The 72,089-nt window shown below is 44.3% G+C and overlaps 1 long non-coding RNA gene across 1 annotated transcript; it reads left to right on the forward strand.

Moving 5' to 3' along the window:
* Nucleotides 1-13,062: 13,062 nt before the first annotated feature.
* Nucleotides 13,063-49,039, forward strand: LOC123465986. The gene is made up of 5 exons (XR_006641257.1): nt 13,063-13,214; nt 14,955-15,033; nt 36,248-36,443; nt 42,402-42,491; nt 47,930-49,039. It is a non-coding gene; the product is annotated as an uncharacterized LOC123465986 (long non-coding RNA).
* The last annotated feature ends 23,050 nt before the right edge of the window (nt 49,040-72,089 follow it).

The raw sequence follows: 72,089 nt of genomic DNA on the forward strand, positions 1-72,089 counted from the left end.
AGATGGCTCAGAATATTATCGACAGCCATTAAGAAGGAATGAAACGTCCTCGACTATGCTTGATGACTACATCATGACTCTCTGGTCTCCTTTGACGACTTTCCTTTGTTTCTGCATGTTCTCATTTCTCTGATTAAACTTATTCTTCAACTAAAGTTTCCCACAGAGCAAAGGGAGGCAGAGGACATGGGGGGAAGGACCATACGGCCCTGCTCTATTTCATGCCCACTGAGGGGCGAGTGGGCTGAGAAAGGTCAAGCCATCCAGTAGGGATGAGGAGTGGGTAACCCTCAGCTGGATTCTCTCCTCCATCTGCTGGGCTGGCTGACTGTCTGCTGAGGAGTTGGTCAAATCTTTGCCATGCGGCATAGTTTTCATTTACATGACTAACCTGAGTTGGAATAAAAGTGAAGGAAAGATAAAACACAGGGAAAGAAGAAAGACAGAAAACGAGACAAAAAGGAGAGAAGGTGTAGTTAACAAAGGTGTTGGTGGCACCGACTGTTTTCAGCCTGTCTTTCCCAAAGCCTGATCTTAGATGAGGTTTCGGGGTGACAAGGACCTGTTGTTACTACGAAACTCCCACCGTGAGTCACAAACTAGGCGGAGGCGACAATCATGTCGGTGCTCGTGTTCTCTGCAGGTAATTAAATGAGAGATCAAATTGGGAACAGACATCAGACCTAAGGAAGACAGTCATACTATTAATTTTTTTTTTAATAAGAACAGTAACACACAGATCGCCATTAATCCTCGCCTTCATCAGAAACTGCTGTGACCCAGTTTCCCACATGAATCACTCTCTTTGAGGCCGACCCAACCCACTGCAGACACTCAGAACCTGCTCCCCGTCCATCCCCACCTTTCATCTCTCACCACATTTTATCTTCTCAACGTAACGATTCCCTGTTTTGATACCTTGCAAAGACGAGGTCCTCAAGCCTCCACAATTTTGCTGACACTGTTCCCTGTGCCTACGAAGCCACAACATGATCACAAGGCACCTTGTAGTTATTCCTATCCTGCCTACTTTGGGACTTCTTGTTCTGTAGTAGAAGCAAAGCCCTCGATATGTTTTTTATCTTTTTAAATTGGAAGATAATTGCCTTACAGTGCTGTGTTGGTTTCTGTTGTAGAACAGCGTGATCAGCTATAAGTGTATTATGTCCCTTCCTTCTTGAGCTTCCCTCCCACCCCACCCTTCTAGGTTATCACAGAGCATGCAGCTGAGCGCCCTGTGTTATACAGCAATGTGCCACTAGCAATCTATTTTACACATGGTAATGTATTAAAGTAGAAGATATTAAGAAGAGGTGGCAGGAATACACAGAAGAACTATACAAAAAAGATCTTCACGACCCAGATAAGCACGATGGTGTGATCACTGACCTAGAGCTAGACATCCTGGAATGTGAAGTCAGGTGGGCCTTAGAAAACATCACTACAAACAAAGCTAGTGGAGGTGATGCAATTCCAGTTGAGCTATTTCAAATCCTGAAAAATGATGCTGTGAAAGTGCTGCACTCAATATGCCAGCAAATTTGGAAAACTCAGCAGTGGCCACAGCACTGGAAAAGGTCAGTCTTCATTTCAATCCCAAAGAAAGCTCAAACTATCACACAATTGCACTCATCTCACATGCTAGTAAAGTAATGCTCAAAATTATGCAAGCCAGGCTTCAGCAATACATAAACCGAGAACTTCCAGATGTTCAAGCTGGTTTTTAGAAAAGGCAGAGGAAACAGAGATCAAATTGCCAACATCCGCTGGATCATCAAAAAAGCAAGAGAGCTCCAGAAAAACATCTATTTCTGCTTTATTGACTATGCCAAAGCCTTTGACTGTGTGGATCACAACAAACTGCGGAAAATTCTGAAAGAGATAGGAATACCAGACCACCTGACCTGCCTCTTGAGAAACTTATATGCAGGTCAGGAGGCAACAGTTAGAACTGGACATGGAACAATGGACTGGTTTCAAATAGAAAAAGGAGTGTGTCAAGGCTGTATATTGTCACCCTGCTTATTTAACTTATATGCAGAGTACATCATGAGAAACGCTGGACTGGAAGAAGCACAAGGTGGAATCAAGATTTCCAGGAGAAATATCAATAACCTCAGATATTCAGATGACACCACGCTTATGGAAGAAAGTGAAGAGGAACTAAAAAGCCTCTTGATGAAAGTGAAAGTGGAGAGTGAAAAAGTTGGCTTAAAGCTCAACATTCAGAAAACTAAGATCATGGCATCTGGTCCCATAACTTCATGGGAAATAGATGGGGAAACAGTAGAAACAGTGTCAGACTTTATTTTTGGGGGCTCCAAAATCACTGCAGATGGTGACTGCAGCCATGAAATTAAAAGATGCTTACTCCTTGGAAGAAAACTTATGACCAACCTAGATAGCATATTGAAAATCAGAGACATTACTTTGCCAATAAAGGTCCGTCTAGTCAAGGCTATGGTTTTTCCTTTTTTTTTTTCTTATTATTTTTTTTTACTTTACAATATTGTATTGGTTTTGCCATACATCAACATGCATCCGCAATGGGTATACACGTGTTCCCAATCCTGAACCCCCCTCCTGCCTCCCTCCCCATAAGGGCTATGGTTTTTCCAGTGGTCATGTATGGATGTGAGAATTGGACTGTGAAGAAAGCTGAGCGCCAAAGAATTGATGCTTTTGAACTGTGGTGTTGGAGAAGACTCTTGAGAGTCCCTTGGACTGCAAGGAGATCCAACCAGTCCATTCTGAAGGAGATCAGCCCTGGAATTTCTTTGGAAGGAGTGATGCTAAAGCTGAAACTCCAGTACTTTGGCCACCTCATGCGAAGAATTGACTCATTGGAAAAGACTCTGATGCTGGGAAGGACTGGGGGCAGGAGGAGAAGGGGACTACAGAGGATGAGACGGCTGGATGGCATCACCGACTTGATGGACGTGAGTTTGAGTGAACTCCGGGAGTTGGTGATGGACGGGGAGGCCTGGTGTGCTGTGATTCATGGGTTGCAAAGAGTCGGACACGACTGAGTGACTGAACTGAACTGAACTGAATGTATTTATGTTGAAACCTTTGTCTTCGGCTTTGGATTTTTGTTGAAAGTGAAAGTTGCTCAGTCACGTCCAACTCTCTGTGACCCCATGGACTATACAGTCCATGGAATTCTCCAGTCCAGAATACTGAAGTGGGTAGCCTTTCCCTTCTCCAGGGGGTCTTCCCAGCCCAGGAATCGAACCCTTGTCTCCCGCATTGTAGGCAGATTCTTTACCAGCTGAGCCACTTTGTTTCAAGCCACCAAATATAATTCCCTTGATCCAAAACACTAAACAAATGTTTATATAAATGATACACTTATTGATATTTTAATGGAATGGGGATAAGCTTATTCAACGAGAAAGCATAATAGGATATGAATGGTGGTTAGGCAATATTTTCCCGGGCTGTGGGTGGGGGGTGTCTCTTGAAGTTGGAAGCAGTTGAGTGCTTTCTAGAACTAAAATAAGCCAGTTGCCTCTTTGGAGCAAAGAGGTAGGTTGCCTGTAAGTGGAGTGCAAAAGTAGACCGATGTGCAGAATTTTGAAGAGTTGCCCCTAGATTCCCTCTCCAGTCTTCTTAACCTTGCTCTCTGCCTTGGCGAGGCATCCTGTATGAACTACACCAAAGTGGAGAGTTCGCGTGTGATCAGACAGAAGAAGCGAAGGACACTGGGGTAGGTATTATCCAGTTCCCTCCTGGTGGCCTTTCCCTGGGCTGGCTATGTGGATGTGCGTCCCTCTGCCAAAGGCCACTGCTCTTTCCAACGTGCCCTCTGAATTGTTTGCTCCTTCGGGTTCCAGTAGCCAAAGGGTTGTTAGTCGTGGGCCTGTGGATCGAGTTCAGAAGGTCTGTAAACTCTACTGGAGAAAATAAAAACACACCTCTATTTATTTATTTAGAAGAATTTTGGTTTAATACAAATGTCTTTATTTTGGGGCTTCTTTAGTGGCTCAGACGGTAAAGAATCTGCCTGCAATGCAGAAGATGTGATCCCTGAGTTGGGAGGATTCCCTGGAGAAGGGATTGGCTACCCACTCTAGTATTCTGGCCTGGAGAATTCCATGGACTGCAAAGAGTTGGACACGACTGAGTGACTTTCATTCACTTACCACAGACATATTTTATTTGACTATTTTATGCATCATTTTTTAATAGAATTGGTTTCTTTGGCAATTCCAAGTATTTTATCAAATTCATTTAAAGATGTTATTCTTGAGTTGGGGTCTTCTGGGTCCCCCAGACTGATAAAAGTTTAGGAATCCATGCAGTAATCATGTCCCCTCCTTGTTGCACGGAGCCTAGTGGTGGGGACCGCTTTCCCCTCACTGGCTTGGGGGGCCTGCATTGATCGTTTCTCTACTCCCTGCCACACCATTTGCAAGTGTTGTACTCAATCACATCTGACTCTTTGCAGCCGCATGGACGGTAGCATGCCAGGCTCCTCTGCCCATGGAATTTTCCAGTCAAGTGGGTTGCCATTTCCTTCTCCATCGCACCATTTAAGTAATTCCTTTACTGTGTGTGTGCACGCTAAGTCACTACAATCATGTCTGACCCTTTGTGACCCTGTGAACTGTAGCCCATCAGGTTCCTTTGTCCATGGGATTCTCCAGGAAAGAATACTAGGGTGGGTTGCTGTGCCCTCCTCCAGGGGATCTTCGTGACCCAGGTATCAAACCCGAGTCTCTTAAGTCTCCTTCATTGGCAAGTGGATTCTTTACCACTAGCACCATCTGGGAAGTCCAGTCCCTTTACTTAAACCCTCCTTGAACTCTCCTAAGTACAGCATGTCATCTATGTCCCGCTGGGATACTGACTGATATGCCTTGTAAAGGACTTTGGTTTCCTAGTCAAGAGTAGGTGGGGACCTCAAGCAGGTCACTTGACTTCACTGAGCCTCTGTTTTTCTCATTTATAAAATGGAGGTTAATACCCAACCCTTGGACATCAAGGCATCTAGGTTATTGTCAGGACAAGTCAATGTAACACGTTTGAATGTTAGCTGGCACACTGAAAATATTACACAAGCCCTATCATTCATTTGCCAGCTTTCTTTCCCTTCCTTCTACCTGTTCTGCTTGGCCAGCAGACTGGCAGGACCAAAATATATTGCTTCATCCTGAAGGTAGGGGTCATTACAAAGGACGCTGGCACTTGTGTTGCTTCTGTGGTTAAGGCTTTACGGCTGAGGCAGGGGAAATATTATTTTTAGTGTTTACCTCTGCAATTTTTCAATCAACTCTAGGTGAAGTAAGTTCTCATGTAAGAACCCAGACAATATTTCTCCAACAGGAATAATATATAGACATCATTTCCAAGAATATTTTAATGCATAGTGATTTCCTTGTGTTGTTCAATTATTTTAATTGCAATATTATTTAAATGTGTACAAATAAATTGGATATATACCCTTATGCTTATAGTTCTTGTACAGCTATTAATCAAAAACAAATTTGCAAATTAAACCCAGAAGATGCTATTAAGATGATAAACTGAGCGTATGCTATAATGTCCTTTTCCTCCTCTAGATACATAGGAGAAACTTGTCTATAACAGTGCTATAAGACAAAAGGGATTATTCTCCTTAGACCAGAAACTCTAAGGGATTTCTGAAAGGCTGGAGGCAGATGGGGTATGAATAATTGATGATGCTGTGGCCCTAACCCCACCCTGGGGAGCTTGTTCCCATCAGGGAGTGGTTTCAGATACTCTGTCTAAATGCTGAGGACTGGATACCAGAACATGAGAGAGCTCTAAGGAGCTCTCAGCAGTCAAAGTGGCTTCTACAGTGCCCTAGTAGGAGAGTCCAGATGGCTTGGTCCCTCCCCTCCCCACTACCATCACACCACACTCATGAGGTGGCAACAGGAGTGTCTGTCCCTAGGCTGGAACAATAAGTGGAGGCATTGGACCTGAGAGGCACAAAAGCCCCCTGGGTGGCTGGTGATACTCAAGGGAAATAAGGCGTCTCTAGGACAGTCAACTCATTGGAAAAGACTTTGATGCTGGGAAAGATTGAAGGCAAAAGGAGAAGAGGGCAGTAGAGAATGAGATGGTTAGATAGCATCACTGACTCACTGGACAAGAATTTGAGCAAACTCTGGGAGAGAGTGGAGGACAGAGGAGCCTGGCATGCTGCAGCCACCAGGGTCTCAAGAGCTGGACACAACTTACCGACTAAACAACAAAAATGACTAGCTAGTGACCTCCTAGCTGATAGTACCTCCACCTTTAGTTTATTATCACTGGTAACAGGTAGTGTAATCCAGCTTTCAAATAGGCAACTGGTCAAAGATACAAAGACAAGCAGAAAACCAAGACTTAGGCAACATTTAAGAAAGTCAGTCTAACAGTCAAGTCAGCAAACCCAACCAACACTAGTTGTGAGAACTAAGGAAATCAAATTAATGTAGCAAATACAGAGAGATGAGAAAGGACATTGAATTCAAAAAAAGAGACTTGACTGGAGACTTTGGCCATAGAAAGTTGTTGAAATAAAAGGAGAAATTAGTAGATGTACAGAATAGCAAACTGTACAGAACTGAGAAGAGAACTCATAGTTGAAAAATTGTTGCAGACAAGTTTTCTCAAAAGGCAAAGTTAAATCACAAAAATGAATACATTAAAGAACGATTGGAAATAGGAAGTTCTAAGAGGGGTTCTGGAAGAAAAGAACGCAGAGGACAGATAGAAGGAGTCAACAAATAATGAAAGATACATATTCTGTTTCAGGAATACATGAGTTAAATTAAAAAGGATTACTGGGTGTCAGGCAGGAGGCATATAAAATGACCACGTCCAGAAATACTGTAGAATAATTATGGACCACCAAAAAAGAGGAAGTCCAGAAACCTTTTGGACAAGGGGGGAGAAAAGCTTCTCTACAGAAGAATAAGAATCATATTAGCATAAGTCTTCTCATCCATATCATTGAATGGGAGAGGAAAATAATAACTAATCAGCATTCTATACACAGTCAAAATATTGCTCAATTCAAAAATGAGAGGATAAAATAAGCACATTTTAGTGACTGGAATGTTTTGCCATCCCTTAAATTTGACTGAAACAATTGCTAGAAATTGCACTTGGTGAAACCAACCAAAATAAATCTAAGAAGAAGATATGGGGTAAGAAAAGAAAAGAGAAAACAAAAAACAATAAAATGTATTTCAAAGAATAAAAGTGTTTTGATTATTAAATTATATGATAAATCTCAGATTTGGTAGCTGAAAGCAGACCAAAGAAATGTGAGAATTTAAAATTTGGTTAGATTTCATCCTATTTGGGAAGAAGTTATAGGCCCCAATTAACTCTGCTGCTGCTGCTGCTGCTGCTAAGTCGCTTCAGTCGTGTCCGACTCTGTGTGACCCCAGAGACGGCAGCCCACCAGGCTCCCCCGTCCCTGGGATTCTCCAGGCAAGAAGACTGGAGTGGGTTGCCATTGCCTTCTCCAATGCATGAAAGTGAAAAGTGAAAGTGAAGTCACTCAGTCGTGTCCAACTCTTAGCGACCCCATGGACTGCAGCCTACTAGGCTCCTCTGTCATGGGATTTTCCAGGCAAGAGTACTGGAGTGGGGTGCCATCAATTAACTCTAGATATTGATAAAATAAAAAAGCAAAGTGCCTTAAGCATAGTTGAAAACTATGAATTCCCATATGGCACAAAGGACTTAACTGAACACTGTGCTAGGAGATTTGACCACACATTTATCTGGTTTCTAACTGCAGTAGGCGGTGTCCTTACAGGTGACCTCTGAGCTGAGTCTTTACTCAAGAAAACACAATATTGCCAAAGGGCAGAATGTGCCACATTGCCAAGCCAGTTTCAGTACTTCTCCACTTACTCCCCTCCTGCAATTTTCCATTTCTCTGTGGTCTCCCTTTAAGCTCCCTTAATACCCTTCTTATATTCCCTTTCTGTCTCCCTTTGAAATCCTCAGCCACCTTTGTCTTAGTTGCAGTGGAGCTCAGTCTATGAAGAAGACTCCCTTACAGCAGTCATAAGAATAAATCTGTCTTGTTGCCTTCAACAAGAGTCCAGTCCTCTCTTTTTTTAGCACTCCTGTGTTCATTGGTCCCTACAGTCAAAGCTATGGTGTTTCCAGTAGTCATGTATGGATATGAGAGTTGGACTGTTAAGAAGCCTGAGCACCGAAGAATTGATGCTTTTGAACTGTGGTGTTGGAGAGGACTCTTGAGACACTTGGACTTCAAACAGATCAAACCAGCCAATCCTAAAGGAAATCAATCCTGAATATTCATTGGAAGGACTGATGCTAAAGCTGAAACTCCAATACTTTGGTCACCTGATACAAAGAGCTGACTCATTGGAAAAGACTGTGATGAGGGGAAAGATTGAGGGCAGGAGGAGAAAGAGGCAGAGGATGAAATAGTTGGATGGTATCATTGAGTCAAAGGACATGAGTTTGAGCAAGCTCCAGGAGATACTGAAGGTCAGGGAAGACACGTGTGCTGCAGTCCATAGGACTGCAAAGAGTTGGTCTTGATTTAGTGACTGAACAACAAATATTCATAGAAAAATTGTTTACAATAACTATAATGTGGACACAGCTTAAATGTTCATCAACAGATGAACGGATAAAGAACACAATCTATACATACAATGGAATACCACTCAGCCCTTAAAAAGAAGGGAATTTTGCACTGTGACAACACAGATGAATCTTGAGGATACACCAAGCAAAAGAAACCAGGCACAGAAAAACAACCACTCCAGGCTTTTATCCATTTGAGGGATCTAAAATAGCCAAATTCATAGAATGCAAGAATGGAATGCTGATGGCCAGGGGCGTGAGAAAGGGCGAAAGGAGGAGTCACAAATGAATTGCCAAAATATTTCAGTTAAAAGTCCAGCCCTTTTGTTTTTTTCACCAAGTTAAAAGTTTTAAAGAGGAATTAAAATGGTAAAAGTAAAACCTGTAGCTTCTGAGTCAGAGGAGACTTCAAGGAAAGTTTCTTCAAGGAAGAGACAAACAAGCTGAAGGACAAAAATGGGGCAGACTTAGCAAAACCTGGGGAAAAAGTACTTTCCTACAGAGGCCACAACAGATGCAAAGGCCTGGAGTTGGGAAAATGCTTCGCGATTTGGAGCAACAAGTAGGAAATAAATGTGCCTAGAGCGAAAGGTGGGAGAGTGCGAGGGGAGATTGGGGAGGAAGGCAGGGTGGCTCTTAGGTCACTGGGATGCTTAATTTGGGGGCAGCTGTATTCCTGCCTAGATGTCTGCAAGAATGCTGAGCGCTTTAAAATCCAGCTGTGTCCTGGTCTCTCTCACTCTTCCTAGGCAGGAAGCTCGAAGAAGTCAAGGACTGGGGGGATCTTCCCTGGCAGTCCAGCTGCTAAGACTTTATGCTCCCAATGTAGGGAGGCTGGCTTTGATCTCTGGTCAGGTAACTAGATTCCCACATACCACAACTAAGAATTTGCATGCCACAACAGAAGATCCGGTGTGCCGCAACCAAGACTGGTGCAGCCAAATAACAATAGATAAATAAATATTTTTAAAAGTTTGTGCCAATCTATTAAAAAAAAAAAGTTGGCAGGGACTGTTCTCATGTTTTTCCCCAGCAGTTCAAAGAGGAGTCAGCTGAGGTTAAGTGCCCAATGAGTGGATGGTTTTCAACTCCTGAGCTTTTCTTATCTCTCCCCTCATGAAGTCTGTAAACCCTGTCAGATTTGAGATTGAAAAGGAAAAAAGAGGATGTCTTATGCTTCTTCACAGAATCCTGAGAGGTTAGAAAGAAAGAATATAGTTGGTGGCGAGTCCCCGACAAAAGGTCAGGGCTTTGTGGGGGCAGGGTTCTCCCCAACATGTAACTCATCTCTGAATCTTCTTATTATCCCCACGCCCCCATCACCTTGACCTGAGGCAGCTTGGACCTGGAGAAGTTGAAAAACAGGCCCCTGAGTTTAAAATCCAAAGCGTTTTCCTGGGATATGTGCCCACACGTTGCCGAACATCCGACTGTGGCTTTCTGGAAAAACCGGAAGGTTGACACACAAAGCCCCAGAGCTTTTCATCAGACAGTTAGATGTCACTGGCAGGGGTGGGTGATGGGACTCAGCTGGCCTTCGCACCCAAGAGAGGGCTCTCAGGAGATTCCCTGCTCACATTGATCAAGAGAAGCAGAATGAACTAATGACCAACTCAATGGGTTTATATTTTCCTGGAAGAAAGAGAGCACGAGGAAAAGTGACTTGCTGTTTCACTGAGAGTGCTCAGACAGTACTGTTGACTCGACTCACCTTACAGGGGGCTGGGGAAATAGTCCTGTCTGCCCACTCCCCACCGCCATGGAGCTCACGAACTGAAGCCTTCAGTGTCTTACCCTAGAAATACTCAAAAGCTATTTTGACTGACATGCCTTTACAGTCTAAAAAGGAGAATTCTAATTCTGTAGAAAGAAGTCTTCTGTGCCTTGGGGAAATCTTCAGTGATAGACAGGGGTCCTTTAGTCTAATTCTCTCTGCATCTGAGAGCAAGGTTGTGTAAACTTTGATGTCAGTGATTGCATGATGCAAGATTGTTAACAGAGAGGCCTCTGGCTTGGGCGTTTTGAAGATTTAAAAGTTCTTCAGATGATTCTGATATGCTCCCATAGTTAAAACCATCACTTTAAAAGAAGAACAGAATATATTCAATTTCTCTTGAGTTTCACGTGTAAGTGTGTGTGTGAGTTTATGTGTTTGAGGAGTGAAGGTGTGGAGGTGGCTCCAACTTGTGTTTCTGACTGTTTTTCGAAGGCAATTTTGAGAGGCACTGATTCCTGGAACAAGCTGAGTTTATAAACATCCTTACTCATCCTCTTAAGATGTGGATTAGACATATCCTTCATGAAATCTTTTCTGATTCACCCGAGCAGACTTGATTCTTCTCCTTTGACCCTACTCTACCAGGAACAAACATATTCAGGTCCTCATAACTCTGAATGATAATTTAAACTTATCTGTCCTCACCCCACCCCCAGCCCCATCCATAAAAACCTTCTTCATGGCTGGGATAAAGTTCTTCCTTCTCTGTAACCCTAGTTGCCTATAAATGTTTGCTGACTAAATGAGGTTTAATGGACAGGGCAGTAATCCCAACCTAGAGACTGCATTTATAAAGGCAACAACTAACAATCACAAGTGATTTTCAATGTTAAATAGTTTTAATGAATACTGAACATTCACTGTTAAATGTTTAGCTTTGGCTACATGAAGTGTCTCTTTGCTTGATGGTTACTTTATCAACTCCGCTAATACTGCTTTCAGATAGGATATTGTTGGCTATAAGTAAATCAATGAAGAAATTATTACTTAAGCAATAGGATTTTCTTTCTTAGTAGACAAAATCATTGAAAACTTTGTGTCTTTGAGGGGAAGTTGAAAACAATAAGAAGAAATGGATGGCTGGAGCTTTGGAACATATTGTTGCCCCAAAGCTGTAACTGAGTGAGACTTAGAGCTAGGGAGAAGTGTGTCTTTGCTGACTGTCTCTGAAGCCAGGCAGGAGACTTGCGTGTTACAGAACAGTGGAAGCTTCCCAAAGGGAAACACATAGAAACAATGAGGAGAGCAAACAAAACTACGCAGGATCATGACGTTACTAGGAGACAGAGATACCATGACCTTTCATTTACCTGCAAGTAGAGGACAGGATGAATTCCAACAGAAAGGGTGTGAGTTTAAGAGGAGGCTTAAGAGAAGGGTGGAAGATAGCAGAGAACCTTGATAAAACACAAGTGAAATAACCCTGGAAATAGAAAGTCAACTTTAAATGAGAAAGTACAAAACACAGGCTGCAACTTGGAAGTTCACAGCACTGAAGACGGGGAAGGGTTTTGATTGTGTGCGGGAACGGAAAGGCAGAATTTGAGAAGCATTACTCAGGGGAAGGGTTACAGATATATAGAGAGGGGGTGATACCACTTGGAGACAAATCAATGAAAAAATGGAAGAAATAAGTAGGAATGATTAAGGACTCTCAGGGAAATAAACCCTCCTTTTCCCATGCCACCATAACCCAAATTACCCATAAAAGAAATGGTACAAAAGGGGGAAGAACCAAGGAGTTCTTAAACTAGGGACCCTGTTGTGAAAGAAATAAGAATACAGAAAAGCAGATCAACATCCATATAAAATTATTGTAAAAATAATTGAAAATGAGAATCAAAGCATTTCTCCTGATGAAAAGTCTTACCAGAAAATTCGAAGAAGCAGAAGAAAACTCAAAACAACTGGAAAGAAACACACCAAAGTAAATTCATTTAGGAATATAAAATAATACCTAAAATCAGAAATATAAAAACTAAAACCAGAAATAGACTTCCTTTAACCCCCCTTCCTTCAAAACAAACTACTTAGACTTGGGAGAGAAACTGAGAAAAAATATATCAGTAATGAAGATTCTGCAATTCAGGAGACCCAGTTTCGATCTCTGGGTCAGGAAGATCCCCTGAAGAAGGAAATGGCAATCTACTTCAGTATTCTTGCCTGGAGAATCCCATGGATAGAGGAACCTGGTGGGCTACACTCCATGGGGTTGCAAAGAGTGGGACACGACTGAGCAACTAACACACACAATAAAGACTAAATTACAAAGTACTGATAGAGTAAAAGATTTAACAGGGGAGATAAAGAAAAAATAAAAAGAATAAAAATGAATTAAAATGAGGAAACAAAGCATTTCACCCACTTTCAAAGGGAAAGTGGGTGAAATGCAAAACAATTTGCAAAGGTGGTCCAGCAAACCTATGACTGGAGAAGAGAATCAAAACAATGGACCAGAGCTGGTATTTAAAATCCTAAGTCCAGAAAAGTCCCGTAATCTACACGCCTCTGCTGAGTGCATGCTCAATCGTGTCCGACTCTTTGTGACCTCATGGACTGTAGCCCGCCAGGCTCCTCTGTCCATGGGATTCTCTGGGCAGGAATACTGGCGTGGGTTTCCATTTCCTCCTTTAGGGCATCTTCCTGACCCAGAGATTGGAACTGAGTCACCTGTGTCTCCCGCGTTGGCAGGCGGGTTATTTACCACTGGGCCACCTGGGAAGCCTTAATCTACAAGCTGATAGAGCTAAAGGATACTAGGAAAAATTTATCTGAAACAATCAACTGTGAACAATCAACCAGCTAAATGAACGAAGTTCAAAGAAGAAATCTTCAGGTCTTTCAGGTAAAGAGAAGGATTGGATTCTGGAAGGTGACTATACCATAGTTCATTCAACAAACTCTATAATTGGACAATTAGGTCGTTTCTATTTTTTTTTTTTTTAATTTTATTGGGGTATAGTTGATTTACAGTGTTGTGTTAGTTTCAGGTGTACAGCAAAGTGAATCAGTTACGCATATACATGTATCCACTCTTTTCTAGATTCTTTCCCCATGTAGGCCATTATGGAGTATTGAATAGAGGTCCCTGTGCTCTATGGTAGGTCCTTATTGGTTATCTATTTTGCATGTAGCAGTGTGTATATGTCAATTCTAATCTCCCAGTGTATCCCTCCACCCCTTACCTCCTGGTGCTCATCAATCTGTTTTCTACATCTGTAACTCTATTTCTGTCTTGTAAGTAAGTTCATTTGTGCACCCTTTTTTAGATTCCACATGTAAGTGATATCATATGGTATTTGTCTTTCTCTGACTGACTTCATTCAATATGACAAACTCTAGGTCCATCCACGTTGTTGCAAATGGTATTATTCCATTCTGTGTATGCGTTACATTTTCTTTATCCATTCCTCTGTCAATGGACATTTGGATTGCTTCCATGTCCTTCCATGTCCTTGAAAACAGTGCTGCAGTGAACTTTGGGGTGCCTATATCTTTTGGAATTATGGTTTTCTCCAGATATATGTGAATTAGTGGGACTGCTGGATCATATGGCAGCTCTATTTTTAGTTTTCTAAGGAACCTCCATACCGTTCTCCATAGTGCTGCCCCAGTGTGCATTTCTACCAACAGTGGGGAGGTGTGGGCGTAGCCTTCTTTTCCACACCCTCTCCAGCATTTCTCATTTGTAGATTTTTTTGATAACGGCCATTCTGACAGGTGTGAGGTGATACCTCATTGTGGTTTTGATTTGCATTTCTCTCCTAATTAGTGATGTTGAGTATCTTCTCATATGCTGTTTTAGGCATCTGAATGTCTTCTGTGGAGAAATTTCTATTTAGATCTTCCACCCATTTTTTGCTCCTTAGAAGAAAAGCTATAACCAACCTAGACAGCATATTAAAAAGCAGAGACATTACTTTGCCCACAAAGGTCCAAAGGTCCGTCTAGTCAAGGCTATGGTTTTTCCAGTAGTCATGTATGGATGTGAGAGTTGGACTATAAAGAAAGCTGAGTGCTGAAGAATTGCTGCTTTTGAACTGTGGTGTTGGAGAAGACTCTTGAGAGTCCCTTGGACAGCAAGGAGAGCCAACCAGTCCATTCTAAAGGAAATCAGTCCTGAACATTCATTGGATGGACTGATGTTGAAGCTGAAACTCCAATACTTTGGCCACCTGATACGAAGAACTGACTCATTACAAAAGACCCTGATGCTGGGAAAGGTTGAAGGCAAGAGGAGAAGGGGACAACAGAGGATGAGATGGTTGGATGGCATCACTGACTCGATGGACATGAGTTTGAGTGAGCTCTGGGAGTTGGTGATGGACAGGGAAGCCTGGCGTGCTGCAGTCCATGGGGTCACAGAGTCGAATATGACTGAGCAACTGAACTGACTGACTGACCCATTTTTTGATTGGGTGCTATTGTTATCATTACTGTTGTAGCCAATATCATGATGAGCTGAGTTCCCAATCACCCCAGAATGCGATTGAATAGGGGAGCAGGGAGAACAGAGGGCAGCGCCCGCTAGAGGAATCGCTGATCCCACAAGATGTCATGTGTGGGTCTTTCCTCTTGGTTTTAGCTTGTCCTTTGATACGAAACTTGAGATGGTCTCCTGGCTTCAGAATGAAGAGACCCACGCCCTTGGTTCTGTCGCCCAGGTAGGTACTTCATTCCCCTCTCCTGCCTCCTGTTTCAGGTCTCATAGCACTGCTCTCATCTGACCTCTACAGAGGCTGCTGTTTCCGTGGGATGTTGGGGACCTTCATTTGAGATTAAGGGAAAGAATGATGTGCCTTTTGGGTCAACCCTCCATCCAGCCCACCCCAGCTGGGAAGACCCTGGTAGTCAATCCCAAGAAATGCTCTACGGCCAGGCACCTCTGGGGAACACAGAGGCAGGAAACCCAAGTGAGGCGCTTGTCCAGCCCTCCGACTCAGCCAGCGGCTTCTCACACCACTCTCCGTTTTATCTCAGGAAAAAGAAAGCATGACCACATCTTCCTGTCAGCACTGTTCTGTCCTCCAGTTCTCACCACCCCCACACAAACATTTCACAGGATTCTTGCTCAGAAATGTGCTCTGGGTGGGTCTGGGTTCTGTGAGCGTGTTGTCTTTTTTTTTTTAATCTTGGGGAAGAATTAGTCATTGTTGAGAAGCAGGTGAGGGTGGTGCTTGTGTACCCTGACCCATCGTACTTGCAGAACAGACACCATCCTGGTATGCTGGGGCTGTGGGGCGGGGCTGTCACCCAGCACCAGTCGACAACATTAATCTTTCTAGAATGTTCAGGTCCATGGTGTGTGTTTATTTCACTGAGCTAATCCCAAGAGCATTGCTTCTTTTTGTTCATGGTTCAGTCCCTAAGTCATGTCTGACTCTTGAGACCCCATGTACTGTAGCCCGCCAGGCTTCTCTGTCCTTGGGGATTCTCCAGGCAAGAATACTGGAGTGGGTTGCCATTTCCTTCTCCAGGAGATCTGCCCAACCCAGGAATTGAACCCAGGTCTCCTGCATTGCCGGCAGATTCTTTACCGACTGAGCTATGAGAGAGAAGCCCCATTTTAGTGCAAGGAAGGCAGCTATGACTTCTGGATTGTACACATAGATGAGTGGTGCGTTTTAGCATCAGACTCTGAAGCGTCCTTGAAAGCTGCTCCTTGTCCCCTTTTTGCTTTAGGGAATAGAAGTATTGATAAGGCAGTCATCTTCTGATGACATTGCCATGAGAAGAGGCAGACCTCGAGGAGTACCTTAAAATAGAAACAAAACAAAAAGACATCAGAGAAATGCATGTTTGCTCCTGCTATTACTCCACACTACCAGAAGATGGAGTCATATCTATTTTTCTATATGCTTTGCCAATCAACAGATACTGTAGGCAAAATCTCTGTTGGTAGGTTCATTCTGCAGTGTGTGATTGTAGTCTTGGCTTTATTTTTGCTCTCTGCCACCCATCCTTCCCCTTTCTCCCCTCCTTCCTTCCTTCCATCTTCTTTCTCATTAAAAAAAAAAAAATGAAAACAGCTTTATTCTTTAGAACCTGTTAACGAAGTCCCTCTCCCTCCACTTAAAACACACACATACACACACTCATAAAGGTTACCCCTCAGATTTGGAAAAGATTAATATAGGAGCCATGGCCTTTCTGCTTGGGTGTTAATTCCTTCAGTTTTCTGCTCAGAAAATAGAAGTTCGATAACATCTGCTCTATTTATTTAGTGCATGCAGGCTTCCCAGGTGGCTCAGTGGTAAAGAATCCACCTGCCGATGCAGGAGACCTAAGAGACACAGGTTTGATCCCTGGGTTGGGAAGATCTCCTGGAGGAGGTCATGGCAATCTATTCCAGCATTCTTGCCTCCTGGAGGATCCCATGGACAGACGAGTCTGGCAGGCTGCAGTCCATGGGGTCACAAAGAGTCGGACATGACTGAATGACTGAGAACACATACTTATTTGGCAGGGCCTTATTCTAGGCCATTGAGAGCTTCAGAAGAAAGATAGACCTTTAGTCCATTAAGGGCTAATATCTGTCCTCGAGAGTCTGGGTTGTGAGACCTCACCATCCTACAACCTTCGCCATCAGGAGGTGATGTATCAAAAGCTAAGGCAACTGTGAGTGTTTTGGGAAAAAGGAGGAGGTGCCTCCAAGGATGAGCCGAAGGAGGTGGAAAATAGGTAGAATTTCAGAGAAATGCCATTTCTTTTCTTTAAGCTTTGTAATTTACTGTATTCATCCTCTGAAATGCTCTCTTGTGTTTTGTTCTCTGCTACAGGCCTAATTTCCCCCATTCTTTCAATTCCTCTGCCCTAGTTTAAAAAAGAAAAATAAGTAAATAAACGATTCATTGGAATTGAGTACAGCGATAATTTCCATAACAATATCAACAGTTTCAAAATCAGGCTCATGACTTCCCAGCAAAATTAAATCATGGCTCCTGGAACACTGGCTTCATGGAAAAGCTTTTGCTAAATAGTAATCTAGCTTCCAATCAAGCGGCACGCAGAGCACCCTTGTCAGCAGAGGGGAAAATGGTTCGATGGGCTTGATAGGCAGGTGGGCCAGCTGGTCTCAGACACCTTGGCAGCTCTACTGGGCATGTGGAACTTACAGATTTTAATGTGTGATTTGGTTCCTGGTGAGGGTTCTTAGGCAAATGGTCTGACTATGGTTAAGTCTTGCTTGTCTTGGAACCACTCATTTGGGAACCTGTTCTCTTTGAATCAAATTGCCAGCTTCCTTTGTCCACATTTTCCATTTAAGATTTCTTAGTGTCTCTGAGTGTTGGTAAAGTCTTGGCTTTGCATAGTCATGCATAAGGTATTCACTGGCTAGAAATACCTGCCTTGTGTATCTTGGTTTGTGGGCAAGCTTCCGGAAGGCTCTTTTGGGCTCAATTCAATACCTCGCGTTCTGAGCCATGCTGCGGTTTGCGGTTTGAAGAGGTCAGCGCTGCTGCCAGAAATGCTAAACCTTCAGAAGGTCAGGTCTAGTTAAGGCCCTGCAAGCCCAGTTTTCCTCCAGACTTCAACCAACACAGTCAGAGAGAGAAGAATATATGCCAGCCATGGACATCACAGGCATTCCCATCCAAGCTTTCCATTCTTAGATGAGATGTAGGTTGATCAGCTGGCTGACCCACCTTCACCAAACAGCTCTGCAGAGATCATACACCCTGCTTTATCACGTAGGCTGTCTTCTCATCAAAATGCTGGCGAAGTATGGGCATGCTCCAGCACCTTACCTATCTCTCTGGACAACCCACAAAAGTCAGGTACAGTAAGTCCCTTACATATGACCCTTCAAGTTGTGAACTTTCAAAGATGCAAACATGCATTCCATCAATGTCAGGCGTGAGTGGAATCACAGCTTGCCCTCCACCTCCTATTGCTGATCATCCTTCAGCTCTCCCATCTCCCATCTCCTCTCCCCTCTCTAGTCAGTAACTCTTCTTGCCTGTTCACTGGCTGCCAGTCCCTGTATGACAGCTGTTGTTCTGTACCACTGAGCTCTCAAGGTACTGTACCGAAGGACTGAACTCTCAAGGTACTGTACTGTAAGACTAACTCTCAAGGTACTGTACCGAAGGACTGAACTCTCAAGGTACTGTACTGTAAGACTAACTCTCAAGGTACTGTACCGAAGGACTGAACTCTCAAGGTACTGTACCGAAGGACTGAACTCTCAAGGTACTGTACCGAAGGACTGAACTCTCAAGGTACTGTACCGTAAGACTAACTCTCAAGGTACTGTACTGAAGGACTGAACTCTCAAGGCACTGTACCGAAGGACTGAACTCTCAAGGCACTGTACCGTAAGACTAAAAATTTTTTCTCTATTTAAGTGTGTGTTTGTCCTGTATGTGTTATTTGTGTGGAAAGTATTATAAACCTATTATAGTACAGTACTATATATCGGATTGTGTTAGCTGGGCACCTATGCTAACTGATGCTGAAGCTGAAGCTCCAATATTTTGGACACCTGATGCAAACAGCTGACTCACTGGCTACCTGAGGTGAACAGCTGACTCATTGGAAAAGACCCTGATGCTGGGAAAGATTGAAGGCAGGAGGAGGAGAGGGCAACGGAGGATAAGATGGTTGGACGGCATCACAGATTCAATGGATATGAACTAGGGCAAACTCTGGGAGGTGGTAAGAGACAGTGAAGCCTGGAATGCTGCAGTCCATGGGGTCACAAAGAGTCAGACTTAATGGACTTACAAACAAATTGGACTTATGAATGATGTCTCTCAGAACTGAACTTGTTCATATGTAGGGGACTTGCTGTAATGGCTACTGCACTCAGTTCACATCTTGACTTTGTTCACCATCATGGAGCCTTAATGCAAACCCTTCACATCTCCTATAAAATGGAGTTAATCAGAGTGTCTGCAGTGAGCACAGTGCCCGGCATATAGTAAGGCTCAATACATGCATTCCTTTCCTTTCTCCTCAGCAACAGGCAAAAGAGAAAAAACAAAAAGACTTAAGAAATAATCTATTAGAGTAATTTTAAAATATTTTAAAGCCACGAAGAATGCTTTGTAGGCATGAAACATAAACCTATGAAATAGATTTAAGAAGAACATCTCTGCAGAAGGAGTGAGGACCTGAAAGAGATGGAACCTACCTCTTGGCTTACCTCCTTTTTTACCCTTTCTCCAAGAATACTCTTGAAAAGGTCTCTAGAACTTTAAGAATTCCAAAGTTTATACTCTCACAATGCCTCTGGACATGGAAAAACTGACTGGTTCAAAATTGGGAAAGGAGTACAACAAAGCTGTTCATTGTCATCCTGCTTATTTAATTTAATTTATATGCAGAGTACATCATGTGAAATGCTGGGCTGGGTGAATCACAAGCTGGAATTTAGACTTCCAGGAAAAATATCAACAATCTCAGGTATTTACACAGAAAGTGAAGAGGAACTAAAGAATCTCTTTATGAGGGTGAAAGAGGAGAGTGAAAAAGCTGGCTTGAAACTCAACATTAAAAAAACAAAGATCATGGCATCTGGTCCCATGGCTTCACGACAAATAGAAGGGAAAAAGTGGAAGCAGTGACAGATTTTATTATCCTGGGCTCCAAAATCACTGCAGATGGTGACTGCAGCCATGAAATTAAAAGACACTTGCTCCTTAGAAGGAAAGCTATGACAAACCTAGAAAGTATATTAAAAAATAGAGACATCACTTTGCTGACAAAGGTCCTTATAGTCAAAGCTATGGTTTTTCCAGTGGTCATGTATGGATGTGAGAGCTGGACCAAAAGCAAGGCTGAGTGCTGAAGAATTGATGCTTTTGAATTGTGGTGGTGGAAAAGACTCTTGAGAGTTCCTTGGACTGCAAGGAGATCAAATCTGTCAATCCTAAAGGAAATCAACCCTGAATATTGATTGGAAGGACTAATGCTGAGGCTGAAGCTCCAGTACTTTGGCCACCTGATGTGAAGAGCTGACTCATTGGAAAAGACCCTGAAGCTTGCAAAGACAGAAGACAAAAGGAGAAGAAGGTGGCAGAGGACAAGATGGTTAGATAGCTTCACTGACTCAATGGACATGAATTTGAGCAAACTCTGGGAAATAGTTGGAGAAGGAAATGGCAACCCATTCCAGTGTTCTTGCCTGGAGAATACTAGGGATGGGGGAGCCTGGTGAGCTGCTGTCTATGGGGTCTCACGGAGTCGGACACGACTGAAGCAATTTAGCAGCGGCAGCAGCAGCCGGGAGATAGTGGAGGACAGAGGAGGCTGGCATGCTACAATCCTTGGGTTCACAAAGAGTTGGACACGACTTAGTAACTGAACAACAACAACAACCCCTCTTTTAAGCCAATTACACCATTTAAAAATAGCAGGCCAAGAGAACAAAAAAGACACATGTGTGGTTACATGGCTAAAGAAAAACCTAGTCAGACCTGGCCAATTTTTATTATATACCCTGCATTAAGAAGTGGAGATAAAAATGGGATATACAGATCTTCATCTACTCTACTTTCTAAAGTAAAATCAGGGCTTACAACCTTACAACAAGCACAAATTTTGATTCACTGTTGTCCTGGAAAATTAGAGATGTTTGGTTACAGCAGAGATCTATTCTGAGTTTGTAAATGAGTAGCTGAGACCAGATAACTTCATAAAAGTTGACTAAGGCATCCTTGGCTCAGAACCGAATGTGTGGTCCAGAAGCTATTATAGGAATCAGAAGTGATAATAATCTGGACGGGTGGAGTGCATAGGGACTGCTCCATGGAGGGTGTTGTCCCTAATACTGGGGTGACAACCCACCCCAGTATTCTTGTTGAACTCTAGAAGATAGCCAGCGCACTGGCCAGTGGCCGTGTGTTAGCATTAGTTACTTGGTCGGGTCCGACTCTTTGTGACCTGGTGGACTGTAGCCCATCAGGGTCCTCTGTCCATGAGATTTTCCAGGCAAAAATACTGGAGTCGGTAGCCATTCCCTTCTCCAGGAGATCTTTCCAACCCAAGGTTTGTACCCAGGTCTCCGGCATTGAAGGTGGACCAGAAAAGTCGTGGTGGAGAGAGAGACAAAAACCATTAACTCCAGAGGACACTCTATGGAAGTGGGGTAAAAAACCATATATGTTTTTTTCTTTTTCTTGCAAAAAGCATTACTTTAATCATAGGGAAATATCACATTAGGATACTGACAGACATTTTTAAAAACAACTGCTCTGTAGTCTTTTCAAAAGTCATCCATAAAGAAATGGCTAAGGAAGAAATCCAGGTTAAAGAAAATTAAAGATTAAAGATATGGCATGGAGTTAGTTTCTTGGACATTTTGGGTATTAACTTTTTTTTTTTAACCAAATATATGGTTTGCAATTATTTTCTCCCAGTTTGTAGGTTGCATTTTCATTTTGTTGATCATTTCCCATGCTGTGCAGAAGGCTTTTAGTTTTACATAATCCCACTTGTCTATGTTTGCCTTTGTTGCCTGTGATTCCAGTGTCATATCCAAGAAGTCATTGCCAAGATGAATGTTCAAGAGCTTTTCTAGGCATTTTACTGTTTCATGTCTTACATTTAAATGTTTGATCCATTTCTAAGCTGATTTTTGTGGATGGGGTGCACATCCATTTATCTGCATGTGGATATCCAGTTTTAAGAAAAAATTAATAGGTGTCCATGACCATAGGAAGAGAAGAGAGTGTAGCACAAAGGTAACCCTTGTTGAATCTGAGTACTGTTCTTGCAAGTCTTTAAGTTTCCAATTATCTCATAATCAGTTCAGTTCAGTCACTCAGTCATGTCCGACTCTTTGCGACGCTATGAATCGCAGCACACCAGGCCTCCCTGTCCATCACCAACTCCTGGAGTTCACTCAGACTCACATCCATTGAGTCAGTGATGCCATCCAGCCATCTCATCCTCTGTTGTCCCCTTCTCCTCCTGTCCCAATCCCTCCCAGAATCAGAGTCTTTTCCAATGAGTCAACTCTTCGCATGAGGTGGCCAAAGTATTGAAGTTTCAGCTTTAGCATCATTCCTTCTAAAGAACACCCAGTGGGACTGCTCTCCTTTAGAATGGACTGGTTGGATCTCCTTGCAGTCCAAGGGACTCTCAAGAGTCTTCTCCAACACCACAGTTCAAAAGTAGCAATTCTTCAGCACTCAGCTTTCTTCACAGTCCAACTCTCACATCCATACATGACTACTGGAAATCCATAGCCTTAACTAATAGAAAATTATTTAAATCTCATCAAAGTATTGAATCACCTCAGTTTAACCCCAACAATATATGTTGAAAAAAATGGAAGAAACAACCAGCTTGGTGGGAGATGAAGAATCTACTTGAGAAGTTGAAGGTAGATCACATTAGAGTTTCTGGGGAAGGGGGTGAAGGATATGGACTTTATTAAATGAAGCACCCCTGCAGAGTGTAAGTATGGAGAAGCCAGTGTGTGCAAAATGATCTTCTGGGAAGATTAATCGCATCATCATAAGTACAGATGAAGGGAGGCATCAGGAATACAAATTGGGGAGAAATTACAGTAGTTCAGAGATGACGTCATGAAGGACTGGGCTTGGGGGTGGCAGTGAGACCAAAAAGGAAGGGGAGGGTATGAAGAACCACACAAAGGAGGAAACAGCAACCTTCAGAGACTCAGAAAGTGCTATGGATGAGGAGAGGGAGGAGCTCAGAATGAGGGCAAGATGTGAGGCTGGTGGACAGCCACAGGATGGACATGAGAGTCTGTAAAGAGAGGCGGGCTTAACAACCTGCCTGCCAACGCAGGAGCTGTGGGTTCTACCCCTGGTATGGGAAGATATCCCAGAAAGCAAATGACAACCCACCCCAGCATTCTTGTCTGAAATAATCCCATGGACAGAGGAGCCTGGCGGGCTACAATGCATGGAGATTCAAAGAGCCAAAGAGCCGAACATGACTTAGCAACTAAAGTGAAGTGAAGTGGAAGTCGCTCAGTCGTGTCCAACTCTTTGCAACCCCATGGACTATAGTCCATGGAATTCTCCAGGCCAGAATACTGGAGTGGGTAGCCTTTCCCTTCTCCAGGGGATCTTCCCAACCCAGGGATCGAACCCAGGTCTCCCTCATTGCACGGGGATTCCTTACCAGCTGAGCCACCAGGGACAACCTAGCAACTAAACCGCAAACAAATAAAGAGAGGCACTCAGGAGGCCCTGTGAGTTTGGGGCTGATTGAGTGTGTGGAGATGGCAGAATGTTAGCTAGGCCTAGAGACTTTACTTACTGCAGTAATTAAGAGGCCAATGCCAGGGGCCAATCCATCCCACCACTCCTACTGGTGTCCCCTTGGGCAACCAGTTAACCTCATTTGATGGCTGTGAGGATGAACTAACGTGAGGGATATGATGTGCATAGGACAAGACTGGCCCTTGGTAGGTGCGTGCTTTCTGTCTCCATGTCTATCTATAACTTCTGTTCTAGTTCTTCAGTTGCATTGGAAGAAAGATGTGAAGCACTCAAATGTAATGAGGAATAAAGACAAATAATGGAGAAGGAAATGGCAACCCACTCCAGTGTTCTTGCCTGGAAACTCCCATGGACAGAGGAGCCTGGCAGGCTACAGTCCTTGGGGTCACACAGAGTTGGACATGACTGAGCAACTGAGGATGAAAGATAAGTAAAGGGCTGACTCATTGGAAAAAACTCTGAGGCTGGGAAAGATTGAAGGCAAATGGAGAAGGGGGCAGCAGAGGATAAGATGGTTAGATAACATCACCAACTCAACGGGCATAATAGTGAAGGACAGGGAAGCCTGGAGTGCTGCAGTCCATGGGTCATAAAGAGCTGGACATGACTTAGCAACTGAACAACAGCATCACCAGTCAAGACCTGGGCCGGGCAGATACCAGACTCGAATTCCCAGACATGTTCTGAAGTTACCGGCACCTGTGCTCTGGTTCAGGCCCCAGGAGATCACTCAGGACCACTCACCGCCCATCAATTATTAATCTCACGGTGTTCACCATTTTGGCATTGGTCACTATTTGCTATAAGAAATGACAGTCATTATAGCCAATACAACAAAGAGTGACTGTTATAGTTTGAGAGTGATTTAGAAACAAAAGGCTACTAAGGCTCTTTATAAAACATTTCGCATCTGAATTTTCCTTAATTTGTCTCAAATCTGGACCCCCAAGTCATAAGATTTTAAAACCCCAAGCGTTTGGGAAATTTGGGCTAGACGGAATAGCCCTCGGCCAGGAGTCAAAAATCTGACTTCTGATCCCACCCATAACTTACTCGCTCTGTGACACTGGCCAGGTGACAACTTCTCTGAGCCCCCGTTTTCTCCACAGTAAGCTCAGCAAGGGGATGTGAATTCTGGGTCTTTCCCAGGTTTGTGGTGAGAGGCCAGCGAAAGGAAGAGGTTGGGGGTTTCAGGATGGGGAACACATGTACACCCATGGCTGATTCATGTGAATGTATGGCAAAAACCACCCCAGTATTGTAATTAGCCTCCAATCAAAATAAATAAATTAAAAAAAAAAAAGAAAGAAGTTGAGAGAACACTGGTGCCTAAATGTGTGGATTAGAGACACAATACTTTGACAACTCATAGCAATGAGATTCAACAAGCAAATATGTACAAAGGGCTCAGGAAGGAGGCCGCAGGGTGTGGACGAAGGCTCCTAGCACCCCAAGGGGCTTCCTGCCTCTCTGGGCCAGGCCTGGCTGGTTCTGCCAGCTGAAATGTCAACACGGACGGTTCTTGTCTAAAGTCCCAGGGGACAAAGAATGCTTTGGGCCCCGGGTGGGGATCAGAGTCCTTTTCCGTTTGCCTCACAGAGGCCTTCCTCTCTTGGCCTGCGGGGTAGGCGGGCTGTAAGTAAGCAGCAGGCCGTTTTCTGCTGAGTCACTAGGCTCAGCCCCTCCTGGCTGGTGTCGGCAGCAGATTCTTAGTAGGAGGGGCTGGCTCCCCTGAGCTGTTTCTGTTCCGGGGGCACGGCGAATAGCATTTTATTTGGAGGATCAAATAGCCTTCCTCAGAAACAATAGAGGTTTTTTTTTTTTTTTTTAAATGGGGTAAGGTGGGCTGCTTGCCAGGGTGGCCTGCCAAATCACGCCTGTGGAGAAGGCCCCGCGGTCCCTGGGCTTCGTGCCATGAATTTGCATCCGTCGAACAGAGCAGGAAGCAACAGCCCAGAAGGGCCTGGGTTCCGCCGATCTTATTTTTACCACTTAAGACAGATGTGCCCTTGGTGGAGGTCCGCAGGCCCTGTTTCACTTCCACAGCTGCCGCGCTGCGTAATAAATAGTTGCTGACCTCTCACAAGCCCTTTCCTGAGCGAAAGAGCCTACTCATTGGAAAAGACTGGAAAATACTGAAGGCAGGAGGAGATGGTTGGCTGGCATCACTGCCTCCCTGGACATGAGTTTGAGCAAACCCTGGGAATTAGTGCACAACAGGGAAGCCTGGTGTGTGCTGTAGTCCATGGGGTCGCAAACAGCTGGACACAACTTAATGACTGGACGACGACAACACGAGCGTTTGCCAAGTGCCAAGCTCCCTTCCGCGCTTTCAAAGCATCTCCTCCGTCAGTCCTGACCGGCTTGTGAACTAGGTTCTCTTTCTTGATCTTGTTTACCTCTTGAGGACACTGACTCTCAGAGAGGTCAAGTCACTTGAAAAAGGTCACACAGCAGTTAGGTGGGGGAGCGGGGCCCTGGACGTCAGGGCCCGTTCTCTGGACAAGTACACTAGGCAGCAGGCTACAGGGACTGATGGGTGGGGACGTGTGAGCCTCAGATAGTGGGTGTGCAAGTGGTGTGTCCCCGGTTGGGGTTACTACTATTATTTCTTTAACACAACCGGATGATGCCTTTGAAGACAATGAACAACATCAGAAAATCGATGCTGCGACGTCATTCTCTAGGCTGGTTTTTGTCCTGTCTCGCCCCACGTCATTATGACTTGGAGGGTCTGTGAGCAGAAACCCTGAGGGTGAAAAGGCCACACTCCAGCTACATACTCTGGTTATATCTGCTTCTGAACTGTCTCGGGCTGACCTTGTTTTGAAGCAGCGTGACCTTCAGCTGCATGTCCTTATTTTGTGGTTTTGGACTGAAGTGTGTAGGTTGTAGAAATTGCATGGATTCCAGACAGACTGACCACACTTCAAATGCCACTGGCAGGTGTGTGACGCCTACTCTTTTAACTCCATGTGGGTCAGACGCACATTAGTCCTCAGAGAGCAAGAACTTTCTCAGACCAACTGGGAACTGGGCTATGTTGCTTGTTAGAGAGTGGCTTGATAACACCAGGGCTTTTGTTTGTTTGTTTTTAAGAGTTTTAAAAGACATTTGCTTCACTCTCAGTGTCCCTTCCAGTGCCCGGGAACTAGTCCTGGTTGCTGAAGCCAAAAGTACATTCTTCCCTTTGTTGTTTAGCCGCTCAGTCGTGTCTGACTCTTTGAGACCCCACGGACTGTAGCCGCCAGGCTCTTCTGTCTGTGGGGATTTCCAGGCAAGACCACTTGGTCACCATCAAAATCAAATTACCAAGCAAGCAGGTGCTGATGAGACCCATCACCACACAAACTTAATTAAAAAAAAAAAAATAGGTAAGGGAGCCGGTTTCCTGCAGAGTGACATTTCGGGGCTCCCCCTCCCCCTCCCACTGGGCATTGAAGACGCCGGGATGATGTCATTTTGTGACAGGGATGGTAGGATCTGCAGCTTGGAGCCTGGGACCTGCCTGCCATGTGGGCTCCTGTCAGGGTCACTGTCAAAAACATTCATCTTCAGCTTACGGCTGCGCCTCCTGGGGGGACTGGGTTTTCTTGTTCTGTTTTGTTCGGCGTGGCATTCAAGATTCCTTCACAGAAATCTGTGTTGGGGCAATAAAATGCTACGTGAGTGATGCCCTTGTGAAGTCACCATCTGGCCAATATTCATCTTGCTTTGCAAAATACCAAGGATTTCCTTGGGCACAGATGCTGGGCCAGTGATCACAGTCGTAAACCCACACGCAATCAAGTGTAATTAATGCACCTGGTACCCACTGCCGAGTTCACATTCCTGCCCAGTGCCTGGCTTTTTTGTCTCACGCGTGGGGCTTGGTTTTATTTCCTTCCCTTTTGGTGGGGCGGGCGGGGTGGGGGGGAAGGTGGGGGAAGAAGTTTGCAGTTTGAATCCTTCTCAGCATCTTTGGCAGTAATTAAGTCACTGTCACGGGGCTGGTTAAAAAAAAAAAAAAAAAAAAAGGGAGTGTTTGTGTGTGCTCAAGAAGCCGCATCACATGCAAACAATACAGCACTGAGCGACTTTCTGCGGCTTCAAGAGCCCATTGTCCTGTGCGCCTGGAATCCGTTCTGCTGTTGGCGGATCGCTGGCTTTGGGAGGCCAGAGCCCCAGGCACTGGTCTCCTCATGGTTTTGTGCCAGACAGAAGCAGCGAGGGATCCCAAGCTTGGAAAAAATTAATGATGAAATCCCCAGCAGCCCGCCATCTTCCGACAAGCAGGATTTCAGGATCGCCTTCCTCTCTCTCTGTGTGGGGACTCTTAACGTGGTGATGGGGCAGGCGGGGAAGCCTCCTGCTTTGGTGCAATTGACATCGTGGGAAGCGGTGGACGCTGTCTTTGGACAGAGACCAGGGAGGGTTCATAGGTGAGACAGGAAGGGTGGAGGTGGGCAGAAGGTTGCAGAAAGGCCAACAGTGATGGTGCCTGAGGGTTGTGACGGGGTGAGGGGTCCGAGGGTACCTGCAGACTCCTTCCATCCCAAGAGCCACATAGGCTGTTGGGTGTGGGAGGCTGGGAGGACCTTGATCAGGGTTCAGGTACAGGCAGGGGCAGTGACTGAGCTCCTTTGCAGCCTGCCCGCTCAGCCCTTGGGGAAGGGCTGGTGATCTCTTGGAGACCTTGCTGTGGGCGGGGCAGCCTGGGAAACGGCAGCCCCCTGCTCATCCTCTGGGCCTGGCCCATCACTTCTGCAAGGAAATAGGAAAATTGCAGGCGGCAATTAGAGGTTTCAAAGGCCCTCATGTGTCATTAGGGGCTTGTCACCACCTTTCCCCGAGCTCGGCAATGAATGGCTCCCCATTGTCTCCCATCAAATTAAAGCTCCTTATCATAGGCTGGAGCATCCTCTGCTAATTGACTCCTGCTTTCCTCACTCATCTTTTATGCCACTGCACCTCGTCCCACCGCCGTCTGCAAAAGCCTTCTAATTGCCAGCTCTCTTCGAATCAATTCTATTCAACAGATGTGCGTTGGATTTCCGCTCCAGAGCTGGGCCCTGAGAGCAGGGGCAGCCGTGAGGCAGGTGAATCAGATGTCACCGTCTTTGGAATAGAAAAGAACTTCCTCCTGTCTGAGATACTCTTGCCTGGAAAATCCCATGGACAGAGGAGCCTGGTAGGCTGCAGTCCATGGGGTCGCTAAGAGTCGGACACGACTGAGCGACTTCACTTTCACTTTTCACTTTCATGCATTGGAGAAGGAAATGGCAACCCACTCCAGTGTTCTTGCCTGGAGAATCCCAGGGACAGGAGAGCCTGCTGGGCTGCCATCTATGGGGTCGCACAGAATCAGGCACAACTGAAGCGACTTAGCAGCAGCAGCCTGTCTGAGAGAGGAAGTGAGAGTTTGAGCCTCAGTCCAAACTCAGATGCTGAATCATCTCTGGAAAGTTAAAGTCTCCAGCCCTCTGTTATGGAGGCTCAGCAGTAAAATGGGGCTAATATCGCAGAGTTGCTCTAAAAATTGAGATTTTTATCTGTCTATGGCTTCCCAGGTGGCTCAGACAGTTAAGAATCTGCTTGCAATGCAGGAGACCTGGGTTCAGTCCCTGGATTGGGAAGATCCCCTGGAGAAGGGAATGGCAACCCTTTCCAGTATTCTTGCTTGGAGAACCCCATGGACAGAGGAGCCTCGTGGGCTACAGCCCATGGGATGGCAAAGAGTTGGACACCACTAGGGACTACCACTTTATCTGGCTACCTATGATTTCCATATAGACCACACACATATGCATACATATATATACAAACACACACATGCGTGCACACTAAACCCTCAAGGACCCATTGTTCTTTTCACTGCGATTCAAATGGAGCCTGAAGCAGCAGCAGTCATCTCTGTCTACAGAAGCTGGCAAAGGCCTCATTGAAGAGGAGAGATGGAGTCAATTTTTCTTGTTCCTGTAGGCACAAGAGGAAAGGAGCATTCCAGGGAAGGGAGCTCCGTGTACAGAGTCAGGGAGGCAGGAAAGAGCCCTGCGTGTTCCAGCAATGGCAAGTCCAATTGGGGTCCTGGTTTCTGGAGGAGCCCGGAGGTGGAGGATGGGGGGAGGCGGGGGAGGATGACCCCAGAGAGGCAGTCGGTGGGCAAGTCCACAGCCACTGAGGCCCTGCCTCTTTCATTTGGCAGCTGCTCCTAATGACACCTCCTCCACTTTCTCTGTGCTTTGTGATTTCTGCTCTTAATATTACTCAGACTCACCCTTTCCATTCAGCCTTACCTGCTTCCAGCTTCAGGACAAGCCCCTAGCACCACTCAGGACTGATCAGATGTCATCTGTCACTTGTCTGGGCTCAGCTTGTAAAGTCCTCCAGGATAGAGGCCTCCTAGAGGACTCCCCTTATAACCACATTTCAGTAGCACTTTGCAAACAGAGGGAGTTTTGTAAATGCAATTGCCTCACCAGGTAGATTCTTAATTAGCAGCAGAGGAGTAGGGCTGGGAGGAGCAGAAACCCAGTAGAGATCCAACACCTTTTTTCCAGTGACCTCAAATGAGTCATCAGTCTCTTCGATCCTGATTTTCTGTGTCATCAATACAAGGGCCAGTTGTTTCTGAGGACATCCTGAGAAGCAGGGAGCAGCCTCAGGGACTTTGGGAGAAGGGTGCAGCCTAAAGGGAGCCTTTGTTTCCCTAACTGAGGCTGGGAAAAAGCCTGTCAGGTTCTTATGGGCTTGTTTGCCTGATGCACTTGGAGTCTCGGAAGCTGCACCCCTGCCCTCTAGAGAACAGGGCCCAGGATGGGTTTTTTTTGCCAGCCCTGGTTGTGTGGGTGTCACACCTCACCCCTGTTTATCAGGTGGTGGTGTGGGCAGTGGCAACCCCTGGGCTGTGGTGGTGACCTTCACAAACCCTGGCAGGAGGGAGCTTGGGATCAGAAAGATGGACACACACGACATCTCCCTGCCAGTAAGTGCAGGAGCTGGGGTTGAGGTGAAAGGTTTTCTGACACCAACTCCAGGATCTTTTTTTATCATCCCACCCAGTATAAGTTTGGAGCACTGCGCCACCAAAAGGGAAACATACATAGAACCAAGAGCCCCATGGCAACCAATCACAAACCCTGTACGTTTTGGACTTGACCAACTGTAGGGAGGAGACGGAATAGACAACAGGGAGAGAGGCGTGGGGGCCCCTGGGCGTGGGCGGAGGGAACGACTAGGGGTCAAGTGCAGAGCTGGAGGTCTAGTGACAAAGTCTAGACTAGCAGAGAGAGGGGAAACAGGGCCTTGGGATGAGGTTGGGCTGGCTACACAGTTGAGCGTGATCAGTCATGACTCAGTCCCTGATGAGGGAGCTGCCTCTGAGGGTGGGTTCAACATTCAGATGGAGCACTGTTCATACACAGGAGGCAGAGCCACGTTCCTGACTTCACAAAGACGATTTTGCTGTCTGTCTCTTACTTGAGTTAATCTCACTGTAAAGAAGGGCATCTGGACACATCAGTCTGATCCCTGCTGGTCACAGGTACACGGGGAGCCTGGATGGAAATACAAAACGTATCTCCACCTTCACATCATTTAACCTGTCCTTCTCTGGCAGAATCTACCTGGAAGGGTGACTTAGGAGTCCCATCCTCTCTTGAAACCCCCTTCTCCTCCTTCTCAGTCCTTCTATCTTTGGATTCCAGAGGGACTGCCTCAGAACCTTGAGGCTTCCTGCCTGCTGACTTCCTCCTGTCTGAAAATAGTTATGCTGGATCTTCCAAGCTTCAGAACTTTAGAGGAGCACCCACAATGCAAAGAAATAACTCCCTCATTTTCCTCTCTCTCACTTTATGACATCACCATGCTATTACACCTGAAGAATTACATAAGAGATGCAGGTTCTATCCCTGGGTTGGGAAGATCCCCTGGAGGAGGGCAAGGCAATCCACTCCAGTATTCTTGCCTGGAGAATCCCATGGACAGAGCAACCCAATGGGCTACAGTCGATAGGGTTTAAAAAAGTCAGACATGACTGAAGTGACTTAGCAGGCACTTGGTTATTTTAAAGACTTCTGTATGGACCAAAAAGTTCTTCAGTTCAGTTCAGTTGCTCAGTTGTGTCCGACTCTTTGCAACCCCATGGACAGCAGCATGCCAGGCTTCCCTGTCCATCACCAACTCCCAGAGCTTATCATGGACCAAAAGCTTCTATTCCACACCCCCCGCCGCCACCAAATTCATATGTTGAAGACCTAATCCTCAGTGGGATAGTATTTGGAGACAGGCCTTGGAGAGTTCATCAGGGCTTGATGCGGTCATGAAGGTAGGCACACAATGCACTTAGTAAGCTTATAAGAAGAGGACGCGTTAGACCAGAGCTCCCTCTCTCTGACGTGTGAGGACACGGTGAGAAGGCAGCATCTGAAAGCTGAGAAAAGGGCACTTACCAGGACCGGATCCTGCTGACACCTATATCTCAGCCTCCAGAAATGTGTGAAACAAATATCTACTATTTAAGCCACCCAGCCTACGGTATTTTGTTATAGCTCCCCAAGATTATAAAGCAAGCTTCTCCCTCCAAAGGGTGAGAGAAGGAAAATGATTGGAAGTTAAAGGACGATCCAGAAATGCTAATTCTTGAGAAGGATGCCAGACAGGAAAGACACATGACCACCTCTTCCACGGAGTCCTCCTTGACCTCCCCAGATTGACACTGACCTCACTTGCACACAAGCTCAGCTGCCATGCCTGCAGTGTTGAGTGGCATTGGTTTGGGTGCCTATGTCCTTTTCTCAACTGACTCTGAGGCCTTACAACTGGACCTTGCTTGTTGGTTTTCTCTGTGCATGGCTGGCACATGCAAGGGCCTCCATGAATGTCTGCAAGTGGAACACGCAGTAAGAGGAACTCTAGTTACGTCTCCCAGGATATACTTTTCAGGTGTAGACATCTTAGATCCAGCACCACAGTTAAGAGTTCTGGCCCTGCATGAGAATGCCTGGGTTGGAATCCTTCCCCTCCCACTTGGCTTCCCGACCTTAGGCTAATAGCTGACTCTTCCTGAGTCTTAGTTTCTACAACGATAACATACAGGTAGGAAAGATGCTTCAGCTTGTGGTGCAGTCAGCTAAGATCATCCATGAAAATAGTACTGGGCCTAGAGTCAATAGCAATGTGTGTGTGCACACGCTCAGTCGTGTCTGACTCTTTGTGACCCCATGGACTCTAGCCCACCAGGCTGTCCATGGGATTCTCCAGGCAAGAATACTGGAGTGGATTGCCATTTCTTTCTCCAGGGGATCTTCCCAACCCAGGGATCGAACCTACTTCTCTTGTGTCTCTGGCATTTCCAGGCGGATTCTTTACCACTGTACCTGGGAAGCCCTCAGTACTCAATAAATCTCAGCAATTATTATGTTTCCAGGAGGCAGAAGGGAGGGAGATTGCTCTGTGTGATGACCAGAGATATGAGAGGGGCTGGTCTTGAACTGATCTTAGAGGGTGGTTGTCGATAGTACGGCATACTTGGTGTGTGCTAACACATGGCATAAATTTGCTTCATTCTTAACACAGGTCTGCAAGGAAAGGACAATTAGCTTCGTGGTAAAGAACAGACTGAGGCTCAGTGAAGTTGTGCAAACCTGCCCAAGATTACACAGCTAATAAATTACAGTGTGGGCTTGACCTCAAGTTTACCTGACCCCATCAGTGTACAGGCAACCCCAGGGGCAGGAAAGCCAACATCATCTACACTCTGGTTACAAGAGAAGGTGCCTGTAAAGACAGGAGGACAGATGATGAAAGAGAAGACAGATGGGGTCAGGGGTGCTCTCTAGTGCCAGGCGGGGAACTTGAACTTGTTCCATAAATATTATGATGCCATTTCAAGGGTGGGAACAGGGAAGAAAGCAGATGAAAGGGTGGAGAGAAGCCTAGATTGTAGTATGTGCTGTGCTCAATCACTCAGTTGTGTCCGACTCTGAGGCCCCATGGACTGTGGCCCGCCAGGCTCCTCTGTCCATGGGATTTTCCAGGCAAGAATACTGGAGTTGGTTGCCATTTCCTACTCTAGGAGATCTTCCCAACCCGGGGACTGAACCTGAGTCTCTTGTGCTTCCTGCATTGCAGACGATTCTTTACCACTGAGCCACCTGGGAAACCCCCAGATTGCAGTATGCATGCTCAATCACTCAATCAGGTCTGACTCTTTGCAACCCCATGGACTGAAGCTCACCAGGCTCCTCTGTCCATGGGATTCTCCAGGCAAGAATACTGGAATGTGTTGCCATTTCCTCCTCTAGGGGGTCTCTCTGACCCAGGGAGATTGCAGTATAGTCTTTGTCACTTATCATCACAGATCTCAGCTGTGTGACGTGTGTGGGAGCTGGGGTGATAAAGAGAAGGCCTGGGTGCTACAGAAATGCCCATCCTTGGCCTCGTGTCCACTGTAGGTATTTGTAGAATTTCCAACTCAGACCTCAGCATCTGGGTGCTCTGCTACCAGCGGCCAGGTCCAGTTGGGAGGGAGAGGATGCCCATGAGAATACAGGTAAAGAAGCTCCCACCTCCTCTGAGGATGCCCGAGCTCTGAGGGGGCCTCTGTCCTGAGAGGCTGCGTCCTGGGCTCTACGCTACTCCTCAGGAATCAGCCTTGCACAGGCGCCTCAGTCCCTGCCCTTCAGTTCCCTTTCGTAAAATGGGGGGACGATAGCGCCATCTGCTCAAATGCACCTGCTTTATCAAGAGAGCCTGTGTTCGTGAAAAAGTGCAAAATCATCGTCCAAGCATTAAATTTGCCACCCAGATACTTTCTTCGTCCTATCTCCACCCCAACCAAACTCCATTGAATTCAATAATTACGCCACCAAAATAGTCACAGGACATGCAAAAGAGAAATGAGAAAAATTCTTCCTCAAATCTCTCTCTCATTAATAGAGGAATTCCAGACCCAAGCAAATATGCCAGTGGGCAACCTGGATGTCATCTGTCATCTGAGATTCCTCCCGAGTCGTGCCCATTGCTAGTGATGTCACCGCGTGAGCACTTTCTGTATGCAAGGCACTGACTGCTTATCTCAGGCCCTTCTCGTTTTTCACAGAGATGATTCCAATAACCTGCACCCTGGCCTCCTTTGCTACTGTCCAATCCCTTCTCCCCATGGACATTCGAATGAGCCTTCTCAAACACATATAATCATGTCATCACCATTTAAACTCTGAATTGACTTCTTTGTCTCCAAGACAAAGTCTAAATTCCTTCACAGGCCATGGAAAGCCCTTTATTTTTGTAAATTAATTTTTACTGAAGTATAGTTGATTTACAGTGTTGTGTTAGTTTCTGCTGAGCAGCAAAGTGAATCTCATATACATATACATATACATGTATTTGGGATTCCTTGATGGCTCAGACAGTAAAGAGTCTGCCTATAATGTGTGAGACCCAGGTTCAATCCCTGATTGGGAAGATCTCCAGGTTGATATTCTGGCCTGGAGAATTCCATGGACAAAGGAGCCTGGTGAGCTACAATGGGGTCACAAAGAGTCAGATGCGACTGAGTAACTAACACACACCCACAAACATATATTCTCTTTTCTAAGTTCTATTCTCATATACCATGGGCTTCCCTGGTAGCTCAGAATCTGCCTGCAATATAAGAGACCTGGGTTCAATCCCTGGGTCTGGAAGATCCCCTGGAGAAGGAAATGGCAACCCACTCCAGGATTCTTGCCTGGAGAATCACATGGACAGAGGAGCCTGGTGGGCTACAGTCCATGGGGTTGCAAAGAGTCGGACATGACTGAGCGACCAAGCACACATTCCTATACAGGTCATTACCGAGTACTGAGTAGAGTTCCCTGTGTTATACAGGAGGTCCTCATTAGTTATCTATTTTATATTTAGTAGTGTGTGTATGTCAATCTCAATCATGCAATTTATCCCTCCCCTCCACTTTCCCTCTTGGTAGCCATAAGCTTGTTTTCAACATCTGTGACTCTTTGTTTTGTTAACAGGTCCATTTGTATCATTTTGTAAAGATTCCACATATAAGTGATATTGTATGATACTGGTCTTCTCTGTCTGACTTATTTCACTCAGTATGACAATCTCTAGTTGCAGCCATGTTGCTGCAAACAGCTTTATTTTGTTCTTTATATGGCTGGACAATATTCCATTGTGGATCTCTCTATACCACATTTTCTTTACACGTTCCTTTGTAAGTGAACATTTAGGTTGCTTCCATGGCCTGGCCATTGTAAAGCAAAGCTGTTTCTGATTTTAGCTTTGCAACCCGCTTTCAGTGCCCCCTAAATACTCCAGCCAAGAAAATAGGACCACAGTCCTATCAAGGCTTCTCCAGGTCTCTATACTGGAATTCCATTCTCCCCTCATCAATCCGCTGCTGCTGCTGCTGCTGCTGCTAAGTCGCTTCAGTCGTGTCTGACTCTGTGAGACCCCATAGTCGGCAGCCCACCAGGCTCCCCGGTCCCTGGGATTCTCCAGGCAAGAACACTGGAGTGGGTTGCCATTTCCTTCTCCAATCTCATCGATCTAGGAAAGTCCAACTCCTGACTCGGAACTGAGGGTTTTCTCTTACAAGAAGCCTCTCTCTGCCATCACGTGCCCAGTTAACACACCCACTACCGTACTGTCTACAGTAATTGCTACTTCTTTTTTTTTTTATGTAAATTATGAGGAAGTAGATCAGAGGAACGGTGATAGCAGGATGCCCCTAATGTGAAGAGAGAACAGAGGAGGAGCATTTATCTACGGTTGGTCCTGGTTTTCGGGAACACATCAGGGAAGAGGTAGAATTCCAAAGCATTTCAAAGGAAGAATTGGATGCCTTGAGGTCACCGTGCTCTGAATTCCCAGCTGTCACCAAGGAAAAGGTCAGTAGCAAAGGCTGTTGAGTAGGAAGAAGACAAAGTTTCTTGAGCAAGCTCAGGGCAGATAGATGGTGGTAGCTTTTGTTCTCCAGGTGGGTCTGCTGGCTGCTGGCTCCTCTGGCCATGGGCCAGGTGCCCATTAGCAGGTGATATTTTAAGAGATCCGGCACCAGTGGCAAGTGTGGGTGAATTTGACATTTACTAAGACTCTTTCCCTCCACAAAAATGAAGTTCCAGCCATCAGGGAGGGGTCCGAGGGCCGCAGACATTATCGTTTTACTGGCCGGGGCATCTTTTGTTGCCATCGGAAAACAAACATCCACCTTCTGACTTTGCTTCCAGCAGCCCTGGGTCTCTCATTGAACAGTGTTTTCTGGGATTTTTTTTTTTTTTCTGGGGAACCAGAAGCAGGTTCCTTGACCCCTGACTTGACCAGTCAGAGGCAAAGAAAACAAAGAAGCCACCATCCTCATCCCTTCACTCTGTAGCTTCTGAGCCTCTGTAAGATTACAGAACTATCTCTTGTTTGTTGTTGGTGTTCAGCTGCTACGTCGTGTCTGACTCTTTGCAACCCCATGGACTGATGCATGCCAGGATTCCCCGTCTTTTCATTATCTCCTGTTTGGTCCTTTCTAACTCTGTAAAGAGGGCTGAGCACTGAAGGATTGATGCTTTTGAACTGTGGTGCTGGAGAAGACTTGAGAGTCTCTTGGACTGCAAAGAGATCAAATAAGTCAATTCTGAAGGAAATCAACTCTGAATATTCATTGGAGGGACTATTGCTGAAGCTGAAGCTCCAATACTTTGGCCACCTGATGTGAAGAGCTGACTCACTGGAAAAGACCCTGATGCTGGGAAAGATTGAAGGCAAAAGGAGAAGCAGGTGGCAGAGGATGAGATGGTTAGATAGCATCACTGACTCAATGGACATAAATTTGAGCCATCTCCGGGAGACAGTGGAGGACAGAGGAGCCTGTTATGCCACAGTCCATGGGGTCATAAGGAGTCAGACTCGACTCAGCAACTGAACAACAGCAACAACTTTAAGCATATCAAATAATTCCTTATTCCCAGGAAGACAATTCTCTGCTTCCACAATTCTTATTTCAATCTTATTGCAGCCCATTTTCTCCTCCACTTTTTAAATTTCCACCCCATACCTCTTACTCCAGCCCCTCAATCTTAGTCCAAATGAGCACTTACTCTGTTGGGTTTTAGATATTTTGAATATGTATGGATGGTAATTGTATCTTCTGCCCCTAAATGCATCTTTTTAAGATTTCAGTTCAGTTCAGTTGCTCAGTCGTGTCCGACTCTTTGCGACCCCATGAACTGCAGCACTCCAGGCCTCTCTGTCCATCACCAACTCCCGGAGTCCACCCAAACTCGTGTCCATTGAGTCAGTAATGCCATCCATCCATCTCATCCTCTGTTGTCCCCTTCTCTTCCTGCCTTCAATCTTTCCCAGCATCAGGGTCTTTTCAAATGGGTTAGGTTTTTGTTAAGATCAACTCTTCTAGTCTCTCCTTTTACATTCAGAGCTTCTGCACCTTTTAGAATATGGATCTTGCTAGAAGGGTTATTAATTCCCTGCCATTGAGAGTGGATTAGGCCATCTGTCCTGAATCCTTACCTGATAGTGATGTTAACAGCAGCTACCACTGACCATGGGCTCCATACTGGCCAGACACTGGATGTGGCCCCTGACCTGAATCCATGATCTCGTTCATTGTGACAATGAGTCTGAACATTCCGTATCACTGTTGTCCTCAGCGTGCAGGTGTGAGAACGAGGCTCAGAGGGGCTACACAGATCAGACAGATACTGGCAGATCAGACAGATACTGAGTTTCCAAATCTACCTGCCTCTGAAACCAAAGTTCAGAGTCCCATGCTGCCTTATATCTTGAGCTTTTGTTGAGGTCTGTTTTAATTTCTCCTTCTTAAGAAAATGATGATAAATAAAGACAGAGGATGAGATCTGAGAAACAAACATCCTGGACACCCTGAAATTGTCCTCTCCCCTTATTACGGGCCTCCCAGCAGGAGTGAAATTCAGTTTCCTTAGCTAAATCCATTTGAATTCATTTCCAGGAGCTAAAATTCGACAAGCGGCTGTAACAACGCACTCCGGTGGAGGCCGGGTCTGTAGCCGCCGGCATGCCTGCCACGGTCTAATTTTGTTTCTCTCCTGTTTGCCTGGTGTGATTTGTCCTTTAGAAACCAGCCTCATCTGGGAATAGTGTGCATTTGTTAATTACCTTTACAGAGCCAGCAGATGGTGCAGGAAGCACTGTATTGTCTGTGGACCCAAGCCAAAACAGAGAGAGAGAGGCATCTGTTTATTTGTTTAATTTCTTTGCAAGGAAATGGTGGGTATAAAAATAAAACCGGTCGTCACTAGGCATTTCAAAACGAGAAACACTTTTGGTGTCGCATAATAATGGTTTAAAATAAAATTCCCTTTTATTCCCCAAAGCCTTTGCAATTCAAAGAAGCCAAGGAACCAGGAACTGGCTGTGCTGGACTCAGACAGGACCCATTATGTGTGGGTGCTAAATCATTTCAGTCGTGTCCCATTCTTTGCAACCCTATGGCCTGTAGCCTTCTAGACTCCTCTGTCCATGGGATTCTCTAGGCAAGAATATTAGAGTGGGTTGCCATGCCCTCCTCCAGGGGATCTTCCTGACCCAGAGATTAAATCTGCATCTCTTAGGTCTCCTACATTGGCAGATGGGTTCTTTGCCATACCTAGGAAGCATTAGCCAGTCTTAGACGCTGGCCATACTTAGCTGTTGAGGAAAAGAGCCCTGATCTTAGGTGGAGAACCACCCAGCAACTGGGCGCCATGTACAGTCTTTCACTGTATGTCCATAGCCCCACTTCTCGACTGGCCAAAGGCCAGGTGAGTTTCCTATGAACAGAAGATTACGGTCACTCTGTCTACACATTTGATGGCAGGAGTTCAGAACAGAAATCTACACCTCTGTCCCTAGAATCAGAATATCCCAGAGGGAAGGAGCCTTCAAAGCACCCCAGTTGAACCTCCTCCTTTCAGAGATTAGGACATAGAGAACCCAGAGCAGGAAAGGGCTTGATTCCAAGTCACCAAGATTATCAGTGGCAGAGTAGGAGTCAGAAGCGAGGTGACCACGTCTCTCAGCTTGCTGCTCCCCTTCCAGAAACTGCCAGATGAGGAGAAGATGGGGAGGGTCGGCCTGGGAAGACTCTGCATGGGCTATATGAGCTAAGTCTTAAGACACTGCTGGCTGGGCAAAGATGGGCCTTCAAAGCCACACACCTGGAAGTGGGCAGACACGTGACTCTGAGAAGCTCAAAATAGACTAGAGAGACAAGAGCGCCAAGAAAGGTTGCTGGTGAAGTTGTCTTGTCATGAAGATATGGCATCAATAGACATCAGCAGGGACAGTCATAGTCGGGCCTGTGTCCAATATGCTGCAGACGGGCTGGTGGGGAACCAGACTGAGGCAGAGATGTCACAGGGGATAAACAGAAAAGGGTCCGACGCAGGGTGGTGACATCGAAGATCAAGAGGTTTCATGTTGTTGCACTCCATAGGAACTTCTCTGCTCAAGGTCACCAATGACCTTGAAGTGACCTTAAAATCCAGTGGTCACGTCATTGGCCTGACCTTTCTCAATACAGCTAACCACTACCTTCTTCTTCAGATGCATTATTTTCTTAGGGTGCAGACACCACACTCAAGTGTTCCTCTTCCTTCCTCGGGGCCCCGTCTTGGCTCAGCTTCTCTGCCATGTCTCTAAACAGTGGGGACCACAAGCCTCCCTCCTTGACTTCTTCCTCCTCACCCAAATTCTTCCCAGGGCTTTAAACATCATCTTTGAACCATCAGCTTCCTATTGTCTCTCTTAAGCACTGATCTTTGCCTTCATATTTGCATGCATTTATCCAACAGCTTACCATTCAAAAATCAAACGGATCTCTGGAGCACAGAGTCAGATAAATGAAAATCCTCCAGTCATGACATACTGTCAAAGTCAATCCATACAGCGGACACCCATGAGCCAAGGGCATCTCCAGAGCTAGATCTTTCCACACATTTATGTGCTTTTCGCCTGCTCTTTTCCTGGTCCTTCTCACCCTAAAGTAAACATCGTTCGGTGTTTTACTTTGTCATCTCCTAACACAGTTTTATCACATATATATATGCATGCCTAAAAGAGGTAACTTTTGTTTCCAGTGGTTATTTGAATTGTATTGAAAAAGTATGCTGTATATCGTTATGTCACGAAGGTCCACTTTTCTTGTTCTCTGTGGCCTCAACCAATCTTTTTTCACTGCTGAATGGATTCTTTACCAGCTGAGTCACTAGAGAAGCCCAAGAATACCAGAGTGGGTAGCCTATCCCTTCTCCAGGGGATCTTCCCGACCCAAGAATTGAACCAGGGTCTCCTGCATTGCAGATGGATATCTTTACCAGCTGAGCTACCAGGGAATCCCCCTCAAATATACCACCATATGTATCCGCTTTCCTGTCCATAGGCATTTGGGTTGTCTCTGGATTACTATTAAAGTTAGCATCGTTATGTGCATCTTGTCACATCTGCTGACACATATGTAAGAGATGCATTTAGGGGTGTATCTAGGAGTGAACTCCTCATTGATTCAGTTCAGTTCAGTCAGTAAGCCTTGTTTGACTTTGCATCCCCATGGACTGCAGCACACCAGGCCTCCCCGTCCATCACCAACTCCCAGAGTTTACTCAAACTCATGTCCACTGAGTTGGTGATGCCATGCAGCTATCTTATCCTCTGTCGTCCCCTTCTCCTCCTGCCTTCAATCTTTCCCAGAATCAGGGTCTTTTCCAATGAGTCGGTTCTTCACATCAGGTGGCCAAAGTATTGGAGCTTCAGCATCAGCATTAGTCCTTCCAATGAATATTCAGGACTAATTTCCTTTAGGATTGACTGGTTTGATCTTCTTGCAGTCCGAGGGACTCTCAGAGCCTTTTGGCTCTCAGCTTTCTTTATAGGTTATAAATGTTCAACTTTACATAATGATGCCAAACTGCCTTATACAATGATGATACCGGTCCAGCTAGCAGTGTATAATATGCATTCTTTTTGTTCCACATTTTGATCAACACTTGATATTGTTAGACTTTTAAATTTCTGTCAATTACCTGAACATAAAATTCCATCTCATCAGGATTTTGATTTGCATTTCGCTGATTACCCTTGAGGTTGAGCGGCTCTTCATAAGTTTATTGCATACTTTTTGGTTTAGTAATATGTCTTTCCATGTCTTTTGCTTATTTTTTCTATTGATTTATCATATTGTTATTGCATTGTAAGAGTTCTTTTTTTTTTTCAATTCTTAAGTTGTGGTGAACTTTTATTTCATTTTATGAACATGATTTATTATTTACATGTATATGTATATCCTTCTTAAATGTTTTGATATTTGTGTCTTTTTATACTAACCCTTTGCCTGGTGTGTGTCATTTGTATATATTCTAGTTTATAGCTTGATTCTTCATTTTCTTAATATGTCTTTTTTGATTAACAAAATTCCTTAATTATAATGTTCTTAAATTTTTCAGTCTCTTATACTTTGTGCTTTTTATCTTTATTCTTTTTCTCTATCCTAAAATGAGAAAGATATTCTTCACTACATTACATAAGAGTTTGAAAGTTTTTACAATGACCCTTGGGTCTCGCATTCCTCTGAAATTCATTTTTAGTGTGGTGTCAGGCAGTGATCCAATTTCACCTTTTTCCTCCCATGATGAGTGACCATTTTATCAACACCTTTTGGTAAACAGAATCTCATCTCCCCACTGATCCGTCAAACTACCTGCATCCATATATTAGATTCTATATAAACATGCTTAGTTTCTGGGGTCTCTATTCTATTACAGTGGTAGGAATAAATTTTATCATTTTGTTCATCCAACACTTTTCCTTTCATTTCTTTTTAGAGACTTCCCCTTTTCTCTCTGTTGGCCTTCCTATGGATGTGGACAGATGACCCAGGCTGGACAGCAAGCATTCTCCATCTCCTGAGCAAGGTGATTAGTTTAAAATTGGTCGTCTGATTAATTAAAGAGTCAAGAAAAGAGAAAGCATCACTGAATGAGAGCAGAGGCAGCTGCTTGATGACAGCCTTTGAGCACCTGGATCCAGCTGTGCCTGAAGCAGGTCCCCTTTGCACTTCCCATTATATAAGCCAATGAATGCTCCTTGATAAACTTAAGGAGGGTTTTTAATCTCTTGCAATTAACAAATACATATGGTCACAGTCTCATCTACCTGCAGGCAAATCAAGAGAATCTATGGCAGAGTCAATTTTTTTTTTTTTCAAACACTGTCTTTCCCTCTATGTGTGTGTGTATTAGTCAGTCATGTCCAATATTTTGTGACCCCATAGACTGTAGCCTGCCAGGCTCCTCTGTCCATGGAATTCTCCAGGCAAGAATACTAGAGAGGGGAGCCATGCCCTTCTCCAGGGGATCTTCCCTACCCAGAGATCCTGCATTTTATCCTGGGTTTCCTGCATTTTAAGCAGATTCTTTACCATCTTAGCCACCAGGAAATGCCATGTTTCTCCCTCTGCTCCCACCCAAAGACAGAAGCAAGATTAAGTTCAAAAAGCTCCAGGCAACACTTTTAAGACCTTAATTAAAGCGTAGAACTCATTGTTTAGGTAAATTCGATGCAGAAGTCCCATGTAAAGAACATATAAAAGTGATATCACTGTGATTGAGAAAAGGCTGAGGATGCATACAGACCTCCTTATGCTAGCCTAAGAGCCATCCATTTCCATAGATTATGAACGTGATCAACTTAGCCTGGAGAATTTCCCTAGCAGGTCTTACTAGACCATTAAAAAAACAAAACAAAACAAAAAATTTTTTTTTGGTTTTAGAGTGGATGACTTTAGGCTATTCAGTCTGGAAATAACAGATAACAGGGCAGTTATCTTTGGAGGCCGTTCTTAATCCCTGGCAGTAACAGATGTCATCAGCATGGGGAGAATGCTGACTTTTCCGTTCTCTGGAGCGAAGAGGCAGAGGAGGCAGAGGGGCCTTTTGCTAGACTGAGAGTCATAGTAGATCCAGCGGGGAACCTGGAAACAGCCGCTTCGGGTTTCTTCCTCTTTCCACTCTGCCTTCGAATTTATGACCCTCTATGCTCCTGCCTCCATTGCCTCAACACCTGAACAGTCTCCTAGTAGGAGGTGCAAATCAGCCAGTCTTTGCACTTCTGTTTGAAGTCAGATCTCTCCAGGGGAACCCACTTATCACCTGGAATCCCACTGCCTGTTGAAAGCTTGGTGCATGTGTGTCTGCTAAGTTGCTTCAGTCATGTCTGACTCTTTTATGACCCCATAGACTGTAGCCCACCAGGCTCCTCTTTCCATGGGATACTCTAGGCAAGAATATTGGAGTGGTGTGCCATTTCTTCCTCCAAGGGATCTTCCTCACCCAGGGATCGAACCCACCTCTCTTACATCTCCTGCATTGGCAGGTGGGTTCTTTACCACTAGCACCACCTGCTAAGCCCTGAAATCTTGGTAGCTTGATTCAAACCCCATAATTCCATGGTCAGTGGGATTCCAAAGCCCTCCCCAACATTTATTGATTTCTGAAACGCTTAAATTGTGCCAGGATCCTCTGCCTTGGGAAAAATATGGAAGGTTTATGGGAAAATAAGAAGGAGAAACAAACCTGAGGTTTATAATAGGGTAAATGATAGATAGGATAAATGATAATAAGGTAAATGATAGAATCAAAATTCAACATGATCTTGAAAGATAAAGCCAAGGTGAAATTGGCATTATGAGATTGGACAGGGAGAAATGCAAGATTTTCCATTTCAAGTTTTTTCCTTCTTTTTTAAGTTAGGGATAGAATGAATTAATGAATAATATATATGTATGAATGTTGTGGGGCTTTCCAGGTAGCTCTAGTGGTAAAAAATTCACCTGCCAATGCAGGAGACACGGGTTCAATCCCTTCGTCAGGAAGATCCCCTGGTTGAATAGGAAATGGCAACCCATTCCAGTATTCTTGCTGGGAGAATCCCATGGACAGAGGAGCCTGGCAGGCTCAGTTCAGTTCAGTTCAGTCGCTCAGTTGTGTCAGATTCTTTGCAGCCCCATGGACTACAGCACGCCAGGCTTCCCTGTCCATCACCAACTCCTGGAATTTACTCAAATTCATGTCCACTGAGTCGGTGATGCCATCCAACTATCTCATCCTCTGTTGTCCCCTTCTCCTCCTGGCTTCAATCTTTCCCAGCATCAGGGTCTTTTCCAATGAGTCAGCTCTTTGCATCAGGTGGCCAAAGTATTGGAGTTTCAGCTTCAACATCATTCCTTCCAATGAACACCCATGACTGATTTCCTTTAGGATGGACTGGTTGGATCTCCTCGCAGTCCAAGTGACTCTCAAGAGACTTCTCCAACACCACAGTTCAAAAGCATCAATTCTTCAGTGCTCCGCTTTCTTTATAGTCCACTCTCACATCCATACATGACCACTGGAAAAACCATAGCCTTGACTAGACAGACCTTTGTTGGCAAAGTAATGTCTCTGCTTTTTAATAGGCTGTCTAGATTGGCCATAGCTTTCCTTCCAAGGAGTAAACGTCTTTAAATTTCATGGCTGCAGTCACCATCTGCAGTGATTTTGGAGCCCCCCCAAAATAAAGTCAGCCACTGTTTCCACTGTTTCCCCATCTATTTGCTATGAAGTGATGGGTCTGGATGCCATGATCTTAGTTTTCTGAATGTTGAGTTTTAAGCCAACTTTTTCACTTTCCTCTTTCATTTTCATCAAGAGGTTCTTTAGTTTTGTAGCCTGGCAGGCTACAGTCCATGAAATTGCAAAAGAGTTAGACACAACTGAACATCTGAGCAGAGTACAGCACATGGTTGATGCAGCTATGCTTAAAAATAAGAAATGGAAATCTCTTTGGATGGAGGAAGCCAGTATAGAGTATGGCTCAGCCCCTAGAGGGTTAAACCCACAGGAGCAACCCCCCAGTTCAGGGCACAGGCTGGGACAAATGGAAGCTCCTGTATTTTGGCTCAAAAAACTCAACTGGAAACAAAACTTTTAAGAGATTCAAGACCTATTGACTACAGATCATGCTTTCTACCATCTACAGCTAAGAGTCAAAATACCTTTGCAGAGCATATGAGCCTCTATGACTTAGTTCTGTCTACTTTCCATTCCATAATTGCTTCTCATGTGAAAAAAACCAAGCTTGCAACAAATCAGTTTTTTTGAAAACTAACAAAATAGGCAATAGAACTAGGCGTGTATATTTCCAGATCAAAGGAAGTGATCTGTGTGCTTTCTTTGCACTGATTAAACCTCATCTGGAGTTTTCTCTGTGTCCAACTCCGGGACTTATGTTTCCAAAAAGACAAGGACAAGATGGGGAAATAATCCAGCATGAGGAGCTCACCGGCAATGAAAAGATATGTCTTGTGTGGATATATTTCGCTCAGAGAAATCTTTCAACTCCCATGATGGCTATTTTCAACTGTTTGTAAGGTAACCGTAGATGATGGAGCAGGCATGTTTCAGGAAAAAAAAATTTAGAGCCAATGTGTGAACCTTGCAGGAAGTCAGACTCAGCTCTGGACAAGCACTAACCCTCACAGGAATTGACTATTGGGAGCAACAGCAAGTCTTCTGTAGCTGGGACTGTCCATCTACAGACAACATGCTCAGTGTGAGAGAGTGACCTTGTGCATGGAAGAGTCTAAATGACCTGAAATGTACCCCTCTCTTTGTGACAGTCACGATCAACAGGTTCTAGGATTTCTTAGAGATGTCCAGAAGTCTTGAAGAGAACAGGAGTTGTCAAGAATGGAGAAATAAGAGAGAGGAGAATATGAGGAAGATGGGATTAACATTAGAGAAACTCTGAAATCCGTTAACTGGGCCTTCTAGAAACTCGGTTTCCTCTTTCTTGCCCACTGACATACTTCCCCCATTCTCCATGCTATTGTCTTTGCTACTTTCAAGATACTCCTTAATTAAAGGGTTAGCAATAATTCATACTAACATGTCTTTTCTGCCTAGAGTCATTGCTTATCAGTAAGTGATAAAAGCTAAGTAATAGACTATAGAAAGTACAGTCATTAGCTATTTGCAAGGGAGAAATCAAGGGTTATATTTGCAGGTACATATGCCAAGCGTTGATAACAAATAACAGAAATGTCCTTTAACTTCAGCACAAAATGTATCTATTTGAAGAACACTGGGGAAGCTCTCAGAAATGAGGATCAGTAACCACACCTTAGGAAAGATATGAACCAGGGAAGCCCTGAGGGCCTGGGAAGTAGAACAGGTGAACCTTCTCTCCCATGGCTGCTGCAAGAAAACTTTGCTCTACCTGCTGCCACGGCCATCATATCTGCGTGTCTAACTGAACATTCAGATTCTCAAAAGGCAGAGAATGATGGTAGACCTTGGGTCTTGTGACCACCGTGGAGGCTAAGAGAGAAAGTTCTCATGCCGGGTGGTACAGGTAGAAGCATAACGAAAGATAACCAGTGTGAAGGATTGAAGGCAAAGGAAGAAGAGGGCAGCAGAGGATGAGATGGTAGATAGCATCACCAGCTCAATGGACATGAATCGGAGCAAACTCCAGGAGACAGCGAAGGAGAGGGAAGCCTGGCGTGCTTGGAGGTGCAAAGACTCAGACATGACTTAGTGACTGAACAACAACAAAAAGACAGCCGGATGTAGGAAAATGTGTAAAAGAGGGACAGAGGGTCTTTTGAGCAACCTAAAATCACATCACACAAAGTCTTGAGAGTCATCTCATGTCACCAACAAATCCAGTACCATCACCACGATGCTCACAATGCTTGAGTGTCTCCCAGGTTCCAACAGGAGAAGTCCAAGTTCTGTAGCAAGTATCCATGACCCACGAAGCCTTACCCTTGACTACTTTGTTGCAGTGGAAAAAGTTTTTCTATTTTTTTCTCTTGCCCTTTGATGGGTTCTTTTTTAACTTTAACCATTCCTAGTCTGTAGTCTGTAACTAATCTTTTTGATTTTAACTGTTCCTAATCTGTAGTTTGTTTTTCGAGAGACTAACCTGATATGTCAATTACATCCTACACCCATCGCCCTCTAACTCTGAATGAGCTATGTTCTGCAGCTGTGTATGTGTGCATGTATGCTCAGTGGTGTCCGACTCTTTGCGACCCCATGGACTGTAGCCCGCCAGGCTCCTCCTCCTTTGGAATTTTCCATGCAAGAATACTGGAGTAGGTTGCCAATTCCTTCTCCAGGGGATCTTTCCGACCCAGGGATTGAAACTGCATCTCTTGAGTCTCCTGCATCAGCAGGTGAATTCTTTACCACTGCCCTACTTGTATATTATCCTTTAACTCTTTTTTATCACATCCTGTATCTGGTGATCACCTTTACAGCACTGTTTGCAGACCACCCCTTGTAGTTTTTCTCTTTTTGCATTTCAGAAAGAAAACTGCGGTGCAATAAACAGAAGACAATGGACCCAACGACCCGGGCTACCAGACGCCAGCATATGACTGTGTTCAAAACAATGCAAGAGGAAGAAGAATACAAGATGCTTACAACTTTGTCCCTTATCACCCGCCTCTGACTGTGTGCCCTCCTCTATAAGATCCTCCAGATTCCTCATGGAAGGCGGGGCACAGACCTAGAGGCATGAACCTACTGTGTCTTTCCTCCACTGGCTGAAGATTAAAGCCACTTTTCTATTTCCTCCCAACTCTGTCTCCATAATTTTGTTATTTGACTTCAGTGGGCAGAGAAAGCCAAGATTTTGGTGATAACGACTTCACTGGCTGAACGACCACTGGGTTACCTTTCTGGCTGATGCCCAGCCACCATGTACCCTGGTATTTGTGGTCCTGACACCCCTTCTCCATGCAGCCCCCTTCCCATTCCTGCCAGCTTTGAGGTTTCCTCTTTGACCTCCTAGATGATGAAACAACTTGACGGGCTGCATCCACAAAGCTCCTGCTCGGTTTGGTGTCTCCATTGACTCCAGGTTTATTTTTGAGGTTTACAGTTTTGTCAAATGTGTTTCCCATGAGCCACCTCATATCTCTGGTAGCACAAGGCAGGATCTAAACAGATACGGTCCTTGGGAGCATCAGAGCTAGGGCAGAAGTAAGGGTGAGGTGCAGAACCATAATCTTTCCCTTTCCTTCTCTCTACTTCCAAGTCAGAGTAAACAGAGCTTCATATTGCCTGCTGCGTTGTAGGTGCTCAATACACACTCATTTGAACAGCTACCAAGGGCAGAGGGCTTTTACTCCTCACCACCAATGACCAGGCCCAGATCCAGGTCTCATGAAGCCTGAGGCTTACTCAGTTTGCCTGGCCCTCTTGGGAAAAGAATACAAATTCTTATTTTGGCAATTTTCAAAAAGACAGATAGCAGGAGGAGTGCCTTGAAATAGACTCCTGTAAGAGAGAGACGTGAGGCAGAAACATCTTACCTTCCTGGTAAATCCTCCTCTGCTCATACCCATGTCATTTCACAGAAGAGAGTCAGGGAAGGAGAAGGGTCAGCCTTCATGAAGTCTTTTTTTTTTTTTTTTTAATTTAATTTGTTTTTTATTAGGATATAGTCATCTTGGGCTTCCCAGGTGGCTCAGTGGTAAAGGATCCACCTGCAATGCAGGAGACGTGGGTTTGATCCCTGGGTCGAAAAATGCCCTCGAGAAGGAAATGCTTGCCTGGGAAATCTCACAGACACCGGAGCCTGGCGATCTATAGTCCATGGGATCACAAAGTTCAGTTCAGTTCAGTTCAGTCGCTCAGTCGTGTCCAACTCTTTGCGACCCCATGAACTGCAGCACGCCAGGCCTCCCTGTCCATCACCAACTCCCGGAGCCTACCCAAACTCAAGAGTTGGATATATCTTAGCAACCACTACCAACAACAATATAGGTGATTACAAAGTTGTGTTAGTTTCTGCTGTATAAGAATATGCATATCCCCTCCCTCTTGGACGTCCCTCCCACCTTCCAACCCCCATCCCATCCACCCAGGTCATCACAGAGCACCAAGCTGAGCTCCCAGTGCTATACAGCAGGTTCCCACTAGCTATCAGTTTTACACATAGTAGGGCACACACATTAAGCCCAACCTCCTAATTCATCCTTCCTCTTTACGCCTGATCCTGTATCCACATGTGCATTCTCTACACCTGTGCCTCTATTCCTGCCCTAAAAATAGGTTCATCTGTACCATTTTCCTAAATTCCACATACATGTGTCAATATGTGATATTTGTTTTTCTCTTTGTGATTTACTTCACTCTGTGTTGCAGACTTTAGGTTCATCCATATCTCTACAGATGAGTCAGTTTCATTTCTTTTTATAGCTAAGTAGTATCCCATTGTATATATGTATGTACTGATGGTCAGCTACATGTAATCATAGGGTAGTTTTTTAAAAAAAATACTTCAGGAATTCCTGAAGTATTTAAAATTATTTTTCTCACACAATTTGAAATCGCTGTTAAACTGTCTATATAAAACAACACACATGTAAATGCCTTACAGATTACATTTTAACTCATTGATGACTGAGGTCATCAATAAGATACTTTGAGTTGCCAGATTATCTTAACTTTGGGGAAGGCTATAGTAAATCTTTCTTGATAGCTTAAAATGTGTGTCTTTGAATATTTTTGGAATGTGGCATTGATTTGGAAAGGCTGTTGTTTTCTGTTTGTTTCTTTTCTTTCTTTTTTCCCCTCTAAATTCAGGCTCAATCAGGGCCCTCGCATGTAAAATTGTATGCATAGGAACCCTTCTATAGGATTCCTTAAGTGCATAAGTACGTGCTGGGGGAAGGAAATTGAACTGTTGGACCTGGTGAAAACAGTCCCAACAGGTAATTTCTCAGATGACTGTCCATTTTAAGAGCTACTGATATGAATCAGACATTGAAGATAAAAAGTGTGGAGTCACAGTCAAGCTTTTTTAAAAAAGACTTTTTGATGTCAACCATTTTTAATGGCTATATTGAATTTGTTACAATATTGCTTCTGTTTTACGTTTGTTTGTTTTTTTTGCCATGAGACATGTGGGATCTTAGTTCCCCCCAAACAGGGATCCAAGCTGCAGCCCCCAGCATTGGAGGTGAAATCTTAACCACTGGGTGAAATCCCATGGCTAAATATTAGTAACAGTGCAGTTTCGTAATATGTGGACTAGTTTTACTGAAGACCGAAGATGTTGACACTCCAAGATGAGCTCCTTAGGAACTGCCAGCCCTTTGCAGCTACAAATCTTGTGGAAAAGAAATTTATCCAATTCTGTGCAACAGAGATAAAATTCAAACATACGTGACACTCTGAAACTTACAGAAAACTGTGACTGCTGTCTGTGCCCTCAACTGTAGTTTGCTGGTGTAAATTAGCAGTGACTCATTGGTTTCATTTTTTTTTTTTTTTCATGTTTTTTTTTTTCATTTTTTTTTTTTATTGAAGGATAATTGCTTTACAGAATTTTGTTGTTTTTTGTCAAACCTCAACACAAACCAGCCATTGGTACACATATATCCCCTCCCTTTTGAACCTCCCTCCCATCACCCTCCCAATCCCACCCCTCTAGATTGATACAGAGCCCTTGTTTGAGTTTCCTGAGCGGTACATCAAATTCCCATTGGCTATCTACTTACATATGGTAGTGTAAGTTTCCGTGTTACTCTTTCCATACATCTCACCCTCTCCTCTCCTCTCCCCGTGTCCATAAGTGGTTTCATTGTGTTTTAAACATAGGTTCTGAGTTTAAACAAATGGACATTTATGCCGACACGCCACTTTGAGTTTTCAACATAATTTTCATATCTGCACTCTATGTATGATTTTATTTGAAAATGAGACTTCACTGCTCAATAAAAAAAATAAAACCAAAAAATAGTGTGCTAGCAGGGAGAATGTGGAGTTTAGATGTAGGTGGTTCCTCGGTTCACATTCAAGCGATGACCAATGCTAAGTGGACCCCATAGCTTGTATTTCACAATTGCTTGCCGGACCCAGTCCAGTCATTAAGAGTGCTGTCTACAGATATAGCCTGAGACCCTTGAGGTTCTTAGGCTTTTCTTTTTTCTTTCAGGAAACATCCTACGTGAGGAAGGTGCATTCTGCATGTCAATATGGTAGCTATGTTCAAAGCCCAAAAAGAACCTGGAAGATAAGGACATTCATGGAAAAAAAAAAAAATGTGCTAGGTAATCGGGTCAGCCTGGCTCTGAGCCCAAGTGGGCAGTTCAGTAATTGAAGAGTTTTGTTTCTCTAAGAAGCCCACGGGACAATGCCGGCCTTATGTTGTATCCACTGCCCAGACCTTACCTCCCCGCACGGCCCCGGCCCCGGCTTTGGGGACCTCCCGTAATCTCCTCCTGTGGACAAAGGAACAAAGGCCAGTCTATTTCTCTCCGCCCCGGAGATGCCATCAGGGGAAAACAGAGCATGTTTTCTTCAAAGTCCAAAACACTCAGTTTTTGGCCAGGAGGCCAAACTTGTTGAACTGGGAGAGAAGGGGCTCCGATTGGAGGCTGGGAGGCATTGGCAGGTTTCCTGACTCTGGGTGGAGTGTGCTGGGCTCTGGGTGAGAGACTTGGTGGGAGTTGGACTGCAGGAAGAAGAAGGGGAGCTTGCCAGAACTGGCTGGCTCCAACCTCACATTCTTGGCAAGGAGAGAGAGTCCTTGGAGGGGGAGATCTCCAGAAGCTGCAGGGAGGGTTGCCTTTCCTCTGCCTATGTGTTTGCAGAATCGTAAAGGCAATCACATGCTTTATTAGACATTAAGCCAGAGTTGACGCTCAGCAGAAATAAACAAAACCAAGGAACAAAACCCAAACGTCTCAATTAGGTCATCAGAAAGATGTCTCCTTGGTGTCGACAATCAAATTTCCTCTTCATGTTTCACTGGCAGACGTGAAGTCTGCCTTGTTTCAGAGCTGGGGTGGTCTCCTAGGCCACCCCACCTGACCCTCGGATCATTCTCTTTTTTAAAAAAAATTTTAATTGGAGGATAATTGCTTTATAGTGTTGTGTTGGTTTCTGCCATACAGCAATGAGAATCAGCCATAACTATATCCTCCCCTCTCTCTTGAGCCTCCCCCACTCCCAATCCACCCCTCTAGGTTATCGCAGAGCTGGGTTCCCTGTGCAGCTTCCCCCTAGCCATGTATTTTACCTATGGCAGTGTATATATGTCAGGGTTTTTGTCTGCTCTGCACATGGCAGGCAGAGTGGCCACCTTAGGTAACATCTTGAAGGTGCCATTTCTTGGCTTTAACTTTCTGTTTCTCCCCATTGTCTATGAAATAAACTTCGACTCATCCCTGTCACTCAAAGCCTTCCACAATCTGTCCCTAAAGGATTTGTTTAATCTTAATTTTACTGTAAACAATCTATCCCCTGGTCAGTTTCATATTGTTTCCCATTCATGTTCTTTACTCCACATCTTTCCTCCTGATGTTCACACGACTCCCTTCCACCTTTCCAAGTTATACCTACTCTAAAATGCCAGCCTCAGACACTGCCCATTCTATAAAAGCTCCCTGAGAAATAGTCATTAAGAAAATCAGACTTACTCGAGACTTGCCCTTTCATCCACTAGTGCTATGGTTTGGGACTAGAACAGCAACTTCTGTGAACCTCAGTTTTCTCAGCGATAAAATGAGGAAAACGTACAGTGAGTATAAAACTTTGCAAAGAAAATCACAGAGTTCTTAGCACATGCTTACCTAGCACATAGAGAGGGTTTAAAAACTCCATTTTTGAATTTACAATTAGGCTTACCCTGTTCTATCTTATTTATGATAAGGAGAAATGTACTCCTATTGTTTCACTCTGCATTTGAAAGAATTTTTGCAAGGCAAAAGAAAGCCTGTGAAAAAACTCACGAAATCAATAGACAACTTCACAGTTACACGCTTATCACCACGTCCCACTCTGCGCTATTTCACATACGGAATCCTGGTGGTAGGTCTAATTTACCAAAGACGTTTTAACTAACCATTATATCTTACCTGCTTCCCAGAGGAGCCGTAAAATCAGAATTTACAATAGTGTAGATGTTGTATTCTCTGCTCAGGTTTCCAGAACACAGAGCTATCATCTCATATTTTCAGAGGACTTCAGTTTTCAAACGTTGTCTTGTTTGGTCACCAAAACTATCCTGGAAGTTAGGAATACTCATCATTCTCTCACAAAGGAAGGAAGAAGGACTCATAATGACCAAGTGAGGCCACCAGGCTAATGTCACAGTCAATGCAGAAATAAGTCATGTGGGCACAGGGTAGAGACCCAATAAGATTTCATAAAGCGCATGAAAGAATGAATGAACGAACAGCTGAATGAGCAATGTAACCTACCTTCCACTTTGGCTGAGAGACACGATTCTTTAGGAGTGATGGGAGGATAATGCTCTGCAGTGGCTTCAACAGGAAGGAGAACCAGAAAAGAGGGGTTACATGTATACATACAGCTGATTCACTTTGCTGTACAGCAGAAACTCACCCAACATTGTGAAGCAGCTATACTTCAATGAATACAAATAAAAGATTCAGAGCAATGCCTTCCAAAAAGTACAAAGTCTTTTAAAAAATGGAGGGACTGTATCTATCAGATCTTTTCGGTTTCAACAGAGGTCCCTACATACTTTGCTTAAGGAAAAGTGAGAGATTTATTGGCTTCTATAAATGAAAAGCACAAGGACTAAGGTGCCTTTTAAGAGTTGATTCTGAGCTCAAGTCATCTTACCAGTTCTTCTCTCTCTCTCTCTCTCTCTCACACACACACACACACACACACACACACACTCACACATACACACACTCACTCTCTCTCTCTGTCTCTCCTCTACAGGAAAAATTTCCCCCACTGAGCAGAGAAGATAGCAGTGTCTCAATCTCCACATCCTTCCTGTTCTACCCTCAGGATGATAAAGAAGCGAGGATGTGCTGGGCTTCACATTCACCAGCTAAAACAGGGCTCAGCAACCCTAGGTGAAAGTGATTTTAGAACTACTGGTGGAGTATCCCAGTGACATGTGTATTTCTTAGTGGTGTGGGCTTCTGATTGCCCCCTCCAGCCCTATCTACACCAAGAAGCTGTAGTAGCTCATTCCTGTTGAGTACTTATTCATGATCAGCCCCTGTTCTTTGTCTCTGTTCTTTGATCTCTCCTTGAGTCCTGTGAGCAACTCTACAACATAGTTCTTTTATTATCATCATCTATCAGTAGAGAAAGTAAGGCACAGGCAGTTTAAGTAACTTCTCCAAGGTTTTGTGGCCAGTGGGTAGTAGGAATAGACAGTTGGGTCTAAATGTTCTAACTGCAGAGACCACGCTCATAACTACCACACAACTGCCTCTCAGTTACGATTGTGTGACTCAAGCATTCCATTGTTGTTGTTCAATTGCTAAGTTGTGTCTGATTCTTTGTGACCCCATGGACTGCAGCATGCAGGCTTCCCTGCCCTTCACTATTTCCCAGAGTTTGTTCAAACTCAGGTCCATTGGTCCATACGATCCAACCGTCTCATCCTTTGCCACCTGCTCCTCCTCTTGCCCTCAATCTTTCCCAGCATCAAGGTCTTTTCCAGTGAGTCAGCTCTTTACATCAGGTGGCTAAGGTATTGGAGCTTCAGCAACAGTCCTACCAATGAATATTCAGGGTTGATTTCCTTTAGCATCGATAATTGTTGCAAAGAATAGGAATAATGAGTGTATTCACAATGCCAAGTAGAGACTCCATCAACAACAGCTAATAATGCTCCATTCCAAGAAGATGCTTATTTAAGGATTCTAGCTAGTCCAGGAAGATCATAAGGATGACCAGGACCAGAACTATCAACCATTTTGAGATCTTTGTGTTAACAAGCCCAGGTCTCTGATGCAAGGTTTATACTTTAGTTGAGATTGTGAATACTTGAGGCTCAAGGGACAGAAATCCAACAAGTTGACTTAAACCTAAGAGAGGAATATTTACTGTCACAAATAAAGTATGCAGACTAGAACCAGTGCATTTTCAAATGCACTTTCTAGAAATCAGTCTTTCTTTATCTCCCAGTTTTACCTTCTTTGATGTTGGTTGATTTTTCCAGTTTGGCAGAGGTGGTCCCCGTACAATGTCTTTCCACACTGATACCATTTTAGCACATTGACCTCCCCACTACCATCCCCAGGTGAAGAGGGCATCTCTCTCATGAAACGTCCATCAAAAGCCCTGGGGAGCATCTCTTTGGTGTGGCTTGAGGCACATGCCCGCCCCTGAACCAGTGACATGGCCATAGTCACTCAGTGTTCTGGTTGCCCCAAAGCAGCCGGCTCTGCTCACAAATGGAAATCAAGGTGCAGTTACCAAATGAAGGGGAAGAAGACCCAGGGCAGCTGCAATGATTCTTCTCCTCCAGGTCACTATAAACAAAGGTGGAAAATTCCAATCAGTTCAGTGGAGAAAGAGTTCTTGAGTTTCATCTCGAGAGGGCAAGCCTCATTTCAATTGCAGAAAGAAAAATTTGGTCTCAATAACTTTTCATTGTACCTTTCCTATTCGATCAATATGTATTTATTAAGCACCTACTATGAATCAGATGGGCTTCCCAGGTGGCCTAGCAGTAAAGAACTTGCCTGCAATGCAGGAGCCACAGGAGATGCAGATTCAATCCCTGGGTCAGGAAGATCCCTTGGAGGAGGGCAATGGCAACCCACTCCAGTATTCTTGCCTGGAGAATCCCATGGACAGAGGAGCCTGGTGGGCTACAGTCCATAGGGTCACAAAGAGTCGGACATGATTGAAGCAACTGATCACACACGTATGCATGCATCAGACACTGTGAAAAGAACTGAGGATACAAAGAGAAACAAACACATCTGATACCCTCTACAGCTCCCTGTCTGCTGCTGCTGCTGCTAAGTCACTTCAGTCATGTCCGACTCTATGTGACCCCATAGACGGCAGCCCACCAGGCTCCCCTGTCCCTGGGATTCTCCAGGCAAGAACACTGGAGTGGGTTGCCATTTCCTTCTCCAATGCATGAAAGTGAAAAGTGAAAGTGAAGTCGCTCAGTCGTGTCCAACTCTTAGCGACCCCATGGACTGCAGCCTACCAGGCTCCTCTGTCCATGGGATTTTCCAGGCAAGAGTATTGGAGTGGGATGCCATTGCCTTCTCCAGCTCCCTGTCTAGTGATGATTTTATGGATGGAGACAAGAATTTTAATAGTTATCTTATAGTTTTATGCTCTATATACAAAAATAATTTCCAATAGCATAAATATTCAAATATTAAGTATTAAACTGTATTAATCACTATAAGAAAATATGGTAACAGATTTACATAATTGGATTTGTGTAATTTATGAATTGGAGAAATAAGTATTCACCAAAATGTTTCAGAAGACAGCAACATACTTGGTTGGAAGAATTTTTGTTTGTTTTGTTTTAATTTGGCTGCATTGGGTCTTAGTTGTGGGATCATTGTTGTGGTGCCTGAACTCTCTACTGGCCGTGAGTGGGCTTAATTGTGGCTTACTTGTCCCAAGACATGTGGGATCTTAGTTCCCTGAACAGAGTTTGAACCTGCTTCCCTTGCTTTGGAAGGCAGATTTTTAACCACTGGACCACCAGGAAGTCCTGCAGGCAGAAATCTTTGATAAGCTTCTTGGGGTACAGGTCAGAACCCTCAAAGAATACTTACCTATCAAAAGATGGTTCATTGTTTGCTACACATAATAAAAGAAGGTTGTGTGCTCACTAGAGAGAGAAATTAAAGGGAAATTTGGCAAAAAAGAAAAAGATGGTGTGATGTTTTGCATTTAATGGTGATGTTTCCTTCCTCCTGAAACCTCCCTCCCTGCCCTCCACCAAACAATTGGTGTGAGTGGATTTATTGGGGAAGCCAGTGAATGGACTGAGCTTCCTCCGCACGGAGCCTGTGGCTGCGGTCGCCACGGCTGGACTGACGGCACTGACATCTGGTTTACATTGACCTAATCGCAGGGTGGGGATGGACGCTCAAGCCTGACCCCGAAGGCAGGAACCATAAAAGAGACAGGGGCTAAATATGACTGCATCACATGAAACAGATTCCGAATAGTTTAAAATGCCATAAACAAAGTTAGTGTGTCAAAGACAAACTGGAATGAGTTTTGTTTGCCGCGTAAATGACAGAAGTTTATCTTCATAAAAATCTTTTTATTTATCATTAAGAAAACAAAGGCAAACACTCCAATAGAAATATAGGCAGAGAGTTGGGCATTTTCCAAAGGAAAAAATATAAACGATCAATTAACACATGAAGGAGTTTGTTGTTGTTCAGTCTTTCATTCCTGGCTGACTGTTTGCGACCCCGTGGACTGCAGCACTCCAGACCTCCTTGTCCGTCACCATCTCCCAGAGTTTGCTCAAACTCATGCCCATTGAGTCGGTGATACCACTCAACCATCTCATCCTCTGTTACCTCGTTCTCCTGCCCTCAATCTTTCCCACCATCAGAATCTTTTCCAGTGAGTTGGCTCTTTGCTCCAGGTGGCCAAAGCATTGCAGTTTCAGCTTCAGCATCAGTCCTTCCCACGAATATTCAGGGTTGATTTCCTTCAGGGTTGACTCATTTAATTCCTTGCAGTCCAAGAGATGCTCATTTATAGCAAAACAAAAACAAAAACAAAAAAAAAACCACACCACAGTTCACCATAAAATAATAACTAAATCCCATGGTTTGCGTATTAGCTTGGAAGAAAAAAATTCAGAATTCACAGTGTTGCTAGACTGTGGGGTAAATGGGCACCTTCAGATACTGCTCAACAGAGATAAACTTTCCAAAGAATAATTTAGCAATATGTTCTAAATCCTTAATTGTATATATCTTTAATGAAACAAATTCACTTCTGGGGATGTATCCTAAAAAAATATTTAGACAAATGTGAAAAGGTATGCATACAGGGGTACTCACTGTACCTTATTTATAAAAACTGAACTATTTGAAACAACCTAATATTTCAGAGGCCACAGATTGGTGACCAAAACTATGCTGTGAAACACCAGGCAGCTGCTATGGTATAGGTGGATACAAGTGAATGTTGGCATACAGTTCCAATATAAACATTGTGAGGTGAAAAAATCAGGCTGGAAAAGGACATGTATATTTTGAAGCTAATTTTGACTGCAGACACCACACACAAAGGAACACATAGGAAAAAAATGCCCAAAGGACATTCACTGAGTGGTTTACAGAGCTTATTTGTGGGGTGATTGCACTAGAGGTGATTTGCAGAGTTTTCTGTTTGTTTAAATTTAACTGGTCTCAGGACTTCGCTGGTGGTCCAGTGGCTAAGACTCTGTGCATCCAACCCAGGAGACCTGAGTTCGATCCCTGATCAGGGCACTAGATCGCACGTGTCACAACTAAGAGTCTGTATGCCAAAACTGAAAATCCTGCATGCACAACAAGATCCGGCGCAGCCAACTAAATAAATTAATAAAATAAATTCAATTGGTCTCTAGGCTCTGAGTATCCTAGAAAGAAAGCTAGATGCTCACACCATGAAACAATAAACAGAAACATAGAGGTGAGCATGGTAGGCAGTGCACTGGAAGAGGTGAGCTTGGGGTGCCAGGGGACCCAGAAGAGAGACCCATGGGAAGTCTCAGGGGCAGATTCTGAACCGCTTCCTCTGGGGCACCCTCTCTCCCTCAAGGATCCCCATGGAAGAGTGTTGTAGCATGGCGTCTAGACGTGTGTCTCTACACTGCAAGTGTGACTCCTTCTGAACATCACCAGTGATTGGACCATCCTTCATTCCTGAGCTCCAGGAGCCCATCACAACTTACCACTGCCTGCTCACCACTTCCCATCCGCCAGTCCTGGAGCCTTGCTTTTGTTCCTGCTCCCAGGCTCTGCTCTCCACCTGAAAGGTCAGCCCCTATTCCTTGTTCGGTGACCTTCTTAAAGATTGCTCAGTTGTGGGATTCTCCATGAACCCTTCTCAGACCTACTGGATTGCTCTTTCCTCTGAGTTCTAGCCATAACTGTGTCTGATTCTTTGTGATCCCATGGACGGTAGCCTACAAAGTGCCTCTGTCCAAGGGATTCTCCAAGCAAGAATACTGGAGTGGGTAGCTATTCCTTTCTCCAGGGGATCTTCCTGATCCAGGGATGGAAATTGGGTCTCCTGAACTAGATGCAGATTCTTTACCATCTGAGCCACAAGGCTCTATTCTAGTATATTCTAGAATATACTAGAATATATATTGAATATAAATATATTCTAGAATTTATAGTAGAATAAACCTGACTTCTATTCTAGTATATTCTAGGCCCTTGTCTTTGTTGTTGGATGCCAGGATCCTGTCTTCAGGTCTGATCCAATTCTCCATCCTGCTCTTCAAGATGGGATTGTGGTTCTGCTGTCCCACAGGCCAAACCTCAAAGGTGAACTGCTCACCTGAGCTGCGGACAATTGCCCAGGAACCCTCTCTGCTTTGCTGCTTAGGATAAAGCCCAACCCCTTTACCATGACCTTGAAGCCCTCTTAGCTCTGACATTGCCTTGTGGGCCTGCTCCCCACTTTTGATTCTATTTCCCCACCTCTGGAATGTGGTCCCCATGGAGGAAACTGGAGTGGTCTCCAGGCGATAGGGGAGTCCCTGGCTCCAAGAGTACCACCCAGGGCCGTGATCTTGCATGTATATGCCTGGTTGTCAGGCACAACCCTGGTGTCCAGGGCCATGCAAGGAGGCTCAGCCATCACTCATCATTCAGGGCTCCAATTTCTCTCTCTCTGTTATTTGAATTGAGGTTTAGTTGGGCTTCCCTTGTAGCTCAGTTGGTAAAGAATCTGCCTGCAGTGCAGAAGATGCAGGTTTGATCCCTGGGTTGGGAAGATCCCGTGGAGAAGGAAATGGCAACCTACTCCAGTATCCTTGCCTGGAAAATCTCATGGACAAAGGAGTCTGGTGGGCTGCAGTCCATGGGGTCGCAAAGAGTCAGGCACGACTGGGTGACTAACACTTACTTACTTACTTAGTTGCTTTACAATGTTGTGTATTTTCTGCCGGACAACAGAGTGAACCGGTCATATGTATACATACGTCCCCTCCCTCCTGGACCTCCCGCCTTCCACCCCTCCAGCCCACCTCTCTCGGTCATCACAGAGCACCTCGCAAGCAAAGCTCTCTGTGCTGTACAGCAGGTTCCCACTAGCCATCTGCTTTACACATGTATGTATGTTGATCTCCATCTCCCGTCCACCCCTTACCTTCCCCTCTCCACACCCACATGTTCTTTTTCAACACCTATGTCTCTATTTCTGCCTTGCAAATAGGTTTGCTTGTACTGTCTTTCTAGATTTCACATCTATGTGTCCATATATGATATTTTTTAGTATTTCCAAGCTATGAAATTGGTGGCCACAAAATCTTTGTAACTAATATTGGATAGCATTTCTTAACCTATTTTCTAAGACTAACTAGAAATGCGTATACCCTGATGACATGACTGGGTATCATTCAGGCGTATACCTGTTGGGATTTTGGTGTTAAGGAGTTGCTTGGACTAAGTGGAAGTTAGGACTTTTGTCTCAAAGCTGGTCTGTTAAGGACTGACAAGGGTGGGCATGGAGAAACGTAGGTCACTTGGGAATGTCTTCGGGAGGTGTCATTAACAAGACTGACTGTGTGTGCGATTCATGGAGGGGAGGATGGAAAGGGAAAATCATGGAAGAGTCCTTGTATTTGGATTGAGCAGTTGCATGCAGGGATGGTGGTGCATTTACAGAGAGACAAAGGCTGCGGGTGGGAGAGTAAGCACTTTGGAAGAGTTTATAGAGCATGTTGGGCTGTGCGGGGGAGAGGAAAGCGTTCTCTTACCAACGCAGTATGTTTGAGATGTCTGAGACACCCAGGTGAAGATGGCAATTATTGAGAATGTGAGCCCAGAGCACACGGGCTGAGCTGGAGATAGACATCCTGGAGTCATTGACATAGAAGTGAACTGCATGAACACATTTTGGAAGGGTCGCAGACAGAAAGCAAGAGCAGGATAAAAGCTGGGTCGCCGTGCACTATCTTCCTGTGCTTCATCTTCCTCACCTGTGATATGGACATGGAAAAGTGCCAGGCATGTGCACTGAAGTGTGTAAAATAGATCGCTAGCAGAAAGCTTCTATACCATGCAGGGGGCTCAGCTTGGCGCTCTGTGATGACTTGGAGGAATAGGATGAGGGCGGGCTGGGAGGGAGGGATATATTCATACCTGTACAGCTTCACTTCACTGTACAGCAGAAACTAACACAGCACCCTAAAGCAATTTTATAATCCAATTTAAAAAAAAGTGCCCAGCATGTAGTAACACTCAGGAAATACAGCTTTAATTGTTAGCATTTTTTATAGGTTGGTAGAATGGGGGCAGGTAATGAAGATACAAAGGAGATAGAAAGGTCTGGGGGAAATGTGGAACATACAGTTCCTTCTGCAGAGTGTGTGTGGGCCTGTGTGCATGTATATACATATTTTTTAGCTTATTTTCTATTACAGGTTGTTATGCAATATTAAATATAGTTCCCTGTGTGATATAGTAAATTCTTGTTTTCCATCTATTTTGTGTATAGTACTGTGTATTTATTAATCCCATGCTCTTAATTTATCCCTCTCCCTCTCTTTCCCTTTCAGTAACCATAAGTTTGTTTGCTATACCTGTGACTGTGTTTCTGTTTTGTATATAGATCTATTTGTATTATTTTTCAAATTCCATATACAAGTCATATCATCTAATACTTGTTTTCTCTGTCTGACTTACTTTACTATTATAATCTCTAGGTCCATCCATGTTGCTGCAAATGATATTTCATTATTTTTTATGATATTTTATCTTTAGATAGTCCATATTTTATATATATGTACCCATATAGATGGGCTTCCCAGGTGGTACTAGTGGTAAAGAACCAACCTACCAATGCAGGAGATATAAGAGACACAGTTTTCATCCCTGGGTTGGGAAGATTCCCTGCAGGAGGGCATGGCAACCCACTCCAGTATTCTTGCCTGGAGAATCCCATGGAAAGAGGAGCCTGGTGGGCTACAGTCCACGGAGTTGCAAAGAGTGGGACATGCCTGAAGTGACTTAGAGTAGCACAGGACCCTTATATATATTTATATACCATATCTTCTGAAACGAGTTATCTGTTAATGAAACCTTGGATTATTTCCAAGTCTTGGCTATTGTAAATAGTGTTGCATTGGGTACATGTAGCAATGATGACTTTTTAAGTCACTGCTGGATGATAAGAACAACAGCATCAAAGTCCACCACCAAGTTTCCGTATAATTTAATTCTAGCAAGTCCAGGATGCCCAAATCTGTCCCAATCCATAGGTGCCCTATATGTGCCAACATGATTTGTTCCAGTTGAGAATGAGCTGGTTAATATTACTCATGGGCTTGCCCATGCAGTTCTGGGCATGATCACAGGGACATTATTTTGAAGAGAGCAAGGGGTAAATGAAGAGCAGCAGGAATTTTGGAAATATAGTTTTTTTGAAGAGTTGACTTTATAATGGGGAAGGGGTTATATCCTGTATCTTATTTTATTTGCTAATGAAATTTTGCTGAGTTCTTAGGAGGACACCTGAGATTCTGCACATCTCAACTCATTCTCTATCGACTTTGGGTAAAGGAAGATAGAACAGCCACAAGAGCCTGGACACTGGCTTCAAACAAGGGCCTGACTCTGACCTCAATCTTGGGGTTAGATCTCCACGACCTGGGTGGCTTCAAACAACAGATACTTGTTGCCTCACAGTTCAAGACGCCAGAAGTCCGAAATCAAGGTGTCAGCAGAGTTGGTTGCTTCTGAAGGCTCTGAAGGATTGTCGGTTCCAGGCCTCCCTCCAAGCTTCTGATTGTTGTTCTCGTTCAGTTGCTAAGTCATGTTGGATTCTTTGCAACCCCATGAACTGCAGCATGCCAGGCTCCTCTGTCCTCCATTATCTCCCTGAGTTTCCTCAAATCCATGTCCATTGAATTGGTAATACTATCTAACCATCGCATCCTCTGTCACCCCCTTCTCCTGCCCTCAATCTTTCCCAGCATCAGGGTCTTTTCCAATGAGTCAGCTCATCTTATCAGGTGGCCAAAGTATTGGAGCTTCAGCATGAGTCCTTCAATGAATATTCAGGGTTGATTTCCTTTAGGATTGACTGGTTTGATCTCCCTGCAATCCAAGGAACTCTCAAGAATCTTCTCCAGCATCACAGTTTGAAAGCATCAATTCTTTGACTCTCACCCTTCTTTATGGTCCAACTCTTACATCCGTGCATGACTGATAAACCATAGCTTTGAGGCATTTGCTGGCAATCCTTGGCCTTAGCTTGCAGCAGTGTCAGTCGAATAATTGCCTCCATCACCATGTGGCCTTATTCCTGTGTGCCCCTCTGTGTCTTTACCTGGTCTTCTTCTAAAGGCCCTAGACCCTTGATTTAGTGCCCCTCCTAATCCACTAGGACCTCATTTAATCATATCTACAAAGATCCTAGGTCCAAATAAGGTCACATTCTGAGGCTCCAGGAGGACTTGAATTTTGAGAAGGTACTCTTCAACCTGGTTCAATCTCTCTTACTAGCTGTGTATGTTTCTTATAGGGTAAGTTTTTTCACTTATAATGTGTAAATCTTACACTGTTGGGTTGTGTGAATAAATGATGTAAAGCAGGGAACTCAGCACAGTGCTGAGTGTACAGTAAAGACCATAAGAGCTGTGTTACTAAGGTCAGATCCTGGCTGTGCTGGGAGATTGTGAACCTCTCTGAGCCTGTTTCCTATTTGATTAAAAGCTCCATAAAGAAAGGGAAAATTTACTCTATTTTATTTGCTTTGCTACATCTCAAGAGCTTTCCACAATACATGGTCAGTAGTGGGCACTTATTAAACTATCTTGGCATATATAGACTCTAACATGGGAATGATGGGCACCTCACAAAAGTGTTGGTGGGATTAAATGAGACAAAATTGTGTCTGCTTCTTTGTACCCAGAAAATGTCCATTTCCTCTTGTCCATCTGTCTGTCTCTCTTTCTGTCTGTATTTTAAAACACAGACTGGTACAGAATATACACATTCTGAGAGATACCAACAGGGACTGTACTCATTGGTGAAAATCTCAAGACTTAGGGAAGGGACATCCTGAACTCAGTTTAAGGCCTGGGTAGAATTTGGAGGATGGGAAGGATGGAGGGATGGAGGATGGATGAAGGATGGAGGAGGATGTCTACTTAGTCTGCAAATAGATCTTTACATCCAATGCTATTCCAGAAACCATGTATGTGGTTGGGGATACCAAGGTGATCCTCCTGTTCTCTTTGGTTCTTAAGTTCAGTAGACACAGATCTAAATAGATCTAAACAGGTTAATATGAAGTTATAGGGCTCCACGGGGGCATTTTGCCAGGATAAAAATTTCTAGACATATGCAAATGTATAAAAATAACAGTGAATATTATAGACCCAAGTAAAGGAATGAAGCTTTGTTAATACAGTGGGAACTCTGTGTTCTTCTTCCAGTTGGCACCTCTCTGACAGGTGGAAAGTTGTTCACAAAGAAAAGCATAAAGTGAGGAGAAATGACTGGCCCAGGCTGCCACATCCACCCTTCCACAATGGAAACAGGCAAGTATAGACTTGTGTTGTCTGATGGTGTCTGTCACTTTTCAAGCAAAGGAAACAGACTATTATTCTAAAGGCTTCCTTCAGTGTGAATGACCCTTTTCTTCCTTCCCTGAATCCTGTATCTAAGGTAGTCTTATTCTATTTAATAACAATGTCACAAAAAATTTAGGATAAGGTAGCTCCAGTCACTCCCATGCAACATGAAACCTCCAACAGAGGATCAAGCATCAGGCCCAGGGAATCCCTGAGAGGTGGCAGAATTAACCTCTGCCTCGATATTTGCCCAAGCATCATACCACAACACTCCTCAATCTGTGAGGATGAATCCAGGGGACACAGAAGATGAGGGAGTTGTGGGAACCCTACTCTTTGTATGAGAAGAAACATCCATCCTCTTTAGAAGCCAAGTTAAAGAGGTGAACTAAGAACATCACTTTTGAAGGCCAAGGGCATCTTACTTGCCAACTGGAGGTCACTGAGCTGTAAAACTTTGAGGCCTTATCTGTGCTATTATTGGAGAGGAGGGAAGCACTGTGTGGTGAGCAGAATTTTAAGGTGGCCCATTGGAAAAGACCCTGATGCTGGGAAAGTCTGAAGGCAGGAGGAAAAGGGGATGACTGAGGATGAGATGGTTGGACAGTATCACCAACTCAATGGACTTGAGTTTGAGCAAGCTCCAGGAGACGATGAAAGACAAGGGAGCCTGGCATGCTGCAGTCCATGGGGTCTCAGAGAGTCAGACATAACTTAGTGATTGAACAGCAACAGCTGAGCTTCTCAGACCCCAGTGTACACACACCTCCTCCTAGTCTCCAGCGAGAACCAATCTAAGTCCTGATGTGAGGGGATTTTTCAGATATAATAAAGGTCTTAAATTAGTTTATATTAAGATGAGGAGGTTATCTGGAGCCTGGCCTAATCACAGCTGAGTTTAAGGGTCAAAGGCAGAGGAAGCCAGAGATTCAAAGTGTGAGGGAGGCTGGGCACACACCAAGTTCTCCTTTGATGACTTGAAGATGGAGGAGGCACATGGAAAGGAATTCAGCTGGCCTCTGAAAGGCGTGAGTCAGTCTGGTTGACAGTCAAAAAGAAACGGGGACCTCAGTCCTACAACCACAGGAAGTGAATTCTGCCAGGAGACTGAATTAGTTTGGAAGCAGATTTTTCCCCACAGCCTCCAGTGAGAACTCAGACTGGTCAACATCTCCATTTCAGTCTTAAGATAAACTAAGCAAAGAACTTTAGATCTACAAAACTGTGAGAAAATAAATGGGTATTGTTTTAGGCTGGGATATTATGGTAATTTTTATGTAGCTAGATTTTCAAGATCATTCTTTCCATGGTGGCTCTCAGTGGTAAAGATTATACCTGCAATGCAGGAGACCCAGGTTCAATTCCTGGATTGGGAAGATTCCCCTGGAGAAGGGAATGTTTCAGTTCAGTTCAGTTGCTCAGTTGTGTCCAACATATGTGGCCTCATGGACTGAAACATGCCAGGCTTCCCTATCCATCACCAACTCCTGGAGCTTGCTCAAACTCATGTCCATCAAGTCAGTGATGCCATCCAACCATCTCATCCTCTGTCACCCCCTTCTCCTCCTGCCTTCAATCCTTCCCAGCATCAGGGTCTTTTTCAATGGACCACCTTAAAATTCTGCTCACCACACCATGCTTCCCTCCTCTCCAATAGGCTGGGTGGTTAAAAGCAGAAATTTATTTCTCGCAGTCTGGAAACTGGGAAATCCAAGACCAAGTATTTGGCCTATTTGGTTTCTGGTGAGAGTTTTCTGCAGAAGGCTGTCTTTTTACTTTGTCCTCACATGGTTGAAAGAGAGAGAGAAAGGAAGCTCTATGGTCACGTCTTATAAGGGCACTAATTGCATCACAAAGACATCATCCTCATTACCTCATCACCTCATCTGATATCCTAATTACCTCCCGAAGGCCTCATCTCTTAATACCATCACTTTGGGAGTTAATGGTTCAACATAAAACTTTGAGGAGGACACAAACATTCAGATCATCACAGGAGGATTCTCAAAGGTTGAAGATATGCCACTAAATACTATAATCAAAGACCCTGTGGCCTCTGAGCCAAATGTCTTACAAATGAAAATAAACTGAAATCCTGGAAGGGAGCAAGGGGCAAGCAAGCCTGTTGGGAGCTATCACCGTTCATGTCATCTTGAGGCCAGACGTGCCTTGAACCTCAGGAGTTCCTGCTCACTAATCCCAGACCAGCCATTCAGGCCCAGATCAGCACAGTCTGAGCCAAGGACATCTTCATCACCCGGGAGACTATTCAGTCTCTTCTGTGGGAGCACATTCCAAGGCCAGGGAACAGGCAGAGGTGGAGAGTTGGCACACAAAGAGACACTTCTCAGAAAGCAGCCTCAAAGAAAGTCACAAAAGCCACGTTTGCCTCTGTCTAATATTTGCCATTCCTGGATTTCACATCGGCAAACAGTAGGGATGAACCGGTGGCCATGGACACAGCCTGGGGTAAGGGGTGCTTCTCGCTCTTTATGGCTTTTCCAAGAAACCTGCAGGGTTTTGAAGACACAACGTGATTTGTCTTTGGGGTCTCTGTCTCTCTTGCTCTCTCTCTTTCCTCCTTCTCCCTCTCTTTCCCCACACCACACAAAAAGATTTGAAAGAAGGCATTAACAAGTTAATATTTATTGAACCCTGATTGTGTTCTAGATATCATGTTGCTATATTAATTGATCTTCCTGATAATGCCACAAAAAAGTATATTACACCCATTGGTGGGAAAGAGTAGCTATGTTCAGAGATGCTGATTAAAATGTCCAGAAGCATACAGGCCATAAGCAGTGAAATTGGATTGGAACTCCTGCCTAGCTGCCCTCAGATCCCTGCTCTGGCCACCTTGTCTTTCCAACAGAAAGCTGAATTCAGGAAGCAGATTCTATATGTGAGACAGTAGATCCCCCTCCAGACAAGAACTCAGTATGAAACTCCTTTTTTCTTACTGCCCATCTAGGACCCAACCCACAGTGTCCATCTAAAGGACAACTTGAGGGAAGGTGGGTGGGAACAATGTCTAATCTTTCATGATACCTTTAAACAAACATCTTCTGAGGTCCTAAGGATCACCTGTGAAGTGAGTGAGGTTTAAAGACAAGAGATTCCACTCAATCATTTTTACAAATATCAACAAGTCCCCTGCCATTGCTTCATTGCTAAACCTAAAAAAGATGAACAAGATCATCTTTACCCTTAGACTAATAATGGTTTATGCTGTTACCAAGCTTTTAAAATATTGTGTTCCCTTCTTACTTATTTTTCACAAGAATCCTATTAGGAAGCCAATAGTATATCCATTTTATAGAAGAGTCAGTTGATTGTCCAAGGATCCATAGTAAGGATAGACACAGCTATAGCCAAAGTTCACAGAAGTTGTACACTGTCCGTGGGTACGCAGTCCATCCCAGTGGTGGGAGAGGCTCATCCTGGATCAGGCAGTTAAAGGGTCCATTATCTGAAGACAACCTAAGAACTTAAAACTGATGGGAAGTGGTCTATCGCAACTCTAGTTCAACAAAGATAAATAGGGACGTAAAAATGGAAGCTCAGAGAAACTAGATAACCAGACCATAGACACATGGTAAGTTAGGACTAGAAGCAGGATCCTATGATGCATGATTCACTATTCTTTTTACTCTAGCATGATGCCTCTATGACCATAATGTTAATAATGCATATAGTAATTCTCATTTACTGGATAGCCAGCATTTTTCATGCTCATCTTGTTAAATCCTCAGGATAACCCTGTGCAGCCATGATTATCCTCATTTTCCAGGTGGGAGGAGAGGGAGAGAAACTTATTTGTATGACAGAAGTGGGGAAAAGGGGGGCCTGGGGAAGGAACCCACATGTGAACCCATGTTCTAAACCACTGCAGTGCATTGCTTCCCACGACTGCGTCAATTGAAAACCTTCTTTCGATGGTGTCAGCAATTCTGTGCTCTTGGTAAGCATTTGCCATGTTGAAGGAAACAGCCTAGCCATGCCATAAACATTAACTCATGTTAGCCTCCTCATCCAGTCAGGCAGCAATTCTTATTTTTGTAAAAGAGAAACAAGTAAGCTAATAGAAGTCAAGGAACTTGCCAAAGGTCAAAGTGAGGTGGGATCACTGCTTCTTTGCCTGACATCCTCTGTACTCTGGCCTCCCCAATGGCCACCTTGTGAATATTATGAGTGGGGTAACAACCATTATTATGAATCAGAGCTGACTGTAGAAGCAGCTATGATCACTGCAAATCATCTCTGTGGATAACAGATCAGAGAGGAATCAGAAGTAAAATTGTAAAAGTACTTTTTTAAATGCCATCAAACAGATCAAGGGGGTTTCCCTGGTGGCTCAATCAGTAAAGAGTCTGCCTGCAATACGGGAGACTTGGGTTCAATCCCTGGGTTGGGAAGATTCCCTGGAGAAGGAAATGGCAACCCACTCCAGTATTTTTGCCTGGAGAATCCCATGGACAGAGGAGCCTACTGGGCTACAGTCCATAGGGTCACAAAGGGTCAGACACGACTGAGTGACTAACACACAAACAAATTAAGAGGTTAAGAAATGGGAGGATAAGAAGAAGAAATATACAAGTGTATGGCAGTCATAAGACGGCCCTGGTGGTTCAGTGGTAAAGAAGCTGCTTGCAATGCAGGAGACACAGGAGACTAGGGTTCAATCCCTGGATTGGGAAGATCCCTTGGAGAAAGGAATGGCAACCTGCTCCAGTATTCTTGCCTGAAGAATCCCATGGACAGACGAACCTGCAGTCCATGGGGTCTCAAAAAGTCAGACATGACTGAGAAACTAACACTTTCAATTTCTATCAAAAACATACAAAACCCACAAATATCAGCATGCTGAGAGATACAAATATTTCTTCAATGACAAATGGATTTGTAGCTTGAAAAACTTTGTACAGTAATGGTATAAAATCAAATTGATATATATGTGTGAGCTCACACACATATATGTATGTTTTATCCTTATAGAGGATGCCAGATTTTTTTTTTTTTTTACGCAGAGTAAAATTTAAATTTTTACCAGGAGTTACACCACTTCTTGAGCTTTTTTGATGGTAGAATTGCTTCTTCCTTTTTTTTTTCCCCTCAGAATGCTGACTGATATTTATAACAGGTGAACTTCTCTGTAAGGCCTAGTTAGTAAATATTTTATGCTATGTGGGCCATACCATCTATTTTGCAATTACTTAATTCTTTGTATAACACAAAAATGGCCACTGACGACTCCTGTGTGAATGGCCACCAGTGGTTGCGATCCACAGGCAGAGACACCCTGGGTAACAACTCGGTACCATCCTGCAAAGCAGAACAGGCACGCGCTTTGTTATTCAAGGGTTCTGCTTCTGGAATCTGCTGTGTACATGCCTCTGGAGACTCATGGAAGAACGTTCACAGCAGCCTTGTTTGTCATAATGAGAAAACTAGGAAGAAATCAAGCTGGCAGAATGGAGTGATAAATTGTGATATATTAGTACGATGGAAAACTACACATGAGGGAAAATAAATGAACTACAACAGAACATCCACCTGGGTAAATATTAGAAGCATCATATTCCGTTGAAAAATGGAGAGCAATTTCATTCTTATAAAACTCATAAATGAGCAAAATTAGATGGTGTACTGTTTAGGGACACATACGCACATGGAAAAATCACCTCCCAAAAGACAAGGAAGTCATTAACACCAGTTTCAGGGGAATATTTACATTTAAGAGGGAGGAAGGGGATATGGGAGGAGCACTGGGATGATGTTTAAATCACCAGTGGGATTTATTTTGTTTGTTTTATTATCATGACTATGATTTTCACAAATATTACACATTTTCTTTTGTACAAAAAGTTACGTGATGAAGCAAAAAATAAAAAAAGATTGTGTTCTAATAAAACTATATTTACAAAAACTGGTGGTAAGGAGTGGGATTCAGCCCATGGGTCATAGAGTCCTGGCCCTGATACGGTGGGACATTTGTTTCCTAAAACACAGCTTATGTGATGTCACTGACCATTCACAAAGTGCTAGAGCGGACCATGCAGTTTATCTGGCTTCACCTGTTGCAAGCAGCAGAACCCTGAATCTGTTAGTAAGGCAGAGCTCATGCAATAAACATACTTGCAAAATATCTGGAAGGGTTCTTTAACTGTTCTTGTTGTTGTTTAGTCTCTAAGTCATGTCCAACTCTTTGCAATCCCCTGACTGCAGCATGCCAGGCTCCTCTGTCCTTCATATCTCCTGGAGTTTCTTCAAATTCATGTCCATTGAGTCAGTGATGCCATCCAACCATCTCGTTCTCTGCCGTCTCCTTCTCCTCCTGCCTTCAGTCTTTCTCAGCATCAGGGTCTTTTCCAATGAGTCAGCTCTTCCCATCTGGTGGCCAAGATACTGGAGCTTCAGCTTGAGCATGAGTCTTTCCAGTGAAAATTCAGGGTTGATTTCCTCCAGGGTTGACTGATTTGATCTCCTTGCAGTCCAAAGGACTCTCAAGAGTCTTCTCCAACACCACAGTTCAAAAGCATCAGTTCCCTGGCATTCAGCCTTCTTTATGGTCCACCTCTCACATCCCTACATGACTACTGGAAAAAACATAGCTATGACTATAAGCACCTTCGATTTTATAAAAATGATAGAATTGACTGTTAAAGATGATCCCACATTCTAGAAAGATAACTCTAAGGCATACTACTTTTATACAAAAAATACAAAATAAATTCTGTTACTAGCTTCCTAAAAACAAATAACATGCAAAAAATTAAAGATGTCAAATACCAATAAATAAAAGTTAACATAGATTAATAATAAAAATGACAAAATATGTAAGCACTTGAAGTACACCATTAGCATGGCAAAGCATTTCAAAACAGCCAAAGTGAAAGTGAAGTCACTCAGTCATGTCCTACTCTTGGCGACCC

Source organism: Bubalus bubalis, chromosome 7 (assembly GCF_019923935.1).
Source record: "Bubalus bubalis isolate 160015118507 breed Murrah chromosome 7, NDDB_SH_1, whole genome shotgun sequence".
NCBI classification, from domain to species: domain Eukaryota; kingdom Metazoa; phylum Chordata; class Mammalia; order Artiodactyla; family Bovidae; genus Bubalus; species Bubalus bubalis.